The sequence below is a fragment of the Cyprinus carpio genome, chromosome A14 (genome assembly GCF_018340385.1).
Source record: "Cyprinus carpio isolate SPL01 chromosome A14, ASM1834038v1, whole genome shotgun sequence".
NCBI lineage: Eukaryota > Metazoa > Chordata > Actinopteri > Cypriniformes > Cyprinidae > Cyprinus > Cyprinus carpio.
Window position 1 is genome coordinate 7,920,614 of NC_056585.1, and position 61,513 is coordinate 7,982,126.

The 61,513-nt window shown below is 39.0% G+C and overlaps 1 pseudogene; it reads left to right on the top strand.

The window, feature by feature from the left end:
* Window positions 1-26,668: 26,668 nt before the first annotated feature.
* LOC122147510 lies at window positions 26,669-57,348 on the top strand (annotated as a pseudogene).
* The last annotated feature ends 4,165 nt before the right edge of the window (window positions 57,349-61,513 follow it).

Here is a 61,513-nt window from a genome sequence, read left to right on the forward strand (position 1 = left end):
CTGACACACCACAGCAAACATCATAGAAATAACTGGTTTAAAACCATTTTTGTTGGTGAAAATACTGTATAATGATGTGCATTACAGATCATTAGAGTTAAGAAACTTCTTGTCAGGTCCAACGTTTCTCTCGGCAATTTTTATCAAGAAAGCAGAGTGGACTGATGTTCGACAATACCTCATGATTCACCGGGTCTCTGGTGCAGGATGGAGTCTGCTCAGCACCTCCACATGAGCCCTCTCCTCGCGAGTTTCTTTAGTCTTGGTCCAATAGCGCCAACTGCTGGCGACGAAGCTGTTATGGTAGCGAGCAGGTAGAGAATGCCAGGCGAACAGACGTACAGCTCGTGCTGTCAGACGCGCCGCAGTAGCTGGCAGACGACTGATGACGCTGTATTTTGTAAACTGTATTTAATATGTATGTATATATGCCCATGGTTGAGTTTATTTAAGTACACTGGTCTGTTGTCAGGGGCTTCCTGAGCGGTCTCGCCTGTTTCACCGAAAACACTTTTGACATTCAACAAATGCTGCTTTTGTTGGAATGGAAGACTCTTGCATTTCCCTACGCGAGATTCGAATTTCAAAGTTGAATTTGTCTTGGTTAATTAGTTAACAAATTATTCTGTTTAGGGGCTACTCCAAATGGTGTGTATTTATTGTATTTATTATGATACATTAAAGAGTACATTACAGGCATACGGGTCGTATAGATATGTGTCTGTTCGTGCCACAGGCCCTAGCGCGTGTGTTTCCAAAGTCAGTCTCAAAAAGATGCGTTATGATGAAAGAGAGATGTTTATTGTAACTAGAGTATGCTCTGCAAAACTGTTGTCTTCTAAAAACCGAAATCGCTGGGACTTTTTTTATATATATAATTCAAATGAAATCAATCACAACACAACAACTAGGGTAAGCCTTCTGAGTTAGGTTTTTTATTTATACTTTTTTAATTATTAATAAGTAGCATTTTTTACTTTTCCATTCAGACTTGATTTCTTGCAATATGTTGTTTTTCCCCTCTTCCTGCCTTAATGTGACTCAGTAGTGTGCTGATGAGTCGGAAAGGTAAACAGAAACAGACCTCTGGGGCTATTATACAGAGAGATCACATAGACCAAAAATCCTGCCAGAAATAGTGTATGGCTTGAAAATCTCTACAGCTCAGTGCGCTGGTATGCTCAGTTTCTCTCTGGATAATAGAAAAAATATTTATCAGATGCTACACACAATTTGTCCAGGGTTCTGATATTTTTTCATGTGGCCTTAAAAATGATTCACTATATTGTAATAGAACACTGATGGTTTATAGATAAAGCGAGCGCATCAGCATGTTTGACAAGATTCCTTGAGCTACAAAGCAAAGTTATCTTCAAAGAAAGAAAGAAAAAAGAGAAAGTCTGTGCTGTAAGATGTTGTTTTAGAGGAGAGTCACTTCCCCGCACAGGTCGAGGAGAAATCCAGCCACTTCATCAACTTTCACTATCCCATGTCCTGTTTTCTCTCTCTCTTGATTAGCCCATTTGATCCATGAACTCAAATGAAAATGTAATGCTCCTGCCAAACCTTTTTGAATAAAGACAAAGCCTCAAACTTGACTACAGTGTTTGGCATGTTGCTATAGTTGCAAGGTATTGTTTTTTTACTACTCCATCAAAGTTTTGAGCATGATTATAAATCTAGAAACAAAAGAAATATCCGTCTGTTATTATCTTCTCTTAGCGGCAGCGTTATATTTATGGAAGTCTCATCACTTTTGTAACTTGAATCTCTGTCATTATTGCCCCCCTGTTTTATAAAAGGTGCCTCTCTTTGATTCTACTACCTCGCCCAAATTCCCCTGAATAATAATCCATTCTTCTATCCGTTTAATAAATACATCAATCTGTAGGATCCCCCCAACATTATTTATGAGGTCAAGATGAAGACCCCTTTGGGGGGCGTTCGTTATTAGTGAGTTTTTATAGTAAGAAGGTTACCGAGGTTAACCAGCCACTGACAGCTGCTCATATCTTCTCAGGGCTCTCACTGCTCCTGGAGGCCGGTCATCTGATGGAAATGAGACCACGGCCACCTGAAAAACAAGCAAGATGAGAGACTTTTAGGGTGTGCCCTAAACACTTAATACTGGAATTCAGTTTCACTCGCGATGACAATAACCAGTAACATAAAAAATCTATTCCAAAAATCCAGTCTCGCGACTAGAGGTATGAAACTTCCATTTAAATTAAATGTGTACAATCAGCTTGATCTGGATAACAGATGGTGTACTGTCCCAGTAGCCTGGTAAAGGGATCAAGATGAAGGGATTTTTACATCAATTTGATACATGACTTTCTACATCACTGTCACTGTATGACACCAAATCAACTGGTTGAATTTTCATATTTTGGGTTAATTCATCCCATTTAAACAATGAATAAAATGTTGTGTTTGCTTGTGAAGTTAATGCAAGGACAATATTCCACCATAATACACGCAATGTAAAAGGATGTCATCGATTCCCAATGCTCTAAATTTACACATTTAACAGAATTTTGTGTAAACCAAAAAGGTTATTATTTATTTTATTATTTATTTTATAATAAAAACTAAGGTGTCTTTGGAATTATATGTTTGTACAAATCGAATTTTATCCATTTTCAAACATTTTAGACAGAGATTGTGTTCAGAATGGCACACAAGCTTCCTGCTTACTGCCCAGTGCATACTGCCTACTATATATATATAGTGATATATATATATATATATATATATATATATATATATATATATATATATATATATATATATATATATATATATATTTATATATATATATATATATATATATATATATATATAAAAGAATAGTGTGTCTCTGTAGCTGTCGAGGCTGTTACCTTACAAATAAATGTGCAAAAAACCATTCTTTTTTTACAAAGGCTTGTTAATAAGGACTGGTAGGGGACCTACTAATGCTATTGTTTTTTAGATACACCACAGTAGTTTGTAGTTTACAGTAACATGTGCATATGTACATATGAAGGTGTTTATAAGTACTGCTTTCTTCCCGCCTCCAGTTCACTCAAGCATTTGAAGATGAAACATCACGTGGCTGGAAAACAGTATCCCATGCAGTGTCTTCAGATGCATACATCAGATTTCAGCAAATGTAGTCAGATAATCCGGGAATTCCCACGCATACAGAAAATTCACATACTATTCACAGTATGCACATAGCATAATGCAGTATAGTAGGAGCAGTATGGTAGTATGCCATTACAAAACACAGCTTCTTGCAATTGATTTCAGTGTACTTGAGTTATATTTAGCAGATTCTATAGTAGGTCATCAGTTTATTACGGTTTGTATACTACGTACAGTATACATACCTGGATACTGCAGAAATATTAAGAGTAGTATGGTATGGCATTTCGACACAGCACAAGTATCCGTCATCTTCGCTTCTACCTGATGTCCAATAAGCGTCTATTTCCGTGTCCCGACGGCCAATCAGGGGTGTCCACGAGGTGGTCGGAGGCGGAGACCACAGTCTATGACAGACATGAAATCTGGACAATCATCATCTCGCACTGTCCAAGAGGCGTGTCTACGCGGAGCACAGTAGCCAATCGGATGCGCGCGGGAAGCGGGAGCCTCTTTTTCTGGATTCGTCAGTCTATAAGCACCTTGACGCGCTGCGAGTCGCAGGCGGAGTCGCCGCACCAGTGAGCACGGGTGAGTACGCTAAACCTGCAAATATTAGCTTAATTAGACATGCGAGCCATTCAGTTTATGTGCAGTAATGGTGTGCTACTGTATTGCATTGTCAGAAAGCGAGATTAGATGGTTTAGCATGCCGAGTAAAAAACTAGGATATGCGCGTAGAGCTAAAGGCCAGCTGGTCATCGAGCTGCTTGAGCCAAGCTAACGCTAACTGATACACAGGTGTCATGTCAGTAAAATCAGCCGTGGTAATCAAACCTTCTCACAGAAACCCGCTCATTATTACTGATCGTGTGGACTTCTTGTGTCAGCGGAGTGAGATGAGAGCTGCAGGGGGTTTATCAATGTGTGGGGGGCGGGCAGAGCTGCGGAGAGAGAGATTTGCAAATTAACTGAATGAAGTCAATCAAACATTAATGTACCTTGCTTTAAGTTAGGCAGATCTCTGCGCATTAAAATGATTATGTACACATGTGTAAGATTTAATTCATTTTTTTCTTCTTATTATTACGTTATTCGCTTGTGTTTAAAATATTCACATGTAAAGTTAGATGGTAGGTGTTTCTAATATTAAATGTATAGTCAGTGCACGTGGATATGAACGTGTATGTGGTTAAATATCACTCAGCCTGATCTTTTGCTTTCAGTTTGAGTTCATATATAAATGGAGATTTGTGGAATTGTGTGGGGGATATAATGCGGAAAAACCAAACCGGCTAAACTAGAGCAGCACATGTCAGCTGGAACGTCATTTCCGCTCTTTTAAAGGAAACGCAGAGGTCACACTCTGATATTTGCATGGGCCAGAAACTTGGGGTTTAGTCCGATTAAAACAAAGAAGCACTACTTAGGATAAGACTTCATATCTCGTTATATTAAGGAAATCAAGCAGTTCATCCCAGCAAGAAAATGATCTTGTGGTTTATCATGTAACTAAGTGTCTTCAGAATCTGGCACTTTGAATGTAGAGCTCAACTTCGACCTTTACTTATAACCAAAAGATCCCTGTTCTGGTGGTAACTGTTGTCAAGACGTTTAATGCTTTCCTAACACTGTCATTCAAGTTCCTCGTTGTTGATGAGGGCTATGAAATTGGTCATTTGAATTATCTACGCAGTTTTATCAGTTCACTTTTATGGCCTGTTTGTTGCTCAGAGGCAGAGTCACACTGGTGCACTATGGGAAGGTCTGAGGCACCTTCCCCCATCGTCTCAAGCCCAGATCTTATGGCACTCCGGCGTAAAGAAAGCTTAACCATGTGTCTTAAAAGTGTGTATGCATTCACTATTGTGTGCTGAATTGAACAAACCCCCGGCTAGGCCATGCTGGGGACCACCACATAGGGGCTTAATCTCATGGAAAGTTGACATAACGGGCATACTGCTCTGAACAATCATTTAAGCAGTTATATAAAACAACAAATGCTAACATACGGCTTCGACCTTGTTGCAGAGATAAACAGCAATATGATGATCAAGTCTCTATATCGTTCAGCCTGAAGGTGTTTATAATGCAGAAAACAACAATACATATGGCTGTTATTGTGATGATAATTATGGGGAAATGTTATGGCAGAGCATCTACATTTATTTTTAGTAACTTGCACCAGAGAGAAGTCCGTCCTTTCACTGGAAGATCCACTCATGATATTTTGATTTGAAAATCACAAGGTACGAAAATAAATAACAAAACTAGCACAGCTCTGCAGAGAAAGTGTTGTATACACTTCAGATAGGTTTTACATATCAGTCACATTTTGCAAACCTGTCCTGACCGCGCGGGGCGCTGCACAGTGTCATCCAGAGAGAACCGATAACTGGATGGAGTCAGTCGTGTGTAATCAACAGAACAGATTTTGCTCTAAACTGGTTTGAAGCAGCCCCTTCATTAGTACTGCAGTTTTAAAATTCTTCCTTTTTAGTCAAATGTTTGTTTTATTGGGGAAGGGGGAGTCAGCCCACCAGAGCAATGAATAATTTTGTGCTCGGAACCCTGGCCCCCCCCCCCCCCCCCCATGCCCCTTCAAAAAATAATGGGGAGTCTGTTCTGTGTGGTTTTGTTTGCAGTCAAATTTAAGGGGCTGATAGCCCGATAAGTCTTCTGTTAAGATAAAAAAGTTTATTCCCTTTGTTTTTTTTTTTTTTTTAATTTTCAAATCTTGGAGACTTTCTTTTCGGGCATTTCTTCTTTAAGTAATGAAAATTTTGATAAACATTGTATGAAATTAGTTTAATTTAATACTTTTTCAGTCAAAATCTGGGGGCCCTTCAAGTTGTGTTTTTTTTTTTTAAAAGAAATTTTTTTTGAATAAAAAAAAAATTAATATATTTTTTTTTTTTTTTTTTATGCACTAATATATTTAAAACTTTTTGGGGTTTTGTTTGAGAGAGTCAAATTAAATGACTTTTTGAATAAAAAAGTAAATTCTGTAGCATTTGTTTTAATTTCATTCCAATACTTTGGGGGTCTGGGCAGCTGTTGCACAAACAGGTTTGAGTCTTTCTAAAGGGGGAAACGGGTTTTCTTTTGGGGTTGATAAACTTTTTTCATTTCCTCAACATTTTTTTTAGGCATAAAATCCTTTTTTCAATTTTTTTATTTTAAAAATAAAACGGGTGGTCTTAATTTAGATTTTAGGGGGTTTTGGGTGAGTCTGAGAGAAATTTTTTAATTTTCGCTGATGTCTTGGTTGTTTTAGCTCAGAGCTGTTTTAAACCTTATTAGCTTTACAGAGCTGAGATGGAGTCGGGCTTGGGGTTTTTGAATCTCTCACCCCCCCAATGACTTAGTTCAGGAGCAACAGGGGTCGGAGTGTACCCCGGCCCCCCAACCCCCAAAACAAACACCCCCCACAACAAGGGTCCACCCTGTGAGCCCCAGGGTCCTAAAACTATTTTGAGTTGTTTGTCTCAGGTGGTACTAATTGATTTGTTTGTGTTTTTAGTTTAAAAAAGCTCCGTGGTGGTCAACTGGGGTTATTTTGCCAGAAATCTCAAGAGCAAATTTTGATTTTTATATTTTTGAATATAAAAATTAAAAAAAAAAAGATATTTTTTTAAATTTTTTAAACCGAAACCCCGTTTAGGTGGGTATGAGATGCAAAATTTTTATAGTTGATCTAGGGTTCCGTTACTTTAAACCAAAAAAAAAAAAAATCTGATATCCCAAAATTTGTGCGAGTATAGTGGTCAAAGACTTAAATCCAAAACGTGCCTCGTATGTTTTGATGGGGGAAAAAAGCATCGCTAAAATGGTGCCCATCGAAAAAAGGCCCCCCTTTTAGTAAAAGCCCAAACATAGGTAAAATCATCCTCCTGCGCTTGTGCCAGATTGTATACATAGAGCCTCACGGACTTTCTATGGGCTTATCAAACCGTCGCCCAAATTGAAGGGCAACTTCGCATTCACCATAATAACTTTGATATTTTGGGTTTCCCCCCCTCTCTTTTCTCACCTGTAAAAGGTTACCCCGTTTTTGGGGAATTTAAACCCCGCGTTTTACGACCCCGGCTTTTGCCCAGGATTGTGGCATTTAATTTTTCTTGATTATTATATGAATGGCGGGCCAAGAAACTTTTGCAGGGGTGGCGGATGTGTCTACTAATTAGTTTTTAAAATTTGGCAAAAAAAACTTCCCGTCAGATTTCTTGGTGTTCAAACATAAAGGTTTTGGAAATCGTGTTTCTCCATTAAAAAGATAGGAGCTGTGCTTGCATGCCTGAGGGGGTTTTAAAAAGATTTAATGTGGTGTTTGTTTGGATGAAGCATGGCATTTTTTTTTATAACATGGCAGCCCTAACAGTGTTTTCAGTTTCTAAAGAGTGGCTCGTTCACAGTAAAATCGCTCCTCAAAACTCATCTTTGCATCTGCCTGAGTTTGGGCCCTAATAAAACATGCATTCAAACAGCACCATCTTCCCAACTCCGAAATGAGAGCTTAAACATTTCTGTTTTCAAAAAAACAAAGCTTCAGTGGGGCCCCGGGGTTTTCTGCCTAATTTTGAACCGCAATTTTTTTTTTTTTTTAAAAAAATTTTTTTTAATTTAAAAAGGGAAAATTTAAAACTTTTTTTTTATTTTTTTTTTTTCCTTCAATTTTTATAGAGTCAGATATTTTTGGGGCCCATTAGCCAACATCGGGGGGGTACCCCCCCGTTTGTTTTAAACACCCCGTTTGCCTATTTAAGGCTTTTTTCAATTTTTTATACCCTAGGGAAAGATCTGACAGCCTGTAAAACCCGCCTTGAAGGAATGAAATAAAACCGCCACTAAAAAAGAGAAACAAGGGGTTTTTTGGGTCTTTTAATGAATAAATTCAGGGTTGGGCTTAGAGTATTTAGTAAATTTTTTTCTGCGGCTCACCCAAATGATACTTCAGTTGAAATATCTTAAGTAATATAGATGGGAACCTTGGTTTTTTCCAAAAACCGTTTCTTTTGGTAAAATACTGGTTATTTTCTGGTTATTTAGTGTGTTTGCACATGTTGGTGTGTGTTTAATCTCATTGGGGTAAATCTTATTAAAGAAAGGGGGCTGATGCTGCAGATTTCCGCCTTTCTGCCAAGCCATGCGACTGTCATGGGCCTGAGAGGCAACATGTACTGACCAAAAGTAAAACAGGCGCGTTACATAAGCGCACCTGTCTGTGAGGGCTGGGCGAATGCCATGGATAGGAAAAATGAAGAAAATTTGCTAACAGGGTCTCACTTCATATGTGCTGGTGATGAAGTCCTGATGCGTTGTGACTTATAGGCTGGTATATTTACAGTTTTCCATGATTCAATTCTGTTTCACAAAGCTCTTAATACGATTTCACTCTGATCTTGATCCAATCTATTTGAAGATGTATCAGGTACAGATTTTTCTTAAGGAAAATGATCTCTCCTCCACTAATGCTGTAAACTATACAGGAACCCTGTCCAGCTGTTAAGTTGGTATATATTTTTTTGTGTAAAAATCAACACTCAAATTTAAAATAGTTGTTTAAAAACATTTAAATTGTGCATAAGGCATTTTTTTAATAGAATTTTTTAAATTATTGTTTCTACTCTGATTCTAGCACTCTGATTGGCTGTTTTGGCTTAGCAAATACATATCCATACATACTCATAAAGACGCAGTTGGTCTTTGGTGACAATGTGAGACGGCAGTACATTTCCTTTCATTGCAGCTAGTTCTTTGATGTTTGTTTGGCGTAATCTGAGCCTTGGGACAAACTTCAGTCAGTGACCATAACGCACACAGGTAGACGTTCAATAATCTGTTATAATGGCGACAGTGTTTAGTGCAGATGTCACCAGCATAATAATCATGCTGAAGTTTTTTATGCTGCAAGAGCTGAGAACGCATTTTCAGTTTTGGTGGTCTTCCAGAATGTTGGGTGGTTTAGGGACAGTTCACTAACAATGAGAATTATCCTTGTTATAGATCCTCAAGTTGTTTTCCAAACCTGTATAGAGTGTTTCTTCTGCTGAACATAAAGAAGATTTTTTTTTTTTTAAGAATGTGGATAATCAAACCCGTGGGTATTACCCTTGATTTCCAATATGGATTGAGGCCAAAGAATCAAAGTATCCACGCCGTAAATTTTCATTGTTGAGTGACCTATCGCTAAGAAAACTCACAGCCAAATATCAGTAAACCATAGTCAACCATCTGACTGGCCTGAGCCGTGGCTCCACCCATTCCCTCACTTGTGTCTGCAGACCAGTGGAGGCTGAAGATGCGGTTGTGTGTGGTAGCTTGCTCTCCTGGGAGGCCCACAGGCTACTGGGCCTCAAGGGCCAGCATGAAGGGCGCAGGAGGAGGTCATCATGACGTGAGGATGGGCGTGGAAGATGCCAATGCATGACATGCGAGAGGAAGATGTTAGAGGAGGAAGAAGAAAAGCCCCCGTCCCCCAATTGTCTTTTACGCTCTAAGTTAGAGCTGGGCATCTGCTCATACTCACTGGCGTGATTGTGAAGTATGTTTTACCTAGGACAACACTCCAGGATCTTCATGCTTAAAATGTAGATCTCTGTTCATTTCTGCTGAACTGTCACTTATGTGTTGATCGGGGACAGATCAGTGATACCTCTCTGAGCCGCACCTAAACCAGCTCCACAACCACCACAGCACTATACCTTTAGAAGCTCAAAATAGCATCCACTTCTTGAGATTCTCTCTTGAGAAACAATGAGACTGCGATGCTTGATGGGGAGTTATAATTTAGATTTAATGAGATCAAGCGGTTATCTGTATGTTTATTTGAGGTATTTGATTCGCTATTAATTGAAAATCATGTTAATTAAAGGGCAAGTTACATGGCAAAGATTAAATTCCGCCTTTGATTTACTGTCCCCGCGTCATTCCAAAGCTACATTACTTTAATTCTTCCCTGTAACACATACTCTCTCGTAAGCTTAAGTATGTTATTAAATATGAAATAGTATTATGCTGGGTACAACTAGGTTAACATCTTCCCCAAAGCGTCTTTATTGAAGATGACATATATAGAGGCTCCAGGGCCGATGGGGAGAGCACTACTTTGCGGTCATTTGATAAAGGAACACTTCAGGGGTAAGATGGATTTATTATCCTCATAACAGAGACATCATATACTGAAAATGCTTGCCATAAATACACTGATGTTCAATAGTTTAGAGTCAGTAAGACTTTTAAAAATATTTTGAAAGATGTCTCTTATACTCTTATTAAAAAAATCGAAGCTAACATTGTTAAATATTACAACCAAAAAAAGGTTCTATTTGAATATAGTAAAATGTAATTTATTTCCGTGACCAAAGCTGAATTTTCAGCATCATTATGATCTTCAATTAATCACATGATCTTCAGAATCATTCTAATATGCAGATTTGCGCTCAAAAACCCTTTCGGTTTATCAATATTGAAACAGTTGTGCTGCACGATATTTAGTAAAACTTGATACACCTTTTTCCTCAAGATTCTTTGAATAAAAATTCTTAAAAACAGAAATTTTGGAATAGAAATCTTTTGAACAAATGCTTAGTCACTTTTAGTCAGAGTAATGCTGCTAGGCTAAAAATTTATTATTTCAAAATAAATTAATAAATATTAACCAACTACAAAATTTTGAACAGTATGTATATCATTTGAAAATATGTACAGACATGAGCAAAAAAAGAGCCTTTGTTTATAAGTATTTATCTAGATCAGTTTTTTTTTTTTTTCTCATCTAGATGGGTTTTTATCAGGCCAAGAAAGATGGCATTGATGATGAGAGAGTACCAGAATATGATAGTAGTTCATAACCTATTTCATTTTACTGTTCATCTAAAATATATATATATATATATATATATATATTTATTTATTCATTTTATATATAAGTTACACCTATTGCAATTTACTTTGGCTTTAGTTCTGATTTTCTTTCTAAGAACGCTATAATTGACAGCATATACAAACAAAAATCTGCTTTTTTTTTTCAAAGAAACAAATAAATAAGTAACATAAAAGAAATGATTAAACATTACAATTCCCCAATCTGGACTAGAGATTTAAAATGTTCTCTCATAATCAACTCTAAAGAAATAAAGAGGTGCTCCTGTGACTGGAAGAGGTAGAGATAACAATTAACTGAAAATAAAATTGCTGTATATAACAAAACGGATGTCATTTTCTACTGTTTTTTTTAATCCTAATACCTTATTAAATATATCATCTTTCACATTAAAAAATTCTTACATTGTTTCAGTTCATCGGTTAGAATAATAGAAGAAACTGTAGAGATGTGACCATTCAAATGAAATCAGTCTCAACAAATGCCAACCTACCACTGCAGAGGAAGCAGAAGCTGCATCTGAAGTGGCATTAGATGTAATATTTACACAGGAGCTGTTTTGATCAAACTAAAGAGGTGCCATAAATGCATTTACACTGCAAAATTACAAATGCATAAATCATTTTATAAGATTAATTTTTTGAACACAAATAAGAAATGCACTGATACTTTTAAATATGAAACCAAACCACCTGTAGGTGGCGGCAAATTGACTGTTTTTATGTGTGAGTCATTTAGTCATTCATTCAACCGATTTGTTCAAAAGGCTGATTCATTAAGAAACAAGGTAAGTGACTGTCATTGACTCACTCGATTCATTCAAACGGGATTAATTCAGTACGAAAAACGGGATGTTTTGCCCGAAGAACAACAATTTCTGCTCTTGGCTGTGATTCGGGAACCTAATTTACCTACTATATTCCTTTGCGAAATTGGGCAGAAACACTCAATATTGTTTCTAAAATGTAAGTCACTTAAGTTAATTTTAACTTTTTGTTTATTGAACTACTATTGTATAAAATCAGTGTCACATTACAATCGTGTTGATATTCGGGGAAGCATCTTGGTCGTGTAATGTTGCTTACCTATTTCATATATTACAAATATAACAATCGTGTTGATATTCGGGGAAGCATCTTGGTCGTGTAATGTTGCTTACCTATTTCATATATTACAAATATCGGCTTATAACCGTCATACATTCTTTGAGCCACCGTTTTCCACACTAGAGAGAAACCCTTATCAAAAACGTTTGGTGGCCCAGTTTCGATTGAATTAAGTTGTTTGCATTGCAATTTAGTCACCGACTCTGAAGATGTGTTGAGATGATCACTGGGTCATGGTGTGTTGTTTTGTGTGTAGTTCTGTGGGAGGTTGGGCCGAAGGCTCACTAAACTCCTTCTCTGATGTTCTCACTGGTCGACGCCACAACTAAGCCTACGCAATCACGCAATCTCTGTCTCAAATTACGCGACCACCTTTCAACCTTGACACCAACCCACTCATTTGTTCCAGTCAACCTCCGAAAAATGACGTTGGCTTTGTCCATATGAAGACAAGTATCAAAGAGAATATTGTAGGCTTTAATGTGGATTGAATTAGTTAGCTTGGAAATTGCAAAACGTTGATTTCGTGGCACCAGTTTTCTTATTGTTGCATGATATGTGAATCCTTTGTTTGCGATAAAACCAATTCTGACCTTCGACTGACACGGGTAGGGTTTGTAGCTATAGCCAAAAAAATATCAGTATTACGCTCAAAAATTATCTTTTTTTCTTCTTTTACTTGCCCAAAAATCAGTCAGGCACCATTAAAGTAAAGATCATGTTCGTAAGAGGCGCTGGACTGTAAGGCTCGCACCGCTAGCCGTGAAATACATCATTACGGCTAATTTTGATTTAGCTAATATGCATTGCTAAGAAATGATAGGATTTAGCCTGACTACATCTTGTAAAGGGCGATTTTCTCAGTACTTGTTTATTTGTGATGCACCTGCTGATTCCAGTATAGCTCAGGTTTAACAAACCACAATTCTATGGCTAGCTTATTTATTTCAGCTTTCATATGATCGCCCCAATCTCAATTTTTTGAAAAATTGACACTGTATGCTGGTCGTGTGAGTCCAGGGTCTATCCCCTGTTTGCTTTGGGTATTCATGTGGCCTGTATTAATATGTACATTGGCAATTGGCCTGAAATGTCACGTTTCGATATATTAAGCTCAAAACCAAGACCGGTTAAATTGAAATATTTATACGGCATGCAGGATCAAAACCAGCAATGTCAAAGCCTTAAAAGTAAAATGATAGTACTGTGTGCCATGTTTTCTCATATGAAGGTGAACTTTCAGACCGGGCATTGGACTGTGGGCGCGATTATGTACAAACTGGCTGGGGCCAAACCCCTGTATCTTGACTTGGTTACGATGTGGTCATATGTTTCTTGTTATGGTGATATATATATAATATCACTGTATGATGTGTCTGTTCCAATAATTCCTGTCTAATGCACCTGCTGCTGAAAATGTTTACAACTTTATAGAATAACCAACCTAGACTCTCAATTTTGCGCGAAATAGTGAAGATGTGGCATAACCCTGTTTTTATTAGTATTAGATGCATTTCTGCTGGATCTGACTACAAGTCGGTCGCCGTGAGATGATTCCTGTTGCACTGCATTGGTATTAACCCTGTTTAAAAGCCTGGACATGCAGTAAAAAGTCAGATTTTTTTTGTAGTTTATGAAAGGCTTAAGATCAAAAAAGGTTCGTCATACTGTGTTTTTGGAGTTGTCATTGACTATATCATCGCTTTTCGGGCTCATATAATATAATATAGATGAGAATATGGAGTCAGATAATCCTCTTAGAAAGAAAAAAAAAAAAAAACAGTTTGATCCCGGAGAAGCCCAAACCGTGCAAAAAAAAAGTCATTTTGGTGCAAATACCTGAGTATTATATATGGGCAAAAAACGAGGTTTAGAGCTAAATGTTCCTCGAAAGCCTTTTCGTATCGTAATTTGATTATCGCATTCTTAAGCATTTTTCTCTGAGAAGTTGCCTTCAGTAAGTCGTGTTTATCTTGAAATACTACTGACCAATATAAAAACTATTTGGCAAGACTTGTCCTTTTTGAAACTCAATTCTGTTTTCTGAGTGTATAATCTTTGCTATGAAATAGCCTGTGAATGTGGATGTGGCAGTAAACTTAATCTGCATTCCCGACGGATTTCTGACTGGCTCCACATGTGTTTATACAATACACACAAACATTGTTCTGGAACTGTTTGACACCTGTGGATTTAAATTACTGCTGACTTCTTGTGAATATATGCAGACCTCCACGATGACTGGGCGGCTGTGTCTTGCTAGTGTATCTACACAGTTGTGAATGAAGAGCTATATTGACTCGCTGCTGGACTTAACACTGTAACTGTATAGAGATGTGATTGTGTCCTCAACTACCATTTTTCTTGCAGCTTCCCTGTCGTCCTCACAGGAGGAGAGTTGTGGATAAGACCTCCGTACACTAGTCATGTTCGGGCCTGATAAGTTGTGGTGAGTGATTACAAACTGCACTTCATCTTTGTATCACACAAGAACCCAAAAACCGGCGAGTTGTGGGAGAAGCATGCTAAAAGAGCCCGACGCCAGACCTGCTGGCACAGATAGGCTTAACTATACCGACACAGAAGGTACCCACCTCATGGAACACACTGGGTAACAACACACCATCTCGATCCTGCGTCCCTACAGGCGCCACCTATCTGCTCAGAGAGTACATCTTACATTGTTCCTGTCAGCCATGCTGCCATTTTTATAACTTCATCAATCTGACAGACAATGTTCATATGAAAGGCTGGACAGGAAATTTACTCATTGTGTGTCCGATGTGTCCTCCTGGTCTAGTTGGCTTGAACCTGGACACACCCGTGTATTTGTTGAGTGATCGCCGTTGATCGACCCATACACGTGTGTGAACAGTGTGCCAGTTCCTTGAATGATATGACTTCACCCCATTTCAACCCCCCGGCCGAGATCGAGGATTCCCGATGACCCACCAAACCAGAGGGACTGGGATGAGAGACCCAAGATCCCCCAGGACCCAGGACTTCCGGTCAAACATACCGATGGCTGGTGAGTACAGCTAGTGTTATTTATGTCTGTGTGTGTTGTCCCTGCTGGTGCAGAATCGTCACTTTTTGTTCCATATTCCTCTCATTTTAATTTAGTATGTGTTTGTAATCTCAGGTATTAAGTCATGGGACATGAAAGATGCGACGATGTAAGATGCTTGAAAAAACCTTGAGGCTGGTTGTACGAGGAGGCCGGAGTACATCGGTGACCCCGATGCCCTCAAGCCAGAAGACTGGTAAGGCTTACATCACACTTAAAAGTGTTAAGAAAAATATGCTTAGCACCTTTATAATGATCACCTATTGTTTTGCGTCTCTACACTATAGTGGACCCACGCATTACTGAATAGGGATTCTGGGGGAAAACAAAAAACCCACCAAAGTTTGCTAAAAAATACACATTATATTTTTTATTTTTAGTCTAGGGTTTATCCAAAAAATAAACTTGTTGTCCCGATTCTGGAGGAAAACTCGTATAATTGAAGATTAAAAAAAAAAATACTTTTGTACAATTCCAGTCATAGTTGTGATTAGGAAATCTCACTGCAGGTCACAAAGCATTACAAGTGTGATGGATCCTATTAACAATATATATTTTATATAGACGTCAGATCCTACCAGTTATGTCCCCTGCACACATACAGCCAATGATATATGTGACATGCGAGCACAAAACCAGTCATAAGATGAAATAGAGTCGCGAACAAATCGGCCTGAATAAATAAGGATTTGCGATTGATCGTATGGGTTCGTTTGATAATATTAGTGACAACTATTACCTTGGCTCCGAGTATTGACGATACTTATCTGTGCACAGAATCTGTAATCTCGAGTGGTGTCAAAAATATCTAAACAGTATTGAGTTCAAAAATCGCTCTTTAAACTTTTGTCTAAATCGTAATGTCTTAGCAAATATGCCTATTACTGTTCTGAAGTAAACATTTTTGATCCATATCGGGTACGTAGGAGAAATTTTACCAAAATAATCATTTCCATGGAACCATGATCTGTACTGAATATCGCTAATGAATCTTTTTGGGCAGAAAAAGAAACAGATAAATCGCGTAAGTTATGACCCCCATACAAGGGCTTATCTCTTTGGCTATTGCACTCTTCCAAGATACCCGTGTTACTTATTGGGACTGCTTTTGTGCCTCCAGGGTCACATATAACATATTAGCAAAATCTTCGGCTGTGTTATTGGTGTCTCTAAGTAAATATGACTTTTTTATTTTGATTTTTTTTTAAATAGACTGAATGAATTGGACATATGTTAGTCGAATTGGTACCTGTGAATGCATGTGAAGTCGCTCGTAATGTGTGAAAGCACTGAGGCATCTGACAATTGGAGTTGGACTAGTCGTGTTGAGTGACAGCTGATTGTATATTGTATCACTCGAAAATTCGGGAAAATACCTCGGGGGGATCGATCTTAGATTTCAATGTGGTTTATAATGCATTAGCGACTTAACACCAAGAGAGGCAGCTGCACAATAGAAAATATGAGGGGCACGGCTGTGAGTGGTGCGGTTTCTCTCTTTACGTGTGCGTGTGCCCACTGCTCGTGTTCGAATCGATGCCATGCACTACAGCATGCTTCTAGCTCTCGTTCTCTTTTAGGGATTGGGACATGGGTGGCGATGGGAAGCACCTCAGATGCCCCCAATCCCATCTGTTCGAAACGCCGCCCGGCTCTAATTCGCACTTTCTTGCGGGCCATTGTCGGAGAGACCCATTTGTATCGCGCACAACCCCAACTAGACAAGGTGCAAGGTGTGAAGCACCAATTGATCTTGGAGCAACCCTAATTATCAGGTAATTAGCATTACGTCGTAGGGAGCTCGTGTGTTTGGGTGTATATCGCATCTTTTTTTAAAAAGTTTAAATTTTTTTTTTTTTTTTTTTTGCATTTTGCAGCTTGAGTCGCTTAATGGGGTCATGAATTTAAGTACAACTGGCGAGATAGAGTCATCAATAAGGACCTCATAGCGGGCTCCAGTAGACGTCATACATTGTCTCTGGTTCGGCTGAAGTGCAGCATTACAAACATTGAGCAGTGATATCTAGTTCTAATTATAATGCTATAATGCAACGCTTTTCCGATTAGTTGATCTTGGTTATAGGTTACTGCAGGTCCAACAGGTTTAGAAGTCGTGATTTAAATACACCTATAACTCTGAGTGTTGAACTTCTGGAAAAGTCAAAGTCTAATGGTTTGTTTATTTGTCAGGGAGTGTGAAGCCACAGGACGATGCCCTAACCAGGACTTATTGAGGACTGCACCTTTCCGTATGACTCCATTCACGCCGCGTTCGGGAAGCGTGGTCCATGACTCGGACATTATGACAACCTTCTTCGTCACCTCTGATCGTACTGTGGACCTGAGCGATTAGGTTACGACCTGATGGCTGGGGATCTGAAGAAAGACAGCTGAGGGGTAGCCACTAACTGAGGTATGACACGTCTGTATTATGAATGATCTCTCTTCTTCTCTACCTTTCCCTTACAGTGCGTGGTGAGTGCATCATCACTGAGAGCGTACAGTTATAACTACAAAAAGGACCTCTGTGCATCCAATGCAACTTTGAGGCAATGCAAAAAAGTGCAAAGCAATAAACTTCAATCATCAAAACAAGACAGCTGGCAATCATGTTAGTACAAATGCCACAGGTTTGAATTATTATTACCAGAGCAACACAAGAGGTTTCTAGGCTGGATAGATACATTAAACCAACTTGTGAGGAAGAAATAGTCACATGAATCATTGCCAATGGTTTATGGCACAAGGTTTTTATAACATATGTATTGTTTTTTTTTCACTCACATAGACGTTGTTTAAAAAAAGTTAGGAGGCATAATCTTCCAACATACAGTGACTTAGGACTTCACCTCTTCTATGCGAAACATGTTTTTCAATTTCTGATATTATGAAATATCAGTGCATGACCCCTCATTACTTTGTGTTTAAAGGTCAGCAAATCACCTAGATAGAATATTAAATTAATGGACCTTTTATTACAATTAATATAAATATAATTAATTCCTTATAATTTAAGTAAATACATCTTTTTTTAAAATAGTGATTAAGCATCTTTTGAAACCATCATACAATTAACTTCTAGAATAACGAATGGAATGGCCACCCAGAGCACAAAATGTACGTTTTTCAAGAACTTGGCACAATTTTGAATGTAGATTTTATCACATGTTGGTCCTTTTCACTCTTTATTGTATAAGGAACTTTATGCCAATAGTAAGAAGTCATAATTGTGGAATAAATGTTTTCCGACTCATGTGTTGAAATGATGCCATGTGTGTCAGTGTGAGCATGGCCATCCACTCGGCGCTTTTTCCCTCACTCTCTACAGGACTGTTCTCACATGACCACAGCACAGGCAGCACAACCAGCCACGCTTCTTTTCACAACGGCCTGCTGTCTCCTCATCAACCCACACACATTCACACATGGATCCGTCTCTCTTACAAGCACACACCTTTGAAATCCGTGTTCCCCCCAAATTCCATTTTTTCCATTTAAATTTTTTCTGGATTCTGTTTTATGGTTAATCTAAAAGCATCTCTAATTGAAAGCATGAAATTACACAATTTAACAAACAGCTTTATTAATAATGCATTCTGCATTGTACCTTTTCCTTAGATTCTGTTTTAATGGTTGAATTAAATTTTCAAGAAACATGTCTAATTGAAATCAACCTTTATTTAGTTTATTTAAATTTAGTTGTAAAAATTACAGTAATAGGGCCCAATAGAAATTTTTTTTATTCTTTAACTTTTAGCAAGAAAGTCTATGGATTTCACTCCATTTATTAAAATGGGCCCAACAGATTGTAAATCAATCTGAAGCCCATAAAATATAGAAAATGATAATATATTTGATGAAAAAATGTTAATCAAATGAGGTTTGACTGTTTCATTCAAATTTTTTTCAAGATATTCTAACATTTCACTTTAATTTATTACTTTCCAGGGGACGTTCAGTCCATACTGTGGGCAATACAGAGATATTTCTGTCTATTATACTTCTTACAGATGTGTAGGTTGATAAACTATGTTGTACCCTATTACACACAGAGACACGCAGAACATGTGGAATCATTCATATTATAATAGACAGTCTTTTTCCACTTATCAATATATCTCAAACACCTAGACTGATTACAATCATTGAGAATACAAAAAGAGTGATTTCATAATGATATTTCCCCCCATTATTAATTCTTCTTTCTCATCACGTGAAAGGTTAGCGCTGGGTACTTGTTCAATCTACTGTATCTGGACTACTGTGGGGGTCTCTCTCTGAGGCAGACTGTTGTGGTATCCCGGGGTCAGACTTGTCCTCTGGCTTCTGTCGGTGATGAGCATGGGAGGCACTGCTGACGCACTGTGTACTAATGGGATTAAGCTGTTGTTTTTGGCGCCAGCGTTCATGAGATGCCTACTGTGCACAATGCCATTATATGCCCAACAAATGAACATGAATTCCAGACCATGCCTCATCTGCATGTTAAAACTACGGGGGGAGGGCCCCAGCCTCATGTACCCTAAGCTAACGGGACCCTAGCAGAAGCCTTAGTTATTACTTTTTATCTTAAAGCAGCAGCTTACATGCTTTGTGATGTGGGTCGGTTTAATCAGCCATGATGGGACTGTGCACAGCAGCATTTTTTCAAAAAGGAACAGGGAGTCACGCCAGAACTCTCGGATAGGAGGATGCACAACTGGACTTTGGAGGGTTTACAGTGCAGTCATCCAATCCGATAATGTCATCATTGTGTTTCAGTGTATTATTGAACTTTTTGTGTAAGCATCAGTGTGAGGGTAATGTATTTAAATGGAGAGACAGAACTGTTTACGATTTTTTTTATTTTTTTATTAACATTATTGTAGCTGGTGGATCTTACAAGATAATCTTTTTGGGTTTTTTGTGATTCCTGATTTCTACTTTTATAATAGTGGTGAAAAGGCGAGAAAAAAATAAAAGCAAAGTCCTTTATAGGTGGCTTTTGTGAGACTCTTGTAAATGGTGTTAGTAATTGTGTATGTGGGGTGTGTGTCCACAGCCCGGTCTGGTGGAATCAGATGATAAACGGCTGGAAGAGAGACCCTGGCTATGGATCGTCTACGTCGATCTCCTGATCTGTGGGCTCTGTGCATCTGGTTGCTCATCATTGTCTTCTGCTGCACTGGAAAGAGTTAAAAGTATCCCACAGCCTTAATGAATGGCCAAGGGGTGGATCTTAGCCAGAATAAATGTCATTCTGTGCCTTTACAGAAGAGGCCCAGCGTCCACAATCCGCTGCACTTTGAGTACAAGAAGACAGACGCACTTTCCTGGCCAGACGTGATAGGAGGGAAGCCGAGACGAGGAAGCTAAGGAAGAAGAAGCAGGTCTGATAGATAAACGCTATCACGCATCTATTACAACTTTTGTTAAATCCTTCATAGAGTTTATTTTTACTTCGTTTCTTAGTTTATATGACCCATTATGAAGGTTGGGTTGTTTTCTTTAATGCGTTGTTGTTCCCTCTGAAGCCAAGAAGAGTGAAGAAGAGGACTCTCCCAGGAGAAGCAGAGAGGATGCAGCGTGGGACAGCGACAACAAAGACAGTGATACATCTAATGAGTAAGAGCAGCTTATGCTACTAGAAGAACATTAGAGGATGTGTCCGTTTAGAGGACTCTGTAAGCAAGTGTTCTTATTTTAGATTCTGTGTACAGCTTAGAGTTCCTAGAAGTTTTTTAATAGGCACTCTGATGTGTAGTCTTCGGACGGAAATAGTTTATTTTAGTAAATCAATTTGTCTCCAAGCACTTGCTTAAGTCTTCAGCAGCATTTTATGTGTTCCTGTAAATTAGGGTGATTGTTTTTTTTTAGGTATTTTAATGACATTTAATTTTTTCCAAAAAGTGAGGTGGTATCTGAATTGATGGTCCTGATTGCCAACATGAAAAATTCGCTTCTGACGACAAGAGAGCTTTTTACAGTTGATTGATTGGAGATATACATTTACAAATAATTGCCCATTTATTTCACTACTTTTGTTGAACCAAAAGTGTGTCCTCTCATATGGTTTGTTGTCTTAAGTAAATCAGAGGATGACATTCTGAGAGAAGGTCCTCACAGAAACAGGAAAACAGGAGACCGCGAAAGGACTAATGGACGTTCTGAATCTTGCTGAAAAGTGGCAATTAAGTTCCACTCTCCTCCAGCGCCATCCCCCAACGCCCTCTCTCCCACGGCTCACTGCTCCACCTTTTCCTCCCCTCACTCCCACGTTTCCCTCCTTCCCCGGTCTTGTTATTCCGCCCGTGATGATGAGTCAGAAACAGAACGAAACGGTTGTAAGTCCGCCACTCGGGGACCAAACAAGCCAAAGCGAGACACCTCCTCGAGTGGCCTTGGGGATGTTGATGGTTACCACACTTGATGATGATGTGGCTCTCAAATAGCATAGAAACTTTCCCGTAACTAAAAAGAAAGGATCACAATCTTTGTTACCATTCCGGAACCTGTGCATCTGACGAGTGGCATAACAGATCCTGTTCCTACTTTTTCCTATCCTCAGCTGTATCACACACGCTTACAGACTGAGTGTTTACTGAAGCCCCACTGACACAGGACCACACTATGGCACGCTTGGTAGTAATGGGTTTAAAGAGCCAGCAGCTTTATTCACTTTCTTTCTAGAATTACTCAAGAAGCCATAGGCAATAGGAGATTGATTAGATATATTCATTATAAAACTATAAGATTTGCCACTTTCGCTTGCTTGGATGTACACACATAGGTGTTTAAAATATAAATGAGATTGTTTCCATGAGGTTTCATCATTTTGTTTTGGCATTTTTCCCCCCCCCCCAGTGGGGCCAATTGCTTTTTTTTGTGTAGGGGGTGGGAAAAAACTGGAGCGTCGCGGCCTAAGGATAAAACCATTGACAAATGCGGCCAGTGGGTGCATGCTCCAGTAAAAGGTATCAGGGGAGATGCCGGGTAGATTCATGGGGCTCCTAGTGACTGCCTTACTTGTAGGACACAACGATTTGCTAATATTTTTTCTGTAGAATGTACTGTGAGGTTTTTGTCTAGTATGTTTTTTTGTTTCGACAGTGTTTTTGCTGTTCAAAGGGAATTTTTACTTAAATCATGGGATTGCTGTACAAATGTGTTTTCTGGTCTTGAAGTGAGGATTCTAGCCTGTTCCAGCCAGAATAACAGGATGATTGCTTGGCAGTTTTGTTACTGTAAAGTTTGCTTTCTTATCTTGCCTGCGTTAGCGTGTGTGTTCTGAGTCGTAACCTTTGAACCGTTTTAACTTTCTCTCTGTGATGTCCATATCCTGTCCCAGGCCAATATTAAGCCGCTCGTAGCGCTTTCCCATTGTGTGAATCAATCATTTTTCACACCACATTAGAGCGATGACTACCAGTGATGACAGTTTTGAACCTAAAATATTTCCAATTCAAAACGTTTAATTACAGTGTTTTATATATATATTATTAACACGACCAAGTGCTTAAATAGGGCTTAAATTTTTAAATGTACAATGTAAAAGGTTTTCTTTTGCTTTATGCCTTTTGTTTTTTAAGTAAATGATATTGGAGTCACCTTTAGAGAAACTCAGTTTTTCTAGTAGAAATTATCACTCTAAGAGAGCACATGCTTAAGAATAAGGAAAGAGAAAGAAAAAAAAAGAAGCACAGTGTCCTGGGTGTAAGCAGCAAGCTGGCCAGAAGTCATTTTCCTCAGCCATGTCCACATTGACTCCGCCCCTAAATTACTTTGACCCCAAAGATATGAAAAAAGGCCACTATTAGGGAGGCTTACCCTTATCTAAAGTAAACTAGTGGGTGTAGTGTTGCTTGAAGTTACTTTATACTCTCAATATGGCAGGGGACGGACTCATCCTGTGTCCTGTTCCACCAGAATAGCAGTCTGGTGAGGCATGCATAACATAGAGCTCTACACCACGGACTAATGAAGAGTTGGCACTTTCAAAGGTAACTGAGAAAGGAAATAATAAGTACATATAGGACAATATTTGCTGCTCTGCTCTCTTAATATCTACATTTGCTTTCTATGATGGGCATAATCTCCAAGCTGTAAAATGTCCTGTGTACAACCTGTGGTTTTGGGGTGTTTCTATGCGTCTTTCTTTTCTTGTCTTTTTGGATTATCGTTATTTTCACCCGATGTAGGTAATGATTTAGTGTGGATGGATGAAAAAGCGTTGGATTAAGGTGATTTGCTGGCACGTTTTTGAAATTGTAGAGCTGAGATCATGGAGTTGGGTGTGCTTTTTCTGATCTCACTGGGGCCAGTTTTGAGGGGAAAATCCCATCATGTTACTCACAAACTAAAATTAAAATAGTGGTTTGATGAGCGAATGATGTGTATTTACTGTGTGATTTTGAGGCTTTAGTGTGGACACATTAGGAAATTTTCCAGTCCAAGAGAGAAACCACATTTTATAGTACAGTTCCCTCCAAAATGTATAATTGCACTAATGCTAATTAATGAATTAAAAGGGTGGAAATATTTGTATGTTATCCTAGTTGTTCTTTTGTTTAATATTTAGGAAAATGTGAATCGCCAATGAAAAAGGATATTTTTGGAGGAGGAATGTGGCTTAACTGTCATTAAATTAATGAATGCTATGTAATATTAAGGGTCTTAAAAGAATAAATTTAATTCTCTTTATGCTGAATGTAATATTTAATTTTGAGTTTGAGGGGGTGACATGTTACCTGGGACTTTTTTATGTCGCGGTTATTACAAGAAGTTAACTGTATTTGTTTCAGTTACTATTATTTTTTATCCAATATTTTTTTTAGGGCCTCGGACATCGCAGGGGTTCAGGCCTATCTGAGTGTGTGTTACTGAGAAACACACAACCTCACAAACACACACAGTCCCACACGATTCCAGTGATCCGTGGTCTGAGTGTCAGTCCTTTTCACCAGGAACTTCAGCTGTACATATGACAAATGGATATGAAAATATCTTTTTCTGATTTAGTTATTGGACATTACTGGGGAATGCAATAAAAAGCGAAAATTCATAAAAAATGTCTCGTGAAAAGAGAGTGCTCCACTGCATATGATCCTCAAATTTTTTTGTGTCTAATAGACAGATGGGCTTCCCCAATCACATGCATAGATTAAGCGCAAAATTAGCCGGGGAAATAACACCCAAGTGATATTCAGACTTGTATAAATGTGTGCATACTTATTAAATTTTAAAAGTGGGCCCTCCAGCGATATCTGAAACACTTAAATCCTCTACAAAAGGAACTCCTATTTTGGTGTGAAAAAATAGCATGAGAGATAAACCGTTCCAAAATGAAGACCAAAGGGGTGGTTAACTACACCACATTTGTTTGCATATATCTTATAATCTAATGCAAGGGCCGTTCATACAGTAATTATGGCTTAAGTGTTCAGTTTTGCAGGCCACTTGTTATAATCAAGCACGAACTGCAGTAAATTGTCTGGTGATAAAAACCTGTTGGTTATTTATGGCAGTAGTTTTAAAGCTTTGCTGCACCCACAGGAGAATCATTTCCAGAAAATGTACTGGAAATCTTTAGAGAGGAAGCTCTTTGCAATCGTTCAGCTCAGAGTTGTGAGACTGTACGGGAGAGTCATTATTGGTGAGTGCTGTGTAGTATTTGCATAATTCCGGTTTTGTTTTCAATCAGGAAGTAGCCCATAGATTTGTGGTAGAAAGCAAAGCATGTAGTCAAGCAGCTCTGTTCTGCCAAAGCTTCCGTGGTATTCTTTCTCTAAAGCATTGTTTTCATTACCCCCAAAAATGTGAACTGATATATTATGAATGGGGATATATTATATATATATATATATATATATATATATATATATAAACGGATTTTATACATCACGCTCATAATAGAAGCTCTTCACAACCCGCAATGCATGTAGTCAACTAGCCTATGCATTAGTTATGGAATATAATATAGGTGATCTATCTAGGTCTCATAGATATCAAACATGGTCTCAAGTTTTTCATTTCACATCTTCTCGCTTTAGAAATGTACTGTTATTTTTCTCAGTTACAAAAGGTGATGATTTCCCCGGTCAACTGCATAAAGCATCGCGTCTACTTTGGGGAATATCTCAGTATTCAGAGTTTCCCAGTGAAGTGAGGAGTTTGTGATTTGCGCGAGAGATCTGTCACTCCCGTCGCGTGGCTAAAGCGGAGGAAAAAAGAAAGAAAAGAAAAAAAAAATAGTTTACAAGAGGGCGACCAACAGCTGCCTGAAACCTGGAAAACACTAGAGACAGCGCAGTCAGGCCCGAGTTTATTTCTTTACCGTTTGCTTTTTCTTTTTCGTGTTCGAGTCCAAACCCGGGGGCATCAGTTTTGTTGGGTGTACTTAAGACTTCTGAAGCAAATTTGGAAGGAAAGTGAGTTTATAATGCGCTTTGTTTTGAGGGGCTGTAGTTAGCAAAGGCAGGCTAAGCTACATCCGTTAGACGTAATGTAACTAGAGAGGGATCAGCTGTTAGCCGCTCTGCTACTTTAAAAGTTACTTTACTGAAAATTAAACACCCCGCGTAACTCTCCAAGTTGGTGGTTTTGGACTAATGGATGTATGGTATACGCTTTTATCCATCAACTTCCTACACCTTTCGTCGATAGGTTTTTATCCTGACGTAGCTCTTTTATCCAAACTTCAGCTGTGAGGAGAAAAAAAAATGCACCTTTATTTTTAATTTGTTGCTTTAAACGTTTCGCGACAACGATAGAAAACATCAGCTTTAACGTGTTGTAAAGCGCAAGTTTAAGCCGGCGGTAAATATTTTAAAAGGGTGCGATGTGTCCAAAATAGATTCCTAAGGTAGACGTTTTTGCTGGATCCTCTTAAAACTTTCTCTAAGAGGTTATTTACGTGTCTAAACAAATGTAACTTCTATGATGATCGAATATAAGTCGTACAACGTTTCCATTCGGTTAAAACACTGTAGTTTGTGCTTCTTTCTGGTTTGTGTCAGGCTTCCCGGCTTGAATAGGACAGTTACATAAGAAAACATCGTTCCGTGATTTCTTTGAGCGGTTAGTTCGCGGTTAAAAGGAAACTTTGATTGGAGTTTTGCGTTCGACACTCTTTTCTGACTATAAAGCGCGCACATCAGACTATGTGCCATTTCTTTTGTTGTATAAAGAGGCGAATGGTATTGATAAAAATGGAAGGCAGTTAGGTGTATTTTTGTAAGGGCCTGCCAGACGCACGGCAAACACTCCGGAAAGCGCACGATCTGTCCTTAGAGTTGTTGCTGGTATGCCGGAGAACCTCGAGTGAGTTTATAAACACGCTGTTGTTCTGGATGATGGCGGATTTCGTGGTGCCGCGGCACAAGCGCGGTCCGATGGAGCGGCTGCGCGCGCGTGTCGCCGGATCGAGCTCTTCCGGCGGCATCTTCCACAACGGCATGTGGCTGGTGGGCACCGCTATGGACAGCACGGCGTGGGCAGTGGCCCATGGGCGGCTGTAAGGAGAAACGCAGACCGTTCGCGGGCTGCATCAGCGCTGCCTGCAGACCAAGTCCAAGCGCGCGAACAGCACAGACGCCGCCAGCGGCGGCGGAGCGACGAACGCCAGCGGGGGCAGAGAGGGACAGGCGGCGGGGGCACTGGCCGCGGAGCTGGGGGGACGGAGGGATCAGGACTCCCGAGGGAGCAGAGGCAGAAACAACGAGCGCTGATCACTTGGTAAGTCTAATGGGAAACTAGCTCTGATGACGGCAAGAATGGTAGGCTTTCACAAACCTACTGGGTGATGATTTGAAACTTTTACCCACTGGGCTCTTCCTCCAAGGGGGACTGTAGGAGTGTGCTGCAATTTACTGTATGGAACTCCTAAATGACGATAGGTGCATTAGACTAAGAACCTTAAAAAAATGGCTTGAATGCACGGGGCTGATCGCGGGCCTCGGTAAGTGTGGGCGGCTTCGGCGGGTGTTCTGGACTGAAGTCGCATGGCTGCATCAAGCATCAGCAGCGCTGGGGAGCAGGCTGACCAAAAGTGATCAGGGAGCGCGGCGTCAGCACATATCACATGAGCTCCGTGCTGCGCGCCGTGTTGCCTGAGATGTTTCCAGAGGCGAGATCAGTGTGACGGATCATCTCATGGCCGTGTTTTGGTTTTGCAAGCGTGCTCTTCACCGAAAACCCCAGCGCACAGTTGACTTTTTCAAAGCGTCCTAGCACGCTCTAGTTTTCCTCTAAAATGGGCCCCCGAGTTGCTTAAGTCATGCGTGAGGGCATTTGGAAACTAAGTTGTAAACCAGAGGAAATGGAGCCAAAGAAAATTTACTTTTCTTAGGTTTGAAAAATGTATAATGCGACCATCTGATTGTAGAAGGTTCCTGCTGCATCTGCCTGACACTGGCTCTTATATATTTTCTCGTAATACAAGTGACGTTCAGAAATAAAGTGGCATCAAAGTCAAACTGCTTTGTAGATTCTCACTTTAAACAAGAGGAAGTATTGTGCCCCTCTGCTTGGTCTTAAATAACAGGACTGTTTCCTTCCGCATGTTGTTTTCTCCTTTAAAGATATTGCTATTGTTGGAAAGATGGCACACGAGCAGTGTGTAATGAGGAACCATGGCTGGTTTTACAGAGACAGTCAGGCCCCCTGAAAATGAATAGCATGTAGTTTGTGAGAATTAGGCCACAAAAAAACACTGCAAAAGACAAGTCATGAGTGTAGATTACATAGTCTTCAGCCAAATTCACACGGTACTGCTAGAACCATCAAACGGAACTGATAAGGGCAGCTTTCTTTATGAATGTACTCCTTCACGAAGCATCTATAACATTTGACCAGCAGGGTTTATTATCCTGAGAACTGACAGAGATCTACTGTTTTTTTGTTTTTGTTTTGAAACCAGATGTCCTTTCCTCCTCCATTGCACCAGGAAGGCCATGACATTAGGACTCTTCAGTTTTGGGGTCTTAGTGGTGCTGCGCATGTTGGTGCATTTCTTAAACATCTCAGCTGACGTTTACAGTTTTTGAGGGTAACTATTAGTCTAGAGATTTACTGTAGTTGAATTATGTGACTGAGTAAGTCAATCTTCCAAGTTAGAATATGAGAACATGGTTTTTGTTGACATGTAAACAGTCTGCAACATTTCAACTTTGGATCTGCACTTGAGAATCTCTTCAAACTGTTGCTTTAATCAGAAGCTGACGATCAGTGGTCAATGTTGTCGTTTAAAGGTCCCCCCCACCCCTCCCCCCCCATTGAAATCAGATTGAACACTGGACCATTTCATTGTTTGTGAACTTCTGTACTGGGAGGTAGGGCTGCCCCCTACTTTAAGATTTTTCTATGTCACTAATCAGTGTTTATATAATTTAATTTACGTAAAATACTGGAGGGGGAACTAAACCATAATGACCTACTATATATAGCCTAGTCCTCTCATATCGCTAACATAAAGCTTGTTTGCAAGCACCGGTAAAGGAATATGAATGTGTGTTGGGGAAAATAGCAGGACTATTTAAATTATTTATATTATAAACTAGTCTTTTCTAGTCCGTGCGGCTGCAAAGATTAAAGGGATGCTGACTCGCCATATCTTTCCACGACAGTGACGTGCCTTTAGAGAGAAATGCACTTTCATACGGATTACATAATCAGATCGGTTTTGTTTTCTCATGTCTGTGAGGCAAGTATAGCCTATATTCTAAGTTAGATTATTTTTTGTGACACGCTCCAGTTCATGGAGACTGAGACGGCAGGGAGTGTGCACTGTTTGTTTTATTTATTTTACATAAGCAAAATATTTTGTTGATGTAGTGAGTGTATACAAATAAAAGTAGAACCATTTACAGTTCAGTCAAATTATGTTTTACTCTTACTTGCATAAGCAAAAATGACAGCGTATTTTAAGTTGTTTCCACTGTTATCAGGAAAAAAAAATGCCAGTGATCACACCGGCGCCTCCACTTGGAAATCAGCCTAATCTAGGGCACATTTATCTAGCTTAATGATATAGTGAGCAGCCATGTAAAGTTGCTACTACTTATGTTTCAATTCCAAATGATAACCATAATTTAAGATTGATGAATGATAGGATAATTTTTGTGTTCCCATTTGCCCCAAAAGCAAAAGAAAGAAACAATAGTGTTTCTAAGACCAAACGAGGGAAAAATTCGAGATGGTTATAATGATTGGTCAGTAATTGCTGTTACTCCCCTCAGCTGCTGTACTAAGCCCCAAGTAATTCTTTGGCTGTTCATGTTCTTTGATGTCTGTGCTCTCGTCCACGTGACGTCTAGGTGGTACTGTGCATTAGGGCTAAAACGATTATTCAACATCATTGGCAATCATCATCGCGATAAAAAATGTAGACACAATATGTAATGTAAGAGTCTGCAATACATTGTTTGCTCAGTGTGGCGCAAGACAGTAATTCAACTCTCCCAGATGAAGTTCCAGAGAAGAAGAGACCGGACTCCGCAGCTGAACCTGAAGCAGAGTTTTAAAATGAATAGGTAAATATGTGCTGCATTGCTATCCTCTCAATAACAAAATAAAATAACAAAAAAATGAGAGCGGTGTGAAAACAGTAGTTAAGAAAGCATCTGATCATAGCATGTGGATAAGTTTGCACCAGATCTACATTAGGCACTCCAGTCACGTCACGTTTCTTTATATAGCTCTTTATACAATAAATTCTCACAGTTAAATCACACAGCTTTACAGAATTAAACAACAAGAAAAAGTCTGTGTCAGTCTCCCCTTTCAGTTAAATTAATTATTGATTTTCTGCTGTAAATCGGCTGTCCAATGTTGAGCATAGCTAATGATATAGAATCTTTTTTATTAGTGAACTGCAAAAATAAAAAAAATAAATAAAAATCACTTACATTGACGTGATAGTGTGAATAAAATAATTTATTGCTATTACGCAATCTTCTGACTAGAGTACTGAACGTCTCGATAAAAACACGGTGAAGAAGCCGCAGAAAACAGCAATCACATATGCAAGCTGATGCATATGTAAAAACACGATCATCAAGCATTAAACCGAATGACAATCCCAGGAAGAGGTATAGGGCCATGCAAGCTTTTGGGATGTTGATAGAAGCGATCTATTCCATCTATGTTTTCATCATCATTCTGAATCTGATCCAGGCATTGACAAAAATTCGATTTTCCTCAGCTTTTTGCATTAAACTTAACCACATTCAAGTGTTGATTTAAAAAAAAAAAAATGCATGAAGCTAGAATAAAATTGTTTAAAAGCAGAGGATCTGTTCTTTTTGTCGCATTGCATGTTCAGATATTCCTACAACAAAATATTCTGAGTGCCATTAAACTTTTGTGAAAATGATTAAAAAAAATATGCCTGTAACTTTTAAAAAATAATAATAATAATTTGGCGGGGAAGAGTTAACTAGTTTTTGTTAAGTTTTCTGAGGTGTTAATAAAGGCAATAGAACACAAAGTATAGTGTTGTATACAGTATGTACATTAAGATTTTTAAATAATGTAAAATGTAAAAGATTTTGCTAAACTGTGAAACTAAACAAAAAATTGTCAATTTAAAAAAAAAATTAAATGTTGCATATTATTTAGCCATGCACATCATTGTAATTGTAATTTTCTATTTTTTTTTTTAACGTGTGCCCTCAATCTTCGACGTGCCCCTCCCACTTGATAGACATCTCTTCTTTGATGATGGGCAATAAGTTGCCAAATGACAAGTTTCAATCCAGCAATTAGCACACAACCAATTTTTAATTAAATGCCATCCTACTTCACTCATTCATTCATTCATTTGGTCGTGTTACTAGGTCACAGTGAAGTCACAGTATGAAAGAAAAGACAATTGCACTTTCCATTTGATGTTGATGTCATAGCACCCCTTGTGGTAGCATTGAGTGATAGGTGATTGCATTACTGAACACAATAACGTTTTAAATTGAGTTAACATGAATAGAAAGGTTTGTATTCATTATCTGGTTACAAGAAAGGCTTTCTAATTATGAAGGAAATTTATCTGGTGTTGATTAGTGTAGATTACAGGGTGGTTGCCAAGAATTGTTGAAATAAGGTGACTAGAGTCACAAAGACAAAACATTTAGGTTTAGGGTTTGGCGATGACTACAAAATTGTCATCGGACAATATCTACAGTGAAACTGCGGGGGTTGGGGGAGTTAGGGGCTTACATTACATAAAATTTCATTTACCACATAAACAGAGTAAGGAGAGATGACTGAGGATGATGGCGAATGATTTGCAGATCCTGAGCACCACTGACTAACATCTAATCTTGTAAAATGTGTGGTAAGTACTGCCGCTAACAGAGTACGTGCGATCGAGAATCTCAGAAAGTGAAAAACTAAAAAGTGATCGTGCATTTCAAAAGCAATGTTTTTTCAGTGCCAGGTATAACAGTGGCTCCCTGATGACCCAAAATCTATGTGTAGTATAATTACCCAATAATATAACTGCGAGGGAAAATATTGATATTTTCCTCCTGTCATCGTATATATTCCTTTAGGGGTTCCGTATAAACGTAATTTTCCTCTTTCGAACACGGTATTGGGATGCAGCGGATTGAGGGGGGTATGGGGGGGTCACGATGCTGGCTCAATATCCTGATGTCTGTCAGCCATCGGCGATGGACGATGGGATCGTGTATCTGCCCAACCCTATTCAGGTTAATCATAAGCTAAGACTAGACCAATAAAATGAACACTTTTTTTTTTTTTTTTTTTTTTTTTTTTTTTTTATGGTAATTTTCTAACCCGTGACATTGTTTTATCTAAACGGCAGATATTTAATAACTGCCAGAAATTCTTCAGTAACTGACCAGTCCTCCCACACTTCAACACTCATCTAGATTGATCAAGTCTCATTCAGCTTTGCTACGGTCTAGTTTTCTTTATATGGGATGCTGAGTAATGAGGGAATGACTTTGCTACAGGCTCATATTAGCTTAGATTTAGGTCATTTTGAGGGCTGTGGGCCATCTCACTAAAATCTCTGACTGTTCCCGGCCCACATGAGGAGAGTGTAGGATGCAGCAACTGTTCTGTGAATGTGAATCTAAAGAATGGACCAAACTTGTTTTCCTCTCTTCTGTATATTTTCTTGAGGGGAGAAATGTGATGTGGGAATCAGACCACACACATGATTCTTATTGATGTTTTTTTTTTTATTTATTATTATTATTTTTTTTATGTCTCTTAGGACAGTAAAACAGTGTTAAAGGGTAGTTCGGCCACAAATTAAATGTTGTTCACTCATCCTCATGTTTGTTTCAAACTACATGGAGCTAATCAAATTTAGTAAAGGAAGCTAAGATGTGCTTGTTTGACATGCGAGAACCAATGAGGTTTGCAATGAGGTTTGTTCCCATGCCGTGCAAGCACGTTTGAGGCCCTGTTTACCATATTTGATGTGCTCTGTATATGTGAATAAGAGCCTAAATTAAATCTGTTCATCATATAAAGTGGGCTTTCTCTTTAGGAGATTGTAATTAAACCACTCCATTCATGTGGATTACGTTTTAATGTCTTTATGAGCATAAGTGTCAAAGGTTTTTATGAATGGACTTTTAATAGAGGGACCAAAATCTCAGTTGTCATTGAAAATATATTTATTTTTGTTTTAAAAAAAATTTTGGTTGGAACATTGTGAGGTTGAGTAAATGGTGAGAGAATTTTAATTTTTGGGTGGAGTATCTCTTAAAAGAGACACCGCTCTCCTGTGGCACCTCACTCACAGCAATTATTCAAACAGACAGAGAAGTGCTTATTAGAAATACAACAGCAGAATAGCATCACTCTAAAGTACGTGACAACATGAATGTCATCTTTATTAAAAGTTGCAAGGATGTAGCAGCTTATTTTCTGCACTGTTGTATATCTGAGTGTAACGAATTATTGCAAACGAAAACTGTAGGGTGGGACTTGGTTCTATGCATCAGTTGTTGATAGAGGTCGGCCGATATATCGGGCCGATATTTGTCATTTTTTAATATATCGGCATCGGCCGATATCTGTGTTTAGTAGTGCCCGATTTAAATTCAGGCACGTCTGCGGGCAGCCCCGTGTTATTGGTGCGGTGGAAAGTGCTGCTGCCGCATGTGAAGGACCCCAAGCCAAAACTTTTGGAAGATTCATACAACAGTCCTGGGAGATAAAGGTAGTCAGAGAATTTCACTCTGTAAACGAGGTGGAGTAGATGGCAGCTCTCACAAACACTGCACGTTACAGCGTTACCTCCGCCCCGCTCACAGACAGCCACCCGTGCTCGGGGGGGGAGAGACAGCTGTCCTGGAGCAGCACAGAACGGTGGGGTGAATGACATTTGTTTCGGGTTTGTTGTTCATGGTTTGATGGAGACAATAGCCAGGTTTCCATCCAACTCATTTGCATTTAGGGATGTCAATATTTGATAATTTCCATGATCGATCGTCGTTTAAATTAACAATCAATGAATAAGCTTAATGCTGCAAAATGCGTCTGCAGCGGTATTATTATTATGTGCAAAAGCCACTCGGAAAAAAAGGCTTTCTCACCCGAATTAAAGGGGGGTTTAGTCTGAATAAAATGCTAGTAGCAGGACTGTAAAATGAATATGTAATTATGATCTTTTGATAAAATGAAGGGAGCGCGCTGTACATTTGAGATCATTTTACTTTGTTGACTGTTTTCCGTCAAGGAGACCGCTGAATGCGCCTCTTTAAATAGTTTTGTGGTGCTCGTTGTTGTATTTGAAAACGCAATTGCAATGTTTTCAAATGACACTATAGTATTAAAGATAAAATTATCCCAAACGTAACTGTGGCGCATGTGGCTGTGCTGCGCAGTCAGTGAACCGCTTTTTTCACATTAAACATTTTATGCGAGTATTAATGACCAGTGCTTTATTTGATCCTGCTCTGCAAAATGTTCGATTTTGAATTTTTGCATTCCGGTAGGCCTATTTGTTTTAAAAAAATCCTGCATTTACAGTGTATTAGATCGTGACAGTGCATGCGTCCGTGCAGACGAGGACGAGCGCGCGCGGGTTTGGCTAGATGTATTTGGAGGTTATTGCTCACGTCTCGTTCTGCACATATCCAAATGTTTCCATATTCGCGATGTATCTGAATGTTAAACTATAATATTTTTTAATTTTTTTAATGTAAACTAGACTGAAAATATCATCCTCTTCACATGAGCAAAAACGTCCTTGGCATAACAGCAGAGTGGACCGGTATACTACGGTCTATTTAAACTGACCAGTGTAACCTTTTATATATTTGGTTGACTGTACTTAATCTTAATAATGAACAGACTGCGATGTAAGTTTGAAGTTAGAATGCACTTTAGATGTTCTGTGTCATTTATACCAAACACAATGTTGCTGGTTGCTAGTGTGTTTGCAGCACTACTATTATTTATTTTTTATATATATTATTTTTTATATTTTTCAGTTTAATTGATTTTTATTTATAAAATTTTATTTCTTTTTATTTAAATGTATATTTAAGTTAACATTTATGTTCCAACAAACTTGAAAAATTCTGCTTGATAAATGCTCTAAAACTTTTATGTAAATGATTGACTTTAAATGATTGACTTTATTTAATACTTGGTCAGTTTATTGATTTGTTTGGTTAACTTTAGATATTTTTTTTTTTATTTGTAATACCGTGCAGTGCACAAAATTAAGATTCGAGAGATGGTTCAAGTCAGTGCTCAATAAATTATAAGTTTAGAAATGTTGTGCATCCACTTATTATAAGTGTGACATTTTAGCATGCAAATGAAGGGGAAAACTTCAAGATATCGGCCCTAAAAATTGGCAGCACATATCGGCCATCGCCTGACCTCTAAACATCGGCATCGGCTATAGAAAAACCCATATCGGTCGATCTCTAGTTGTTGATTGGATGTTGAGTAGTGGACGTTGCACTCAAAAGTGGAGGCAAATGAACATGAGTTTGGAGGGGTGTGTTTAAAGGGCCGTACACACCGGGACGAATATCGGCGCGCGTTATTCGCCAGCGTTTTTCAACGCGTTTTTTGTGTTCACACCCAAGCGATTTTCGCTGACGATGAGCCGAGTGAACATGCAAATTCATTCCCTGACATTAGATGGCGCTTAATGTAAAACAGAAATACTAGAAATACTAGTTCTCTTTTATCAAGATTTTTGTAATCGCTGTCGCGTTTGTCATATAGTTCTTTGTGTTCCGACACCAACGAGACCAGCAACTCTACATTAATCTTGCCTTGCATCTTCTTCGTCTTTATTTCTTCCCGGCAGTGTAGACGCTACTTGGCGTATATCTTCTTCGCCGTTACGTATGTGTGCTCAGCAAGACAGTTTTGTGTTTGAGCGCCCCCAAGTTGTGTTTTACTGTAACTTCAGAAGCTCCAGACACGTGTGCAAAAGCGCCATTCTCATTGGTCGTATAGTTTTTGACGCGGTGCGTCAAACCAAAAAAAACGAACCCGAGGTGTTTTTTAAAAAATGACGCTTTTACGCGTGGCGTTTTTCGCGTCGGTGTGCACACTGACATTGGCGCCCTTTGTTTAGTCACGAGGCGTTAAACGTCGGCGAATATCGCGCGCGAAATTCGTCCCGGTGTGAACAGGCCTTAAGAGAACTAAATGAGTGCAGAAGTCTGGCATACATCACCAGAGAGAAGTCTGATGTGTAAATGGAAGATGTGTTTGATGATGAAAATTATGAGATCATAAACAAACATGCATGGATAAATGGACCTGGTTCACAATAACTTCTACAGCAAACATTTAGATAAAAATGTTAATTTTTATTTCATTCTCACTTTAACATAGTCATGATATTTGTCATGCAAATAATCTTAATAATCCACCTACAAGGAAGCGCTCCTGCACTTACGGCGTTTAGCCTGAGTTTTACACTGAATGAATTTACATGCAGTGTTTTTAATGTGCTCGAATGATTGAGTGCTTTTAAGCTGATATTGATTAAAAACTTAATTGATTGTTAATTAAAGATGATTAACCATTCACATCCCTTAACAGAAGACATATAGAGACTCGAGGTCAGGCTGTTTTATCTTGGATTATAGTGAACATCTACCAAGAACATCTTTAAAAAAAAAAAAAAAAAGTATTAAAAAAGCTATAATATCAATTGTTTTGACTTGCTGATTTTTTTTTTTTTTTTAAATATATTAGTTGAGAAAATGCATGAAATGTTATGGAATGTTTGTTCTCTTAATAAAATGCACTTCTAGTGGTCGACTGATAGTGGATTTTACTGATAGCTAGGTTGGACCACAATGGCCGATAACCGATTAATCAACCGATAATTTTGAAAAAGGATACTGAATATGAAAACTAAAATAGTACTGAACTTTATTACACACACACACAAAGTACTGAACCTTACTTTTCATACGGAATAAAAAATATTCATATTAATTATACATTGATCATTAATGTTAGTTCATTAACCAATGTTAGCAAATGCAACTTGAAAATTAAAAAATATATTTTTACATTTTATAAAAAAAATGAACACACTCTGACTCTAACCTTAATGTTACAAATGTAATCCTATTGTAAAGTGTTACCATTTCATATAAATCCAAACAGTCATGCTTAGATATTTAAGCATGATATTTAAGTATTATATTTAAAGGATGGATGAACATACCAGTTTGCTTTCTCACATCACAGCTTTAAATCTGCAACTAACAAATACATTATGACCAGCTGGGTATAAACTAATGCATGTAGATGGTAACAATCATGACTACATTTGGTTCTATTGGCACCCTTCTATTGTCTGTTTTATATATTTTTTTGAAGTGTTTTTGTTTTTTTATAACACAGTTTATAGTGTCAAAACAAACAGCACGAGGAGTCAGTGATTGACATGGATTCTTGCCGATAGTTCCAGCAATTGACTATCGGTGCAGATTAATCGGCAAAACCGATCAATCGGTCGACCTCTACTTGTGTCAGTGCGAGACTATTTAAGTGAACTGTAAAGAAAAAAAGTTATAATAAAATCTTCATGTTGAAAACACTTTGTTCATGTTAACTACACAGTAAGGTCAGCGTTGGTGGGTTGATATGTTTTATGCTCTAGCGGGACTGTTAGGTTAGTGTTGTAGAATACGTGCTAGTGTTTTATTCTATCTGGCCAAGTAGGTTATGTTTTGCATTTGGAGCAGTCAAACTAGTTTGGAGGTTGTTTGACAAAGGCTGTAGTTTGAAAGAAAGCATGTCAGAGTTTGGCTGTCGGACAGTGCTGCTGTAGTTTTGGGATGGTCATTCTGGTGTGATGCACAGCATTTAGCATGACTCAGGTCTGCTCACATTCACCCCTCCCCCCGCTCGCCCACACCTATGACTCACTGTTGTTCCCAGTGGACCCTGGATGGCTGAATGTCTCTGTGCACTTTCACACCAGTCTCGCATCCTTAAACAGGAAGCGTGCGTATGCTGTCCCACGCTTATAGCCTGGTCTTACAGAGTGTACTTGGGCCACTAATTATTAAAGGAATAGTTCACCCCACCCAAAAAAATAAAAACATATGTCACAAACATATGACTAATCATGACTTTTCCTTCAGTGGAACATGAGACACATTCTATTTAATAAGAAAAGTGTAAATTGCATGGATTGCCAATGAAGAAAGAAAATTATTTGTGTTTTTGTAAGTGTGTGGGGTGTATTTTTTTTTTTTTTTTTGGGAAATATAGGTTTTTAAACACATATCTTGTTGTTTTTGTGTATTTTTTTATAGTGTAGGGGGTGTTGTGTTGTAGTTTGCTAGTGCTGTAAGAGTGTATCTTGAACATGAAGTATTGTGCCGAAATGTAGTGCATCTAGTTGTTTTTCCCTTCCTCGCAGTATGACTCAACATAACTCACTGTTCTTGTTCAGCACTTGGATTGCATCTGGCCTTTCACAGCTACTGACCTGGGGTTAACCAGGGCTCAGGGCAGAAATGCAGACGCTGAAAAAAAAAAAAAAAAAAAAAAAAAAACGGTGTAGGTAAAAATTACATTTTTTTTTTTTTTTTTTTTTTTTTTTTTATGAAATGATTAGATTTCTATTATTTAAATTAATTTTAAAATTTATCAAAATAGAATTATTTTAATTGTAAGGTTTCACAATGTTACTTGTTTTATTTTTTTTATTTTTTTATTTATTTATTTTTTGAATAAATGCAGTCTTGGTGAGCATAAGAAGCTTCTTTGTAAACCTTAAAGGGGACATAACAGTTTCTGCCAGTCTCATGTTAATCTTGAGTCAGACCCGGCACCAGCGCTGCACTGATGAGGGGGCAGCTGAGATAACCAAAAAAACTTATGTGGCCCATTCACGTATTTGTCAGACCGTAAACAAACCTGCCCGCTACTTGTACAACTATTAGGAAGTATCTAAGTATCTACTATTAGGAAAAGTTACTAAAAGGTATTGAATAAAACAAAATTACATAGGCAACAAATTCAAAAATCTGACTTCCAGGAATTAATGTTTTGTCTAAGTGATACCACCACAACCACCAGAAATACTCAATTGTGTCTGCTTTACAATAATACACAAGCTCATTGTGACTGATTCCCTGACTGGCATAACGCATTCATTGCGACCCATTTAACAGATGCCCCCGTGGTGCAGGCTCTGTCTTGAGTAATATTGTTTGTAGAGTAATATGGAATCCTTCATATTTCTGAAGAGTCTTCAGTTTTATCAGATGGATAAACTCTCTGTAAACAGCCGAGCTCCTGGAGGTGTGCTGTGGCCAGAGCTAAATAGTCACAAGCATGTTCATGTTGTTTATATTTTTTTGCACTTTTGTGCCGATTGCCAACAGAAAACTGAAATTTGATGCTGTTTTAGTTGCCGCCTGAGTAATTTTGGTGCGACCACCGCGGTGTCCAACTCATAAGCGCTGCCATTTCTGTTGCATTTGAGAAACATCAAATGGCAAACAAAACGAATGTGAAACTAAACCACGCTACATATTAGCTGCACAGCTGTTTATCAGCTCGGACCGCGATGCAAAGAAACTTGTCCGAACTCTGAACAGTTTTACTCGGGAACCAAAGTTGATTTCGTGACACTGTTACTCATAGGCGGAGGGTGAACCAACTCCAGGGTAAGGCTAAAAGCAGCCAAATGCATTAAACATCATAAACCCATCTTTTTAGGCAACAACCAAACCAGACAAAAAGGGTGTCATGTAGGCTAATAAAATGTGTTTAAAGGGACTGACTTTGTATTTAATGTGATTACAATTTAATAAAAACCTTCGAAATTGATAATTAGGCTATATAACTTTTCCACGGTTATTCAAACAGCGAATAAATTATATAGAAAGCCACATTATCAATAACTCTGATCTTTGGCGAGTTTAAGTTCTATCAAAAATTTTTTTTTTGTAAAACTATCGTTATAAATCACTGAAGCTGTATACACTGTGAAATGAATCTCTTACTTGCATTGTACGTGCATCTGTGCTTTGTTGTTTATGATGAGTGAATTTTACAGAATTTAGTCAGAAAACAACCTTTTGGGAGAGAAATTCAAGCACTTTCCAGTGACTTTCAAGCATTTCACACAACTATTTTCTGCACTTTTAAGCTCTGAAAGGATCCAGTTTAAATGCTATTTTTAATGAGATGAACAAAATATACTTTGTGGTAAGCAAACACTTTATAAAATCACTATTATAAAATATCAAATCATCAAGAAATCAGATTTTGTCAGAATTTTACACTTTTTGTGTGTGTGTGTATGAAGTAAGAAAAGTCACAAACTTTTCTTCAATTTTCTACTAAATCACACATCACTGAAGTTGGTCAGTTCCGTATGCTAGAAGAATAATGGTACATTTAATAAGAGTGGAATATGTAAATTTTCTGTATATAAAAAGTAGATTTTGCACCTGTTACTGTTGTTAATAAAAGTAAATTTTGTTTGCATCTTAACTGAAGCTTAGTGCTTTACTGTCAAATCTGTATAAACAAATAAAAGGAAAATAAACAAGAAATGAACATGAAATATTATTAGTAACTGCACAGTTATTTTAGGATTAAATGATCTTTATTTTGAATACTCCCACACACCACCCCCAGCGCTACCAGATCTGCTCCTGGCACCACAATCTGGAGAACTTGGTGGCGCTGGTGGCACTGCTCTTAAATGTTAGTCTGGAGAAACAATTGAATGGAAAACCGGGAAAATAAACTGCATCCAGTGTTCACGTAATGCTGGGTTCTTTGGGAAGCTGAACAAGGTTATCGTTCCCTCATAACCAAAATCACACTTTTTTTGAAGACATTCTTCTTGAGCAAGTCCTGTGCAGTGTTGCCGACAACTTCCGTGACCCAAATGGCTGATTTTGCTTTTGCTCTGGTTGCTCTGCGCACTCTCTTCTGGGAGAAGTGCCCATAAAAGGAGTTCTGTCCTTTATGACATCATACAGGGCCATACTTGGGGGAGAAAAAAAATCTTTCCAAAATGTATTTAAACCTGGAAGTGAGTGTATTTGGCACAGAAATACTGTCATACGTCCAATTCATTTTTTTTTTTTAAACTTTGGCCATATTTAGCATGAGAATCCAACTGTTTAACAGTGTAAATAACTCAGAATTCATGCAAGTGCATCAGGGCCCCCATCCCCCACCTTTAAAACAAATCTTACCGACCCAAAACCTTTAAACGATTATGTTCTGCATCATTTACCGTTACTTTAAATTTGATGTTGATAAAACTTTATAATTAACATCCATATTGAGAATTCAAATTGAGAATGTAATTGATTTATTTATTATTTATTTATTATTTATTATTTATTATTTATTTAGTTGTCATGGACTATAAACTGTTGTTGTTGTTTTTTTTATGTCCTTATCAAGGTACAAAAAAAATCTGATACTGCAACCTACCAAATTAAACACTAGAAATAATACCTGCATATCATCCAGCAATTCATTTGTAAATTAAATGTAATCCATAATTGCATGTTAAAGTAAGCTTGCTCATTTGCCAGCACAATGCAAGGGTTTTGCAGGCGGTTACAGTGTATTGTTAATGCAGTTTCTGTTGTATTCTGCGTGGTTACTAGGATGTTGCTGGGTGGTTACTAGGGCTGTGCGATTAATCGAAATCATCATAAAATCACGATTTGAGCATGTGCGATTTCTAAATCGCTTTATAGCACAATTTTCCGTGGTCCCGACCTCCTGCAGTATGCTATCTGAACCAGTCAGAATGCAGCGCGGCTAAATGTAGTGCGAGAACAGAACAGACTGGGCATATACCTACGTTACTCCAGGTTCACACTAGAGCCCGACCGATATGGATTTTTGGGGGCCGATGCCGATATTAACTTGAAAAGAGCCGATTTATAAGCCGATATTTTGATTTTGAAAATAAACTGGATATTAGACCCATTTCCTATAAACTACACTTACACAAAAATATCTGCCTGTTCTATGTATGTGGGCTGTATAAACCATTTTCCAGAAGGGATTATGTTAAAAAAAGCCTTAGATTACAGTCTCAATGACTAAACAATTGCACATCAAAAGTATATATTTTTTAATGATCAAAAGAACACTGCATTAGAGGAATCTTTGCAGAAGTAGTCCCACACTTTGCTGCTACAGTGTTCACCTTTTTCAGCCATCTGTAGGGCAGAAAGAGAGACAGAGAAAAAATAAGCATGTGTATTAATAATATCACCATGTATCATTACTCATGTCATCATTAGAATTATAATAATAATAAACAGGGATCTCCTACATAGGCAAAAATGAGAAATATAGAGAATATATATATATATATATATATATATATATATATTATATATATATATTATTTTTTTTTTTTTTTTTTTGTCAAGCAATAGGTATTACCTATTACCGTCTTATATTTAACTATATTATTACAACATTTTCCTGTTATGTCTGTAAAGCTGCTTTGAAACAATCTGTAAAAAAAGAAGAAAAAAAAGTGCTTGTTCAGCTCACATTTATTTACATGTCCCCTCTGGTTTAATATTTCTGACGCACCTACTGTAGTTACTGTAACTACACTATATTTGCTCTCACAGACACATTCACAACGGACCCGTATATCTTCTCCTCTTCTCTTTGTGCAGTCTGAATCAAAACATCGTCATGCGCTGGCGAACGTAAAGTTAGCCTACTGTTACCGGAAGATTACGGAATCAATTCGAAATTGATTGGTTAACGTTAGTGTCATGAACACACCACTGTCAATTTTGAGAAGAACCACCTTCAAACAAGTTAATAGCAAGCATTTAAGGGGCCTGCTAAAAAGGAAGCTATGTTAGCGTTAGAATAACGTAACAGTTGTTTTTTCGAGGCACGCTGTACATAACTTCTAGTCATTGACTACACGCGCCCCCCTGCCACACCACAGTTACACGGTCATTATGTGGGAAACACTGCAGATATATTTAGAATAAGTTAAACGCTAACGTTATAGTTTGACCTCTTATTAACGTTCGCGCTCTTCCACTGATAAACATGGTAATAGCTTTGTGGCTAATCTAATTTAGCAATGCATTAGCGGCTGTAAGTGATGTTACAGAATATTTAGAAGTGATAATGATAGGACCGTTAGCTAGAACTACCACACTGTTTTTATATACAGTGTATGAACTAAATCTACAATCATTTCACATGACGAACGACAGACTCACCGTCAAAAGAGTACATCTCTGTGGCTCGGCTGATGGCTTTCTTCTGTAGTGGATTTCTGGCGCTGTTGTCAACTGGGGAGTTGCAGAGCTCCCTCTGGTGGGCAAACTATGCAACACTCATAACATGAGTGAAGCATGAGACTCTGTTTCTCATGTTTCATCGGCCGTTATAAACGCCGATGCCGATTTAAATGCAATTAGCTCATATCGGCCGATAATATCGGCCGGCCGATATATTGGTCGGGCTCTAGTTCACACACTGTCTGTGATGCATATTTTTTCCGAGCCCATGTTAACGGATCAGAGCGTTCACACTGCATGCGGAAAAAGATGTGAACAGAAAAGGTTAGAAATAGAAAGGTGCGAAAATAATATCTAGCGCATGAGCACAGAGAGAGTTGTGAGTGCACAGGATGCAGTTTGAGCGAGAGGAAGCACGTATTAAGTGCGCGCACTCTCTCCGGGCGAGAGCAGCATGTATCTGAGCACGCGCGTCTGGTTTTGTGACAGAACGAAGTATATCTGGGTGAGAGGGGACTGATTCGCGCTCGCGCATTATTTTAATGTGCTTTCGCGTTACAATAATGCGCTCTCGCTGCTGCTTCTGCACCGCATACACATACTGTATACACACTGCAGATGGAGTACGTGTGAACCTGTATAATGTATAACAAATCTATTTCAACACCTGAGGCACCGCTACAATGAGCTCTATGACCAATGCATGGCAAAAAAGAAGAAAAAAAAATCCCTGGACACAGGATTTATTTATTTTATTTATTTTTGCCATATGTCTAGACATTTTGTAACACATTTACTTAGTGATTATTTTGACTTATGTCTGTTCTAGAGACATGTTACAACTTTTTTGATAAAGCTCTAATTGGTTTTCTTTTGGAAATATGTTTCAAATTCATACTGAATGCATTTATGACTGTAAACCATGTTTTTGTATAGATATCGTGATTGAAATCGAAATCGCAAAATTGATCGAAGAAATCGCAAGAGTTTTTTTTTTACATATCGCACAGCCCTAGTGGTTACTTACAAGCTCAAATTAAAAGCAGCCCACCCCCATGTCTCTGATATGCTTTTCTGTAGATATTGCTTATCGAAGCCATTTAATGAAGTAAGAAGACACCTAAGAATCTACATGATTTGAGGTGTCATTCATGTATGTAGCACAGGACGTTACATACCAAAGTTTACTGTTTGAGTTTGTACTGCTTTGTCTTGGCAAAGAGCACTAATAAATGAACAGCTGGTTTGAATTGCACATACAGAATTTTGGCTGCCCTTAACCATTTAAGGACTAATTACTAGCTTCACTAAAGGACGTTAAACACTTGTTGGACTTTTCCCCTCGTTTGTGAAGTAGCTGTAACCGCAAAACTGAGTGTAGTGACCCGAGTCTTTGCACTAGTATTGATCGCTGCACTCAAACGGTGCACTCTGCCCTTGGGCCAAAATCGCTGGTCCTCACCCATACGGTCGGGGGTTGTCCATTGTAGCAGGCAGGGCATCAAAGGCGATCTGAGCTTGCGCTGTGCATGGCCAGGAATTTGGCACACTCACGCACCCCTCCATGGTCTGTGTGCTGACTCTTTTGTTGTGGGATACGCGTTCATACACATGGTAATTAGACTCATGTGGCTCAAGCCTGCGGTGGAGGTGCTTCTGAGCGGGGGAGGCACAAAGATGGAGGGAAAGTAAGAGTGCAAGAGATTAAGAGACGTATGTCAGTTAAAAAAAATAGCTTTGGGAAGAGTTTTAGCATGTTTGAAAGAAAGGCCTTTTTCGTGGGTGTGCCGCCCAAGTGAGGTTGTCTCAGAAAAGCGACTGTAGCTGATACAGAGACCAGTTTTTCAGGTTCAGAAACTCTGCAGTGTGCTGTGTTGGGAGGGGAGTTCACTTCAGACGGGACGCATGCCTTCACTCATGGCTTCACACAACAGCTCATGTCTGTACGAATGGGTCGAAACCTGCTCATTTTCAACCCTCATTTTGTTCCTATTAAACAGCACACACTTTGAAATAAATATTTTGGCTTCCCATCATGCACCAGCCCCCCAAAACTATGTGACAAAAAGAAGGGGAGCTTCAGTTCCTGTGACATGGCATTTGTGTGCTCAGAGTAGCCATAAATTAGTTGTGGTTAACATTATAGTTCCAAATTGTGTGGTGTAATTACACGATCACATTTAAATTGATTGAAGTGTCATGAAAGCCCTCTGGTTTGGCACTGGTCGTTCACACCTAAGACTCTGGGAATGTGGAGCGTAGGAAGAGAGGAGAAAACAACCAATAAGACACAGACCTACAACACACTCATTATACAGAGTAATAAATATTAAAATGTAAGTGGAGCAATAAAAAAAAATGTTGGGGTACTTTGCTGTATTTTAAAAATATAGCCCTGTGACAAACTTCAAAGTGTCTTCACATTGTGAAAAAAAACAAAATCTTCTGATTTATTGGTCTGTATGATGAATAAATGAGGAATATTTTTTTTTTTTTTTTATATATTCTTCGTATTTTTTAGGAGTAGTATCTGAGGAAATGACATGCATCAGTTTAAAGCAGGAAGAATAAAGGTATAATTACTATTCATTTCATTCTTAAGCAAACTGCTGTGCCAGTGCCATTTTTTCTTTTACATTTCATTTGAAAAAAATGAAAGAATTAAATGTGTGCAAACATGTTTAGACCATTACAGTAGATGAAATATGTCCACGAAAACTTGAAATACATTTGGTCCGGTCCGGATATGAACTGTGAACAGCACTGCGAGAGTTGATAAATTCATTGTGCGAATGAGACATATTTGGTAGCCAGACTCTCTCTGACCACGTTCACAGGGAAACACAAACCTTTGACCCATATGTCCCTGAACAACAACAAAAGATGACAGAGTTGAAACATTTAAGTTATGCACTGTAATGTTATCTCATGCATAATGCAGTGCATTGATTGGATAAAACGTTCCATCTCATGAATAATGTGGAAAAATGCTCAGAAACTGATGCACAGACTAGGGCTGGGTGGTATGACGGTGTATATCGTTACCGTGGTATAAAATAACTTTTTTTTTTTTTTTTCTTGTGTTTACTGCAACATGAAAATAAGTGGGTGTGGATAACACATTTAATGTGTAGGTGCAAGCGGTTGCCATGGTAATGAACAACCTGCTAGTTAAAGCGAATATACATTATCCTGTATCTATGACTAAATATTGAGAATGCAACAGCGTGTATTCTATAACTCAAAACGATCAGACGCCGATCAGAAACCGCCAATAATAACCTCCTGTGATTGGATACTCTCAAATGAACGCATCACATTTTAAAGCTGCAGAAAGACACGCGTGTCAGTCGTCACCGGGCTGGAGTCAAATAATGACGTGGTTATGAGGTGTGTGTAATTTAAACCACTAAGTCAGCACTAACAGTAGTTGATGTTCAGTTTGCATACTGTTGCACTCCTTTTAATCACTACTGTCTAGCGCACAGAGGAAAACAAGCCCCATAAAACGCAGTATAATAAGCGGATACCAAGGAACAAATTTAAACAATATAACTAGTATTAATGGTATCCTAAAAAATTAAAAGGAAGTTACTGTAACTTATTATGAATAGAATATTTCAATATTATAAACTGATTGAAGTGACAATAACATGAGATTTAAAAATAATTCAGAAACAACTTATTTAAAGTTTAATTGCACCTACATGTTGCATTTAATTATTATGTAAAGCCCTTTTTTGTCGATTTTCATAACTACATATAAAATAACTATATCAAAATATATCCTTACTGAGAAATAATATTCGTCAGACCGTGACACAGAATTGTGGTCAACTCCTGTAAATTTACAGTTACTAAATAATGTGTAAATTATTATTTAGTGTATTAATGTGTAAACAACCACATGCGGTACATAAGTTGTTGTTAAACACTATATGCAAGCCTAAAGGTTTCTGATTGGAGAGCAGTGGCCCTTTATTTTTAAGAGTGTGTTTCATTGGTTGATTCATTCTGCCTGTTAAAGTGAATCGTTGTAAAGCAAGTTCTTGATTACGGTTAATGTATGTAGAAAAACTGCATTCTTGGTCTACACAATGTTTCTCCTTTTAGTTAAAAATATTACACATCTTTTAACAACATTGTTGGTATGTTTATTAGGATATGTAATTCAAAAAGTCCAGGATTTCTGAACATCAGAGTGGGAGTCTCGTTAATTCTCGTAATTCAGTTTCATATGAGTAATGAATAATAAACCAGCCCAAAGCATATCAACATCATTGCTCCGTACTCATTTTCAGCTGATTATCTAAAGTTTGATCTGCATTTGCTAGTGTATGATTGTTTATTTGTAATTTGCATGGAGTAAAGTAAAATGGGACCAACATCTTTGCAGGGTAAGAAATGGAAAGAAAAGTTTGTTTTGAGGGTAGCTGACAAAATTCTTGAATTTTTACAAATATTCACACATTCAGTTATATACATGTCACACTGCAGGCCCATTTAAATGACAAAAGGTGGTTTATAATTAGTCACAGCACCAAAAATTTCCACCATAACTTACGAATTCATATACATTTTAACAAAAAACCTAGATGTTGATTTAAAGTTCAAGTACCGATGCATAAAGAAAACTGCTCAGTTTGCATCTCATGTACAACTATGTAACAAATATTTGACCATGGACCAGTCATACTGGTCATTTTTATAAAATGGAGATTTATACATCAATGGAAAGCTTATTTATTCAGCTTTCAGATGATGTATGATGTATTTGTTCGGATAGAACAATATTTGGCTGAGATACAACTTTTTGAAAATCTGAGGGTGCAAAAAAATCGAAATATTGAGAAAATCAACTTTAAAGTTGTCCAAATGAACTCCTTAGCAATGCATATTACTAATGATGATACATTTGATATATTTACGGTAGGAAATTGACAAAAAAAATCTTCATGGAACATGATCTTTACTTAATATCCTAATGATTTTTGGCATAAAAGAAAAATTGATAATTTTGACCCATACAATGTATTCAGCAAATTTACCCCATGATTCACACTTATGACTTGTTTTGTGCTCTAGGGTCACATATGAATTAAGAAAACCTACATGTACTGCTCGTTAAATGTTTCATTTTGTTGTATCTTCTATGTGCAGTTACAGGAGACTGTCAAGAGGAAGTTGGAGAATGCTGGTTTCCCTCCCCTCGGCCGTGACCAGGTTCACGGTTTTTCACCGATGGGCTACCCGCCCAATAAAAAAAGCCTGTGTTGAGGATGCATTGGGGGGTCTTAATGGGGTCTCAAATGGCATAGTGCCTCCTCGCTCACCTATGGACTCCAAACATAACGTGAGTACCGATGCCATGATGGCCAATGGGAACCACAGAGCGGTTGGTGCAGAGCACAATGGAACGAGTCTAACTGATAGCGGTGCATCACATGGCACAGAGTCCGATTTTCTCCTGAAAGAAATGAAAGCAGGAGCCGGTGGACGATATCTTGCCCTGCATACTGCCTGGGGGAGGTGGGAATGGAAACCACAACCTCTCCCCTGACCTCCAACCTCAACGATCAGGACTGGAGTGAGATCATGGAGGAGTTCAACCGCTCCGTACCCTACGAGGAAATCCAGGAGCTCTTCAGTGACAGTTTTGGAGATCGCAAGGACCCGGAGCTCTCGTCCACCGGTGCAGCTCAGAGCTTGATGCCGCCAGATCTGGTCAGCGTGAAGACTGAATTTTCCCCCGCTACGGCTCCCTCTGCCTTCGATCAGGACTCTTGCAATGGTTCACCTCAGGTGAGACCCACCTCGTCTGGGCCTCCGCTTCACACCAACTCCCCTGCAACGGCTCCGGCCACATCGCCGGCCCTGCAGCAGCAGCCCATCCAGCCCACCAGACCACACCCGAATCACCTGCTGCCCGCTCCACCCAAAGACCTGTCCCCCGCACAGCAACTGCAGCAGTTAGCAGTACGTGAGCAGCAGAGGGCAAAATATTACAAAGCCAACAGCAGCAGCACGTGGTTCAGAAGCCGCCACAGCAAAAACCGCAGCAACAGCAAGCAGCGAAATTCCACCAGCAGCCCAACCCCTCAACATCTTGGCCCCAAAATGCTCCCACCCAAAGTCAAATGGGCGGAACCTTTGGCCTTGAGAAGTCCACCAGCCCTTCTTTGTACCCGCAAGACTTCCCCAACCCCAAGACCCTGCTCATGCCCAACAAGGGTTCTCCCAAAGCAGGCGCTCCAGCCGGGTACATGCAGCCTGGTGGGCACGCCAACATGTTAAGTCACCCAGCTGCGCCCACGGGGCCCCTCAGCCACCCACACAACCCAGGTGCCCAGGCGGCCATGTTGAACTACAGTAACACTAAACCCCTATCCCATTATGAGGCTGGAGCACCAGGTGCACCCAGGGGCCCTCCGGCCACACAGAACCAGAACAAACAGAGCCAGGCCATCCTGAACCTGATGCGACAACAGCAGATGCAGAAGCAGAGGCCGACCAGCATGAACTTCAGACCAGTACAACCACCAGCATGCTGCGGTAAGACAACCTTCTCACTGCACTAATCACATCTGTTGCTAACAAGGGTTTTTGTTCACCTGCCAAAATGAAAATTGTCATGTACTCACCCATTTTTCCAAACCCATAAGACTTTGGTTAAACTTCAAAACACAGATTTTATGTATGGGTGTTTATATGTGCATATATGATGAACTGATTTAATTTTTTATGTTACACATAAACACCTATTAATACAGCACATCACATGGTGAACAGGGAAGCTTTTACATGCACTTCAAGCTACAGCAAACCTCATTGGTTCTCGTGCATCATGTTTGAATCTTCATTTAACATATTTTTACCATATTATTACCACACTTACCATAACTTAAATTAACTTTTAGTTTCACTAAAATATATTAATTTATGTTTCAAAGATTACCCAAAGTCGTACAGGTTTGGAATGACAGCAGGGTATGTAAATGACAGAATTTTCATTTTTGGATGGAGTGCTAACATGTTTGTTTTTTGAAACATTAAATATTTGTAGGGGGGGGTGGGTGTAGTTAATATTCCAAATAAAAAATTAATAAAACAAAAAACTTTCAAAAAAAAAAAAAGTTTATACTGACTTGAACAACTTCACTATGTATTTATATATTAAATCATATAAAATGAAATATCATATTCGTTTTTATAAAGTACTTTATACTACAAAACTAATCTGTAGTTGTAACTACATGTATGCTGAAGAATCAATATGTCACTGTCACCCTAAAAATTTAAATTGTCAACATTTACTCGCCCTCAAGTTGTTCCAAAAACCGTATGAATTTTGGTTCTCCTGCTAAACACACAAACTGCAGTGGCTTCAAAGCATTTGGACACCTGAAAATGTTTTGTTATGTCATTGCATTACATAAAATATGAAAACAGTGATGACAAGATCTTTCTGCATCACCGCATTGGAAATGAGGTGCTCAAAATTAGACTAAAGGGAAGAGATTATCCAATGTTTTTATCAGATTCTGGAAAGAAAAAATTTTCATTTTCTTTGCACAGTGTGAAAATGTAGAAAGTTGTAGTAAAGTGATTAATCCATCTTAGAAGAGTTTCACCGATAGTTGTTCAGTGATGTGCGTTGACCACGTCAAGTCAAACAAACAGCTTGTATTTCTCTTAATTTGTGAACATGTACAAAGAGTGTGATCAGCACAGCTTTATAAGGGAATAGATCTAACAGCCACTTCAAGCAGACAGAGACCGCAAAAAAATAAAAATAAAACACCCCCTTCTAGGAACCAAATAACTTACTCCTCATCCGCTAACCTTGACGATTTATTGGCATCAGGGAGTGTTTCTTTCTGCAAGAGGGTTTGAAGAAATGAATATAACTACCCTCAGCACAGAATTATGCAATGAGGCATTTGGTAGGACATATCCATATAAAAGGAAAAACATATGCAGATATTTACATTTACATTAAATGCAGATATTTAGTTTTTTCATTTAAATTTAAGATATTTACTTTTATTATTATTTTTTTATTATTATTCAGTGAACACAGGGAGGAGATCATTTATTATATTTGTTTATTTTAATAAAAATAATTAAAACATTTAAAAACAATGTCTATGGATAAGTCATGTATAATAAACACTACAATAATGCCGCAAATATGAAGAATAGTCAATTTTGATTTTTAATGGTGACCAACAGTCATGACACTAAATCATTACAACATTCACAGTCGGCAGTAAAAATTAATATAAAACATAATATAAAAACACACTGAGTATATTATCCAGCTCGAGGGGTTTTTATCCCGTCGGCCCGTGTATGGTGTGTCTGGCAGTGGGCCTCATGCGCCCCGGGGGTTTGAACAGTTTTGTCTGGGTCAGGCAGCTGGTTGCTAAGGAGCAGAGAGGCAGCCATTCACCACCACACACACCCACACCCAGCCACACACCACACACACACACACACACACACACACACACACTGCGGTGGGGCTGGGATGGGCTGCCAGAGACGGGGTCAACACAGAGAAAAGGACAGGCAGAGCCAGAGAGGGGAGGGAGAAAGTGATGGAGGGAGAGGAGGGGGCAACAAAGCCGTCTTTCATGCGTGTTGCCTGCCAACCACCCGACCGCCCCTGGCTTTCGTCCTGCGCCCCCCCCCCCACCACTTTAATTCTTTCTGTTAAAAATATAGCTGTTTAACCCATTTGGCTTTTACTTTTGATAGATTATCACTTTTTTTTTTTTGCATGGTTTATTGATGGCTATTGTTAGAATCTCTATCCGCATCTCACTTTTCAGATAATGCTGTTTAGTGTCGTCATTGACCTCGAAATACCTCCGCGCCTGAGTGCTTTGTGTGTGTGAGAGCATGCAGAGAGTAGTGCTGGGTGTTTGTTGTGAAAGGGTGGCTGCCAGCGCTTGCATCTCTGATGTATTTTTAAACCTATCTTCACCACTGTCTGTAGTCCAGAGGCGCGGAGGAAGCTCTTTGCCTCAACGAATCAGGTCGGATCAGAAAGGAGAAGTGCTGTTCAGCGGGAAAAGCTGCTTTTGATGCTTGAATTTTAATGGGAGTTACAAAGCAATGAGATTTGAAGCATTCAGCTGGTGTGGATTGCATTAATTATACTGTAGGAGGGGGAGTCCCACAAAACCTGCCAAGAATGTGTCCTAGTTATCCTAACCACAAAATCAGAAGGAAGGAAATAAGACATTATACTTTGGAGAAAATAAAGAAAGCCCTAATTTTAGGAGAACCATTAATATTTGCTACCCAAATTCTGATTCTTTCAGTGCCATATTAACGATTATATCAAGGTAATTTTCTTTATATACTTATGTAAGAATATATAACTATATATATCAAAGCTGAATTTTCATCAGCCATTACTAAAGTCTTCAGTGTCACATGATTTTGATAATTAAATTTAGTATTTCCTGAGTATAATTTTTTCTGTTTTTTGTTTTTGTAATACGTCATCAGTTGACACGTACCCCCCCCCCCATCCCCTTTAAATTTAGAACACGTAAAAGCAATTTTGATACTCTGATTTGAACGCTCTGTTGGAACGAGTGTGACTGCTGTGAGACTTCAATGTAGCAGCCACTGCTATAATTGTCTACAATCTTTTCATATGAAATAAGAATTACATGAGGAGCTCTGAGCACGGATAGTTATTTTGTTGTATTAATTTCTGTTAGATATTTTTTTTTAAGTAAAATCTGTGCAAAGCCTGCACAGAAACTGTGACTGATTTACCAATGAATCCACAGTGAAATGTAATGAACAAACAAATAATGCTCTACTGGGACATCCACATAGTTAAATAAATAATCACTTTCCTAGCATCAGTATCCAGTGATGGCAGTGATCCTGTGTTGCTGTTCTCTCTTTCTCATCTTCACTAACGCACCACGTGGGCGGGCCAACAGACACAATGTTTAGAAGTAGGCATTGATCTGATTCTGCAAGAGGTGGGCTTTCACTGCACTATGACATCATATGTGAGAATATCTGAAATTATTCATTATTTTAGTAAAAGCTGTTTTTGTTTGGTAACAAGGAAGTTTTTGAGGTCTGAAACTTACAGGATGTTTTAATGACAAAATTTGAAATTTCTCAATTTTTTTTTCATGACCCCTTTAAAACCTTCTGCAATTTGTAGTGTTTACCAAGTCCTCTCTCGCTAGCCTGAGAAATGACCCTTTTTAAACACTCAAAAGCCAAGGCTATTAATAGATCAGAGCTTTACTCACTCTTGTCTTCGGTCAGACGTTGGATTTTCAGAACCAAATTGATCTGTGAAGCGACCTAGTTTTACACTAGAAATGGGATGTAGTCGCCTTGCTCCCCGGTCACCCTCCAAATATAAGTTGGTGATTTAAGTGGTTTGGACCTGTATTTATCTCTAAACAAGAACTCTGTTTTTCTTCTCACAAATAAAGTTCAGCATGACAAGAGCTGCCTTTCTCTGCAGGTCAACACAAGTACCTTTTGACTCCTCATCTGCTCACCTTGAAGATAATATTGGCAGCAGGGAGCGTTTCTCTACTATAATGTTTGAATATAACTTCCCACAGCACAGAATGATGATTACAACTGCAGTAAGGCATATCCATATAAATGAAAGTAGAAATGTAATAAATTGCTATACAGTTGGTTACAAAGAAGAAGAAAATCAAGCGGATGTTAAAATGAATTAAATAAAGATGTGTGGTCCTCTCATTCTCCCACAACTTGTACGAGAAAATAGCTTTTCGTGTCAAAATCCGAAAATGTTTCTATCTTCTGTATTGCTAGTGTATAATAAGAGTCCATTTCTCACTCTGTCTCTGCAGATTCGGGGTCCTACCCTCCGCAGCTCATGTTCCCGCCGCACCGTCCCGGGGTACCCCGGGCAACACTATGACACCACAGCAGAGCAGCAACAGCATCCCAGCTAACCTGGGAGCGCGGCCTACATGAAGCAGCAGGCAGCAGATGCAGTTGATGAGTTCAGCAGGAAGCAGTTCCTCCAGAGACAGATGATGGCCGAACAGGTGCCAGTGTTCTTATTTTTTTGCCTTTGCTTTCCTTCCAAATTAGAGATATTTTTTTTAAACTGTGGTTGTCAAATATAGAATTCAGTTTTTTATAGGGCTGATGGTGATTCTATTTTACAGCTATTTCAAAAGTGGGCTAATTTAAACCAAACTTAAAGTCAAAACTCTGTTTGTGTCTAAATCATCTCTAAAGTTTCATCCATCAGTTCTCTGAGTTGTCCTGTTTTAAAGGTCCACCTCCAGGGGGCAGCAGCCTCACAAGAATAACAATAAAATTTTGCCACTGTGTTGTTCCCCTTCACGACAGTATTTGAAGGCATAACTGAAGTGTGTTTGATTCAGGAGAAGCAGCGGCAGCAGCAGGAACAGCAGCTGCAGAGGCATCTGACCCGTCCAGGCCAGTCCGCCTCATACCAGGACCAACAGAAACCCGCAGGCTCAGCAGAAAACCCATTCCCAGGCAGCAGCAGGTCTCTCAGTTCACTGGTGTGCCGCCCTGCCTGGCCCATGCAGCACTCCTCAGGCTTCAGCGAAACACACCATCTCCGGTATTCACCTTTCTCTTCTTGATCATCAGTTGCTGCCTTTTATGTTCACATCGGCTGCTTGTTAACTTGTTGCATCAGTAGGCACTCTTTTGTCCAGAATGCATTAGGACACACATAGGGGGATGACCTAACCAATTAGAACCTGACCACCTCCAACAATAATTGAGAGTGATCAAGCAGTTTGGACCCAGTCTGGACTTGAGATTGGATCACACAGAGTTCCACATGTTAAACAGGTGTAAACGAGACTTTTTTTATTTCTGATTACGAGAAACGTTCAGTATGACATGAGCTTCCTGGCTCTGTAGGTCAACACAAGTAGCCCTTTGTTACAAAGGTCCACAAACAAGTCCTATCTGGTTTGGCAAGTGTCGTTTATTGGTAGACTCATTTGAATGACAGGGACACAGTATGTTCAGTGTGTGTGTGGTGATGTGCTGCCGTTACATACAGCATCTTTCATTCATCTGCGAGACTACAGTTTAAAAGCTTACTTCATCTTAAAATTGTCATCATTTATTCACCCTCGTGTCGTTTCCAACCTACAAGACTTTGTATTTAAAGATGAATCGAGTGAATATGTTTTTAATCAAATCAAAAAAGAGGTAGATTCCTTTTAGGAAGAGCCATAAAGATGTCCATAAAAAGCGTATGCCTAGCCATAAACTAGGGGTTACTACTATCAGTACCGAACCGGTTTTCCTGGTGCAAATTCCAAATGGATGAGTGATCAATCCTTATACCCCTTGGAGTGGGTCTTTGTAGTGAGCAGGGCACGTGCGTTGCCATTAAGTAGTCGTTTAGGAATGCACTTGGCAAAAGGAGCGACATAATTTCCTCATTATCTTCAGCTGGGATGTTCCCGTGACAACGCAGCACTTGTCCGTCAGCAGATTTTTTACTGTTTACTATCATAAATGTCTTTTTATTGTTGTTAGCATAACTCTTGCAAATAAACATACATTTTATGTTTTAAAAAGTTAAAATAGCTATATAATATATTAAAACTCATATATATCAAAAACTTTTAAAAAATATAAAATGTATATTGTTTTTATGTCTGTGTCCATCAGCGAATCTGCTGACGGACACGTGCTGCGTTGTCATGGGAACAACCCAGCTGAAGAGAATGAGGAAATTATGTCGCTCCTTTGCCAATTGCATTCCTAATGTACTACTTAATGGCACGCACGTGCCCTGCTCACTCCAAAGTCCCCACTCCAAGGGGATAAAGATGATCACGTCATTTTGAATTTGCCTTTTACCCGTCCAGTACAGATAGTAGTACCGCACACCCTACCTAAACCTAACGCCATGTGCTCTTTGTACTGCTGCTCTTTGTTGCATCACAAGACTGCTAGATTATGGCCTTTTATGAACCTTTTTGGATCAAGGTTTTGCTTGGACTTTTCGGTGGTGGTGTTAGGAACCTCTTCAAGTTCATTAAACGTATCTTAATGTGTTTCAACGATTAATCCAAGTCTTTTTGGGTTTCCGTAAAGATGTTGAATCTGATGACAGGAGCATTTTGTTCTGGTAAAAAAAATTGTGACGAATGAGTTTGAAAGCTTGTTAAGTGGTGGACAGTATCTTGAAAGAGAAAACGCAGCCTTGTCCCTGAAAAACAAAAGCCCGCAGGTAAGCGACCCGAATCATCAAAATGGTGTGTACGCTCTCGAGTGTAGAATGTTTCTGGTTTAGGGGTGAGAAGTATGCTTAAAGTCTGCATTAAATAAAAATTCACCATATATATTGTACAAATCCATTTTTATTCTCACGTGAACGATTCATAAAAAAAAAAAAATAGTTTTGACAGTAATTGTAAGCTTGCATTGCATAATATATATATACATTACAATACTGAAGACGAGATCTTCTTCCATTTCACATATAATTTCATTGAAACAATTTAAACAAAAACTTGCTAGATGGCTCAAATGGCCATGTTGTAATTGTTATTGTTTGGTTACTCTGTTTTAGGTGCATCTTCAGTCAATAGGGAATGTCAACTCTCGCAGTGGCCCCACCCCTGGAACACAACGGATGTTCTCTCAGACACAAGGCATGATGGGATTGGAGTGTGGGACAGAATACTGGCCCAACCACGGCTATCCCCCTCCAACCGCCAGTCAAGCAGACCATGAACCTCCCATCCTGTGCAGGCGGTCTCGACGTGCAACAAGTCATCTACGGCAAACATGCCCATGCATCCCTCCCAAGCGCACCAACCAGCAGAGACCGTCAGTGTCCTCCATGTCTGCTGCTTACCGCCAAAATGTTCTGGCAGCCCAGCAACAAGCACACTTGAAAAACCAACCCAATGCTGCTATGTTGAAACAACAACAACAGCAGCAGCAGCAGCTGGCCCGTATGCCCAACAGCATGCCCAATGCCATGGCTAATAACATGGGCTCCGCTATGCCCACCTCCATGCCAAACAGTATCCAGGGTGCCTTGCCTTCACAGGCCCAGTCATGGCAGCAACAGCAGCCCAGCAGCATCCAGGTCTCCAACCTGGCTCTGCTAACGGAGGCATGCCAGCAGGTTTCCGCCAACTCTCGGCTTCCACATGCAGCCAAGATTGTCCAAACTTTCCAACAACACCCCCGTTTCCCCATAGGGGCATGGGAAACAGTGCAGCTGGTAGGACCCTGGCAGGAATGAATCCTGGACAGATGTTGCCCAACATGAACCAGCAACGGACCAATAACCCAGGCATTGTCCCAGCAGCTGCCCCCTCCTGGCCAGTCAGGACGGTCCAGGCAGGGGCAGCCACCAGCGCGCCTCAAACTCAGCAGGGTTTTGCCTGACTTTGGGGCCCTTCAGTTCGCCACAAGCCGGACCCAACCGCACCCGCAGGACTTCAGTGCAGTCAGGCCTATCAGCTGAACAGGACAGCCAATCAAGCGAGCTCCAGTTTTAGCTATAACGCCCCAATCTGGGGAGGCCAGCTTTGTCCGGGTTTTCCTGCCGAGACGGACCTGGTGGATTCTCTCTTAAAACAGCCATGACACAAGAGTGGATGGATGATCTAGACGAGCTGTTGGCCAGTCACCAGTGAGTGATGGCCATGGGCCAATAACAGCCAATGCTGGTGCCCTTTTGTTAGAGGAGAAAACACAAACGATGCTCCACTTTTGGATGTTCTCTCGAGATGGTGAAACTTTTCATATCACGATCAGATCTGCTGTGTTCTCTTTTGAGTAATGTATAGGGTGTATACTAAAAACAGGTCAAGAAGAGCACAGAGCCTGTTTCACTGAAGTATTCTCTGGACTGGAAATTTCAAAGAGGGAAATGCTCTACTACTGAACCTGTGGCTCAGTAAAACCACTGAATTTTCTTATAAGTGCGTGCGCTCAAAAACACAAGTTGAGCCATTCACACGGTTGTGTTGCCTATGTGTTCGCTGTAGGCATGAGGAGAGTCTGTTCAACATCAGGAGTGTCTTGACATGCTTCCACAGCCTTAAATTTGCACTCTTTTGAAGATGCACAATATGTGGTTTACAGTAAAGCAGTAGTTAACCCAAAAATAAGCATATTTGAATCATTTACTAACCATGTAGGTCCAAGCCCATATGACTTTGCTTCACAAGGGATGTCCAGTAAAGCTCCTGGAGGGTCACCTTCCAGCAGAGTTTAACCCCAACCCAGATTTAACACCTGAACCAGCTAATCAATTCTACAGGATCCCTAGGAAATAGAGAAATGGGGAAATGCCGTTTGACATTTACCGTTGGCATAACGGTCAACATGGATCATGTGTGCCTTGATAAACACTCACATCATATCCTTGACATCACTGAATTGCAGTCATAGATGTACGGAGGTCAGTAACAAATGGTGGATACCATAGAAATTGAATAATAAAAAATTATTACAAATTCCAAAATGGTTGTTTAATGGCAAACATGTTGATTCATATAGTAATAAGCTGCTCCTCACAAAAGCAGTTCATTCAGAGTACACACAGACATGCATTCAAAATCAAATGTGGACCGTGGCCCTCCAGAGCAAGATCGACCTCTGCTTTGAAGATGTTTTATCAGAAAACTGACCGTGTATGTATTATCATTCTTCAGATTGTCTCATTTGTATGTTCCACTAAAGATGGAACGACATGAGGGAATAAAGGATGACAATTTTAGTTGAACTGTACTTTAAGTTCCATGTGGTGTATGTTCATTGGTTAGTTTCTCATTGACTACATTTAGGAAGTAGATGCTTTTTGGTTTGTTTAATCAGGCCATGACCGTGGTTAGGAAAGACGTGTAGCTGAGACTTATAAATGAGGAGGAGGAACTGAACTCTACAGTGCTCCAGTGAAAGTAGGTTGCGTCATTACACTTTCATGTTCCACTACACTAAGTTGCTTGTTTGTTGTTGTTTTTTTTGTTTTGTTTTTTTCTGGAAAAGCCCAGAGCTTCTGTGTTGGTGAGAGGGTTAATATTCCTGTTTGTTTTCTCCCTCTGCTGTCTGATGTTACATTGAGTCTGAACCGTGTTAACAAACTCTCTTCCATCTGAGATTCTGTGACAGGAGATTTCATGTATATTTATATATTTTTTTGTATGTATGCCGGTTTCTATTGATCAGGAGAAGATAGATCTTATTTTTTATATGGTACATTTGTTGCAAAATTTTGTATTTTATACTTTTTATTATTTTTTCTCTGTCAAACAAGAGTATTGTGTAAATATAGTTCTCTAGAAACGGTCTTGTTTGGTGAGTTTATTTGGCATTTTATTAATGTCATCTTGGGTGGTTTGTGCATTAGCAACCTAGTTTTGATGTAATGAGGTTCAGGAAAGCTTCAGATAATACTCTAATGCAGCACAGATGGACATGACACGTTCTGATAAAACGTAAACCCCTTTTAAAAAGCATCTTAACACACTATCCAGTGAAAAATGATTGACAAGTCATGGAATACAAAGATGACTGGCTTTTAATTAAGGAGAAATTGTAAAATGAGTTATTGTTACACCAGATTTTTCATGAAACTGTAGAAAAAAAAAGCATTAATATCTTTCAAAGGTAAATGGGCGGTGTTTCCCATTTACTTTTGTGAGTGCATGCATCACAGCATTATGTCCTGAACAAGTATTAATAGTAGTGATGTAATGTGGGTTTTATATTCATGTCCCGCCCACAGTCTAGTCGTGCTAATATAAGTGACTGAATACAACAGCCTGTTGAGTGTGGTTTGACCAGAGATAGAGGATAGTGTCTGACCTCACTGTCCACAGGAATGATGCTGGAGGAGGTCGTGCTGTTAGCAGCCGTCACAGTGTTGGGATTGCTGGAGCAAGGTAATCACCACATGATTGTAGATGGTCAAGTCAATATTTGTTTTTACAGTCATATGCTTAGAGAAACAGATTATACTGTGCGATGAAAGGCGCCTGTGTCCTACATTACAGGTATTACAAAATGTCGCACTCGAGTTGCTGTTCTCTGGCAAGAATGGACAGTAACTTGGTAGCAGTGAGTGACAGCTGGGACTTTAATCAAGAGAATGATCAGTAGAGTTGGCAAGAGGGTTGGCAAGACTTTGCAACCACTGGCTGATAAAAAATAGGTAATAATATTAGAGTTTTAGGCCTGATAGAAACAAATGTTCCAATTGGAGAAATTCGAAAGCCTACGCTCTTAGATTTCCTATAATAGCCCCCTACTCAGATTCACTTGTTTTTTTTTAATTTATATATTTATTGAAAATAGTTGTCACTCGTTTTAAAGTAATATATATCTTGAACGACGATTCATTTAGGCTACTTCCCCTCCCGTTCCATTTTGAGCGGCTCTCTAATTCGAATTAATTTAGGCTACTCCCCTCGCGTATTGCGTTCTAGGATTATTTTGTAATGTGTGTTGGGAAATTCTTTAACTTCACAATCCGTCTGATGTGGTACATGTGTTTTGGCGTCCTGTCAGCGTAACTTCTCTCTGAAGGTGATCTACGCGCGGAGAAAGCACTCGGTCTCTCACCTCCTCCTGCCACCACCGGACCTCCGGAGTTTGAGAGGATCTTTCGAGCACAGTAAGTCATGCGGAAAGCATCGCATTTATCATCCGTCAACCTGGAAAAATAAAAAAGACACTTGTGACTTCACTGAGAGGAATGTTGATCTCTACAGCCTTGGTCTCATTTGTCATATTATTGCTTTGCCAGAGCAAACTGTTCTGAATATTTCCCCAATATTCGTCCCTCTCGCTTTGGCTGGGCTGGAGTTTTCCCTTTCAGTCAAGGTGAGATTTCCCTGAACTGAAAAAACAAGAATAGCAGGTAGGCTGATGTTTCAGTTCAACTTTGTGCTACACACAGAAAACATATTAATAAATCTTGCTTAAAATGCGACAACCCGACTTATAGTTTCTGTTATTAATAAGACTGGCTTGATCACTTGCGTCACTGCACTCTGAAAATGCCTTGATTTATTTACAGAAAAATGTTAGGTTTGAACAGCATAAAAACGCTAAGATGTTCCTTCAGGCTGCTCTGTCTTGATGATTTTATAGAGGGGGTAAACCAGACAAGTCTTCAAAAGGGGGGAACTTTCCCTTGTGAGAAGTGTAGAAATAATATATAGGCCTTAAAAGTCCATCTATATTAAAAGAGAAAAAGTGTAATCTAACATGAAACAGCGCTCACATTGGCTTTCCACCATGAACCTGATATCCTCCACACCTCAGATGTTGCATGTAAACAAAAAAAATATCCCTTGAAAATGTTTTTAATGTAAAACCCTGCTGTTCTGCTGCAGGCAGCTTCGTGCTCTTCCCCCGACAACTCCATTCAGATAAAAGGAATAAATTAAGATTTAAAAAAAGTAAGCTTAAATGAGGTGGTGATCAATATTAGGTTAGGTCAAGCATCACTATTACTACTGGGTTTAGTGATCTGGAACAAACCCCTCATCCCATAAAAATGACATGATGAATTTCTTGCTCTAGCACTGGCAGTGTTCTT